The sequence below is a fragment of the Epargyreus clarus genome, unplaced genomic scaffold (assembly GCF_041222505.1).
Source record: "Epargyreus clarus isolate Ecla_fem2 unplaced genomic scaffold, WU_Ecla_fem_2.2 ptg000007l, whole genome shotgun sequence".
NCBI lineage: Eukaryota > Metazoa > Arthropoda > Insecta > Lepidoptera > Hesperiidae > Epargyreus > Epargyreus clarus.
Window position 1 is genome coordinate 5,312,626 of NW_027332215.1, and position 72,089 is coordinate 5,384,714.

Here is a 72,089-nt window from a genome sequence, read left to right on the forward strand (position 1 = left end):
TAGCTAATGTTGTACAGAATAACTACTTTTTTTTAATTATTATTATTTAAATAACAAGTTTTCCACTGTTCAACGCAGATGAAATCCCCTCAGTTTCACGTGCGTTCATATGTATCTGTATAAACTCGTTCATAAATAATCTTGTTTTTTTCTACAGCATAAATAATTCTACAAGGACGAAGATACTACTTAATCTCTTCACCGCTCTGGCTTTAAATGCGACCACCTGGTTAATCTATTATAGTTACATAATTTGGGAAACCCAGTTGCTAATAGAAAATCCTGTAAGTAAAATAATTTTTCTACCAACTACATTTCTTTAAAATATTAAAGTAGAAAATGAACATGCAGTCCACTTGATGGTAAGTAATATAGCTGCCGCCCATGCTATCTGTAATCAAACCCAAATACAGTTAGATAACCACCTGAGTTTGGTCATAGATGTCTTGCTACTCCCGAGGGCTAAGTTGTAACAACTCGGGGATAAGAATTTTGTAAGGCAGATCTTCCCTTACAAGATTCATCCATTAACATTAGTATTACTATCACAAATAGATGTGGCGATGGTCGTTCCACGAATGGTTCTCCCGCGTTTAAACTATTCTATTTACATGCAAAAATAAGGTTAATAGACATAGCGCGGTATTTAGCAGTGATATGCTCTCCCGAAGATGACGATGTTTGGCTGTTTTTATCCGAGTTTCCAGTAGGAAACCTTTCATTTTTGGCCAGATTCTTATACAATATTGCAAGAAGTTGATACACAAACTATTAGCAATTGTCAGAGCAGCAATATATCCATGATGGATTAATTATGTGATTTTAGAGGCCGCTTCAGAAGTTTCGGGGGAGCTGTAATCTCACTCACACTCTCACACACGCACATCTCATTAGTACAGTACAATATTTACAGTTTTAATATTTATATGTATTTTTGTGGAAATGTGTTAATGCATTTTTTCTTGTTACAGATAAATTGCCAATTGTTCACACTGCTTAACATGTATTTGACGAGCTCCTGCTACATGTGGATGTTCGGGGAAAGTTGGTTCCTATATATTTCAATAGTTCTAGTAAGTAACTTAGAAATGAAAACTTTCTTGAGCTATATTTATAATGCAGCTACATATATAATATTTACATTTATATACAATATTTTTTCATAAATTGAGATATTTTTTCACATAAAGTTCATATATTTATTTATGAATGCTTATCAGGGATCTCCTCTCGTAAAGAGAGGATTTAGGTTTTTCGTCTACCAAACTGGTAGAGTCAATTTTACCAGTTTTTCACGTGATCGAATTTTGAAACCACAAGGCTATAACTTATTTCTAATAAGGTATAATATACCAGTGTGATATATCACTGTAGACTACAAAAATCAAATCGGTTACTTGTAGAATAAGTTACAATATACCTATATAATAGCAGTTATAGCCTAGTAGTTGAGAAACGCGGCCTCATGATCGAGGAGTCCGAGGTACAAATACCAGACACTCAGCTATAATTTTTGAAAGTTATGTGCGTATCAGAAGTTAATTATCAAGTGATAATTAATTTCTGATACGGTGAACGGTGAAGGAAAACATCGTGCGGAAACCTGCATACCTGAGAAATCTTAAAAAAAGGTTTTCAAAGGTATGTGAAGTCTACCAATTCGCACTTCGCCAGCGCGATGGACTACTCGTATGGCGTAATCCTTATCATACTGAGAAGAGACCGAGCCCAGCAGTGGGACAGTAATGGGTTGATGATGATGATGATACCAATATAATATTGGTTCCGGCCAATTGAGGTTTGCAAAATTGTTACATTAACACTATTGTCTACTTCTACGTTATTATTTCAAATCCTATTACATTATATCAAATTATATTACTCATATTTATATCATAAACAGAACACAATATTCAAAATAAAAATATTTACAGTAATCGAAAAATAACTGAAATTATAAATATAATAAATGATCCAGATGGCTGCCCCGCGGTAGTGTACATCCAAGACACTAGCACATATTGTTTTTTTTATTTAGTTCAAATTCTTACAATATTGAAAATAATTAAATATAAATTGTACATTTTCATGTTATAAATAAAGTTATATAATAGTTACATAAAGAAGGAGTTGTAATATACATTTGCACCATTTATTTGACATTTATTGTATCCGCTATCGCGATTTTTGTAGCGCGATTTATAATAAATATAGCCGACCTTGTTCGCCTGAAATATCGCATTACGAATATCAAAAATTATATGTTAATAAAAAACAATGTTAACGAAATGTAAAATATTTTAACCTACACTTTACCAAGTGTACGTAATGTTTTCAAAGTTACCTCATCTCTATACACTTTACCAAGTGTACGTAATGTTTTCAAAGTTACCTCATCTCTATACACTTTACCAAGTGTACGTAATGACTTAAGAGCTACCCCAACACTATCCCAAGGGTCTAATCCAACCACAAGGTTACTTATTGAATGAAGACGTAAGACATGCAATTACGTACTTATAGTCGTACAAAGTTAAGCGATTTCCAAAATAATATCGCAGTCATTTGAAAAATGTTTAACGTATTACGTAAAATTATTATTGCATTTACTGAAAGTGAAATTTCTATGTACTAGGTACATAATAAAATATTAATCATAACATCATCATCATCAATCCATTGGCGGATTGGTAGACTTCACGTACCTTTGAGATGTATTTTTGTGTTGAGGCAAGTGATAATAAATTTGTAATACGATGTTATTTTTGAAAATTAATAGGAGCGTGCCTGGGATTTGAACCTCGGACCCCTTGACTGAGAGGCCACGAATAAACCACTAGGTTATCACTGCTACTTATTATAAGCGTATACACATAAAAGTTTAATTTTGCGACGACTCACCTTACAAATAACTAAACGAAAATATATTTTTTTCTCTCGCTCATTACTTATTTTCATTTTTGTGCTAACATATTTATGTTATATCCACAGGTATTCGCTAACTTTACGCTCGAAATGAATACCGTAATTATGCTGGGATGGGTATTCCCCCTCGCGCAAGTGATCGTGTACGCTGCTATTCGGTTTTATCTCGGCCACACTGAAAAGTAAGTAAAACCTACGAGTATCTAAGGTGCATCGGGCCTGTTGCAACTATAACGAAGTAATTTAATTATGATAGTGTAATATTATGTTTCATTTTGGTTTTCATCTAGTTTTGTACCTCAAAGTCCTATTAAGAAACACATTTATGTTACACAGTTGCACTTATCCCGGACTTGAGGCACACCCTCCCCTCCAATTCGTTACATTGTAGTAACATCTTAATTAATGAAATGTTCAAAAGTGACCTATTGTGACAGGCAGTCAAACATTTCATTGGAAATGTTGCAATAGCTCCAGTGCATCTTATATCATATTTTTCTCCGACACACCAGCTTCACTAACAATATATGTTTGTTACAGATGCATGATTGAACACAGCGATGCCATGTACGTTTTCACCATTCCAGTGGCCATTATCACTTGTATTGCTACTTGTAAGTATATAGTATGAGATTAGCACAAATATAATATATATTGTATCAAAGCTTGTTTTACATCATCATCATCATCAACCCATTACTGTCCCCGTGCTGGGTACGGGTCTCCTCTCAGAATGAGAAGGATTAGGACACAGTCCACCGCGTTGGTAAAATGCGAATTGGTAGATTTAACTAACTAAAACTTTTTTAAGATTTCTCAGGTATTCTCAGGTTTCTCAAATGTCTCAGGTTTCCTCTTTCAGGTTTCAGGTTTCTTCCTTCACCGTTTTAAGCAAGTGATTATTAATTTCTATAAAGGGCACATATCTTTGAAAAATCAGAGCTTGGGATTTGAACCTCGGACCCTTCGATCAAGAGGTTCTTAACGAGTTTCTTAACCACTAGGCTACCTGCCCTGTTTTTAAAAAAAAAAGGTTTTGAAAGCCAAATGCGAATGTGTGCCTAGCCTTTGCGAGATAATGTTATGTGCTTTGCGAGTAGCATTGAGCGCCCGTGCTTGCTTGCTAGCGAGCGTGCTTGTGTCCAGCGTTTACGCAAAATACATAACAAAATACATACATAATGTGTTTCAGAGACCCTGAAAGATTTTCAAAATTAAATGACTGATTGTTTACCACTTAAACGAATTATGTTTTAAAATTATAACTAAACATATATTTACTGAATCTACTCCTGTATGTATGAATTGAACCAACGCGGTTGGTGCTTGCGATTATATGTTTATGTACAGTCAGCTCCAATTTTGATCTCAATTAAAAAACTTATACACCCAAACGTTCATAAGTAGCCAACCATCTCTAGCATCATAATTAGATGAACACTATTGCGTTTAAAGTAGCTGAATACCGTATGAGCGAAAACGCTGTAATATGTATTATTATTCAGGTACTTTTGACACGTAGTGTTCATCTACTTTTGAAGCTTTACGAAGTTCGTTTAATAATGGCGCTGGTTGTGTTTAGCTACTTATGAATGCTTGGGTGTATAGGTATTTTTGAAACTTTAATCTGTCCATTTACTTTTGACGCTGACTGTACAGGTACAGTGTATGTGGCCAGTAACTAATTAAACTTATTTTCAGACTTCCTAATATGTATATTCTACGTGCTAATCAGCAAGGTATGTGGGCAACCTCGTCGAAATATCTGCTCGAACGCGACCAGAGCTGCGGTGATTCTAGTAAGTTTCGCTTTGAACTTGTTATCTTTTAATGTAATGTAATGTTCTTTTAGTTTGCTAAAGGCCTGGTCCAACAGATACAACTATTTACCTACTACGCGATATTTACTACGCGTTTTTACCGACGAGGTAACTAAAGCGCTAGATTCTGCCGCGCTAAACCGCCAAATGTGTTTCACTGTGTTAGTAGTAGTATTTTTACAAAGTTAATTTTGGCTGGAGGCGTAATATTACAAAACTTTGCACTATGACTGAAAAAAGGATAGGAGGAATTCAGGACGGCGGTATGTATGGCATACCGTCGTAAACATAGCCCTTTTTTTTGTCGAGGGGGAAACCTTCAAAAGGTACCCGACAACGTGGGAGCGACGCCGAGTTATGTGGGATTTTAACCGCACTAAAACCCCCCCGGTGGCCGTCCTCTGCGCTGCGTTCAGGGCTCCGGGATCTCCAAAGTAACGCAACCGGAGTCCTCTTAGCGCGTTGCCCCGTCGGGCTCCGCCCAGGTGAGCTTGGCGCTCGCCACACCATCTGGTGTATACGACGGTATGCGACCACACATACCGTCGTCCTTCCCGGGGCCGCTGGCCGGGCGGTTCGAGCTCCCACTCTCGCCGCCCGCAACCCCGGAAGCCCCCTTTTAGTCGCCTCTTACGACAGGCAGGGGATAGCGTAGCCCTATTCTAGTCCCGGAACTACAGGGACACGTAAACATAGCCCTAGAGAGGAATCCCTCTTGGAGGAGTCCGGTTGTATTCCATCAGAGATCCCGGAATTCTCCACCAAGCGCTGAGGACAGCCACCGGGGGGGTTTTAGTGCGGTAATAATCTCACATAACCCGGCGCCTCTCCATATGGCATCGGGTACCTTTTGAAAGTTTGCTCATCGTGAAAAAAACGTATGTCCTATGTATATATTGCTTACTACATCAAGCTCAAACCAAATACAGCAGCGTGTAACTTACTTGGATAAATGATATTATTATTAATATTATTATAACCACTGTTTTTGACATAATAACCATAAACGTCAATTTGCATGAACCTAACAACTGTTGCATTGTTAAGTATTGTTCCATTTAAACATTAGTTTAATCGAATGAAAATTAAATGCTTTCCAAATAGCCAAATAGTATCTATAAGTAATTGTAGTGTATAAAGACTGAACGAAAATTCGGTTTCGCCAAAGATCGGCCGAAACTTTTGGCACTACCGAAACATATATTCGTGAAGTGAACTTTCGCGTAGCATTCGGCTGTACTCGGGCGTTTTACTACTCGTAGCATGCATTCATTCTAGGGTTGTCACCTGTACTTTATAATAAAGTATTGTACGTTATTTGAGGTAATTGTACTCTATACTTTATGAGAACAATAAATTACACGAAAATACTTTATTTCGCATGATTTGATTTAAAAGTTTAGTTGTAAGTATTTTTTCTTTAAACGACATTTAGCAATTGGTGCAGAATCGATGTCGTCACTCGCCAGCGCGACATCCCTTAACTTAAATATATTAATATATTTACATAGTACACATAGTACACATAGTATAGTACATAGTATCAAAATAAAGTGTACTTTATTTTGATACTATGTACTTTTTTTCTTACCTATAATAATCAATATACTTTACCTGTAGAAAAGAAAGGTGGCAACCCTAATTCATTAATTACTTAGTATCGTACTACTAGTAGTAGATTTTTGTTTTTATGTGTCTCTACACACTTGATACACGGACGAGTAAGTACGCGTACTTATGGCCGCATCGCGAGCATTAGCCGTCATTTTCGTTTTTGTTATTAAATTTTGAAATGGAATTTGATATAATTCCTAAATGACACAAAGCTTCTGTACCCTTAGTATGAGTTTTAACGTTTGCTCGAAAACGTCCAACGTTTACGAATTCGCTCATAACAACAAAAATTTCGCATTATGAGTTTTAAAAAACTGAATAGTCAATTGTAACGACATTTAATTTTACAAATATAATTAGAATGCATTTATTTTTACATGGGGGCGCTTTATGTGCGAATTCGTAAACGTGGAACGTTTTCGAACAAACGTAAAAACTGATACTAAGAGCGTTTTCAGATTATCCGATCCGATATCGGTGTCGGACGACGATAGCCGACATCCGATAGCCGACACCATGTGCTATTTTCACATATTTCCGACAAAATCGTTCCGATACGGCCATTTGCTCGATAGCTTAGTGCGGACAGGTCATCATGGCAGACTATAATAGAAAACTTTATTTGCTGTATCTCTTATATTTGAGACGCAAAAAAAGATCTGTTCACAGACAGTATTGGATACATCCTATTGTGGAAGCTAGATATTCAGAGGGAGCATTTTGCACTCTTTTTAGCAAGTTACAACACGCACCTAGAAAGTTTTTTAATTACTTTCGTATGAGTGAATCCACATTCAATTATTTGCTAATTCATCTCACAAACAGTATCAAGAAACAAGACACACATTTTCGAATGGCCGCCGCGCATCGGGCTCTACGCACACAGAGACAATTTAGATACACGTAGAGCACACATACAAACATTATCGCCCGACGGCTCACGGGCGTCCGATGGTGTCGCCAGCATATCGCTGTCGGCTCCGATATCCGATATCGGAACGGACAATGTGAAAGGCAGGTACATGTTTCATACATTTTACTTACCCCGATATCGTATCGGCGTCCGATACCGATATCGGATCGGATAATGTGAAAACGCTCTAAGGGTACTGACGACAACATCGTAATACAGTCTGAGCAAGCTTTCCGTGTGTCATCGACGTCGAGCTGAGTAAGTTGGCGATCTTAAAAACCGCGCATATAACGTTCGTATGTGTGGCACTAACTTATTGTTTATTATTGTATAAATGGTATAATAACTTAAATTTTCATCAGTGAAAAAAGTTTCGGCCGATCTCTAGTATATAAGTAGGCGTAAAATATTGAACACATAGTATAAAATTTGTTACTATTATCTTATTTTTTTATGTAGTCACAACTGTTGATGACACCCTTATTCGGCTTACAATATCTTCTTATGCCAATGCATCCCCCCCTGGGGACCGTCTTGGAACTCATTTACGCTGCCTTCACCAGCTTACAGGTAACATTACTAAATGTCTAATTATATTTATTTTTCATAGAAATCAAAATTTTATTTGATATATTTAAATTATACGGTCAATTTCATATAATCATGCATTCCAGTTCATTATAAAAAAACAAAGTATTGTATATATCTAAGCGAACCAGGGTGCATTCATTGTGCCCAGGGTTGCCAACTGCAGGATTGCTCTCGTACAAAAATAGATAAAATCTCGTATTTGCCTTTTAAATCTTGTACACTCCCGGAAAGATTTATTTTGAACTCAATACCATCTTTAGTTGGTAACGCTAATTATGCTCCTATTTTTATAACCATGAAGTTATAGTGAAACGAGGCGTCCACAGGACGGTAATTGTTCAGTACCGCCTGGACTTCTATAACCAGCGCCACATATAACGGGAGTTCTACTTGAAAGGTTTACATACCTCCTGTGTAATTCAGCCGCCTCTTTGAATGAAGTAAATCTAATGTTTAAGGACCACACTACCTGCCTTACTTAAACTCATTTATTAACAAAAATCATTATTTGTAATGTACGAAATTATTACTGTAATGATATTCCAAGGATAACTAATATGTATAGAATGGAATAGACCAGAATAATTTATTTGCATAGAATAGGTACATACATAATCAGGTGTTACAAAATTTAGGTCCTCTTATTCTGCTAACAATACGGTAGCATGCAAATTAAAGAAAATGAAATAAAAGTTAGTTGTCATAAAAAATATACAATTACAAAAAAATGTCAATAGAATCAATTGCACAGAAAGTCATTTAAAAAAATATTTTAATATATTTTTTTAATTATTTATTAAATTATGAACCATTTTAAAAATTGTTCAACAATAGATAAAGATGTCCTTAATTTAAATTTAAATATATTAGACGATTGCTTTCTTAATGTCATCCGTTAAGTTATTATATATTTTAACACACAGTCCAAAAGCGTTTCGCTGGAGCAAAGACGTTCATTGTGGTTTGTCGAGTACTACACGTTGACCACGTCTGGTGTTTCTAGGGTACAATTGTTCAGCAGTTTTAAATATTTTTTGGTTGTACCTAACAAACAAGCATGCTTCAAGGATATACATAGATGCAAGAGTCAATATATTAAGCTTTTTGAATAGAGGCTTACATAATATATAATATATTTTTTTATTTCCCTAGGGTACGCTGCTAGCAATATTCTTCTGCTTCACTAATAAAGAGGTGAGAAATACAATTAGAACGGAACGCGATAGACGAAACAGACTTCAAAGAGAGATGACTGATATTCAGATGAGTGGTAAGTGTATACCACCAACACACCAACCACCAACACAAGTCACGCGTGATAAGTGGTCACATAATGCCTTGTGGCAACATACACAGTGCATAGTGGAAACACTTGTGAAGGCACACGTGGCGTGGTACGCCTAAAACGCGTGACGCTACCCGTCTGAGAGTAATAGTGGCTAGTGACCAATAAGAGAGACTGAAACTATTCCATACATTTCTGGGCCCGAATGTAACAAGATAAAAATGGTGTGAATTTAAAGGTTTCATGTTATTAGTCCCTCACTGGATATTCTACAGATTTCGACCATGTGATAGCTGAGATGAACTGGTTTTAATAACTAATTATTATTGTATTCACCTGTCAAAAGTTTCAAAGTGTCATGTGTGAGTAGTTATGATAATTCCCACAGACTATAATAATAAAATACTGATTTAAATCGATTAGAAACCAATTATAATATTTTTAATTATTGTTAATTGAGGATTGTTATGAGATTATATTGTACTAGCTGACCAGGCCAATGTTGTGTTGCCATATAAATAAAATAATGTTAAGGGTGAAAAATCATTATCACTTAGGGGTATGAAAAATAGCCGATTCTCAGACCTACTGAATATGCACATAAAATTTGGTGAAAATCGATAAAGCCGTTTCGGAGGAGTACGGTAACTAACATTGTGACACGAGAATTTTATATATGGGATTATGATGCGTGTGTATGCTGCATTAATTTACATAATACATATAGTGCAAAGATTTTATTTTCTTTAAAGGGATAATCGATTATTGAACAACTAATCAATTATAACATGAAAAACATTTTTTATATATCTCCACTTCCAGATTGAGAAAACAACTTGTTACATTTTGGCCCACTATGTTCATTCTCCTTTAACACTTACGTCCTCTGATCTGTAGCTTGATGCAGGCATGCTTTACATTTTTTTAACAAAGTAATTAACTGCATTTGTTAAACACAAAAAGCTAATTAAATTAATCATTAAATCAACTCATAAATCCTGCAGCCAAGTACTTACAGAATTAACAAACTCTTGGTAAAAACAGATCATTTCTTGTATATAGATACTAGTACAAGTACTTGTAAATACCCGAAATAATACTATGATTTTAATTATATTTGAAGAATGGGTCCAACAGCTTAAGATTCTTAAACAGCTATTAATATATAATAAAATAATGTTAAGTTCTAGTAATTATATTGAATTAGCGTAATGTTGTATATGGTTGGTCAATATGACAAAGATAGTGAGGAATACCGAATATAAGTGGGTGGATACAATAAAACAGATCTTGTAGTGCTATTCTGTAAAATACTAACACCACTTCTATTCTCGGTACAGTCTTAGTTGGTCTGTGTAGTAGTTATTGCAAGTGACTTCGTGTATCAAAAACAATGTAACTAGATATTTGAGACGATAATGTTAAAAAATCTTATAATAATCGCTCTCATCGCCATTCCCGAATGCAACGATATTTAACTCTACAAACGTTTGGCTGGATCAAAAGCGCTTGCAAACCTACACACATCAAGCCGAACGCTCTATCCACACGTTTGGATTGTGACGGTTTGGCAAACTGTCTTCTGTAATCAGAATAGCACTTTGTTATTGTAAGAAATTTGCAAAGCGAATATTTGTATCAACCAAAATATTCCGTCTTTTTATATATAAACTTCTTTTTTTTAAAGTCCAACAATCAATTGAACGACATCGCGGTATGTAAAAGTTTTAGGTAAAGATTAAAATGGTCCCCTTCGGAAAAAAACATTTTCAAAATTTATGTCTGTTCCTTTCATTTCGATGCGGTTTTTACTATATTGTCACGTTAGTTTTTATAAAATATGCCTTTATGCCTTATTGATGCCATAGGTAAATAATAATGTACATCGCTTTCAATCTGTGTAATGTGTGAGCAGGATGTATGCAACAAACGTCGGGAAAGTCGACGCTGATTACGTAATAGTTTCCATAATATTTAATAAATGAAATACGCGACTTCTTACTGTTAGTTACATCCTACTTTTTATAACAGACCGCGGAATAAATTAAAATTAATCAAGTGTCTATCCATTACGGTTGAAGTGATAGAGCCAGAGTCCCGACAGATAGAACAGACGGACTGACAGACAACGGATGCTTATTAATAGGGTTCCATTTTCTGCCCTTTGAGTACAGAACCCTTAAATGTATTAAAGGTAACTAAATCTCGAAAGCCGTGGATATTTTCCGACTAAGAGTAGAACACACCCTATTTCGCGTCTCAGGGGGGTTACTAGTTACTACCATGTCTTAAAACAATATTATTTTAATCATACTTTTACTTTTACATGTTAGTTGATTTTATTTATACAATGGATAAGCGAAAAATTAATAAGGTTTTAAATTTTTTCCACTGTGTATGACGGAATATTTTACTGTTTTAACGGAGAAATAAAACTTTCCTGAACTATAATGGTTTTTAAAAGATGGTGGTAGGCCCCCAGGTGTGCAAAAATTTAATACGTACTTATATACGAATTTTTCCTTTCCAAGTCAAATAGTGGAAACCAAATCGATTAGAAATTTTGTATTTCAAACTATAACTAAATTTAAACGAACAGACAATGTGATACGCAAATAGAGTTTGTGTGATTGGCTGTAAAGGAGATGGGGAACTCAAAATTTTTTATTTTTATTTACTCATGATGTGTACGTTGTTGGAAAATTTGAGCCATCTCAAAAATCCAATAACTTTTTTGTTTTTACATTTGTTTCATCTATTTCTATAAAAGTTGTAATAAAAAATGGTGGCATTTCTATTTACCTCTCGCTCGGTCACAATGTGTCAGCAAAAATGAAATGAAATAATCATTAAGTCCGCCATTCTATATTACATGTTTATAGAAACAATTTATACATAAATATGTTGTTATCATTATATGTGTTGGAACGAGATGGGTCGCTTCATATACTTGTGATTGATTAAAAATTTCATTAAGAAAAAGAAAGAAGTATCTATTTAGGTACTATCAGTTAATTTTCGGCGAACCTCTCATACCGTGTCCACACGCTTGGCGTTTGCTGCCAACTCCAAAGTACTCCAAACCTCTACAAACGTTCGGTTTGATCAAAAGCTGTGCTACAAGCGCTTGCAGCCGACACAAATAAGCCGAATTCTATATCCACACGTTTGATTTGTGACGGTTCGGTAAGCGTGCGGACTCGGCATTGTTTTCATGTAGTGTGTTGTAGTACCCACTAAGGCTAAGGCAGGTAATACACAAGCGACAGTTCGTGTCGAGTCGCTGATTGTCACCGCAGTCGTCAGCGACCATTGCCGACTAGCAAAGTAGCAAAGCAGGGGCGATTCCGCAAAAATCAAATTTTAAATCACATTATTTATTACTTTTTTCTACATGAATGCAAAGAAAAATAACCATACTATTTCTTGGCGCAATTAGAAACATTATCTACCATTAAAAGATTTGGGCTTTATCTGCAAATTCGTCCTGCGCAAAAATTACACGAAACAGACATACTGACAGTTCCAGGTTACATTTTGCAGGCTAGGCGTGGAGTAACACAATTCGTCTATTCTAAAGTGTAAAAAAATTCAAGTATTTGTTTTTATTATTTAAGCATTATTTAATATAAATAGTCATTGTTAAAATGTTGCACCCGTGATACAAAAGATATATATATATTTTTCAGAAATAAAGTGATAAAGTTTTGAAACTTTGTAAAAGAAAGAAGTTGAAGGCACATCTAAATCAATTGTTTTTATGAAAATAATGTTAGCCGATTGGAAATAAACGTTAACTCAAATTGGTTGCACCCGCGACACTGACGTTAGAATTATGGGTGCAACCTTGTGTCTACTGACATTATTATGTCATTTATTATATATATTTTATTATATTTTAACGTCTTGTTTAATTATATGCTCTGTATCATTGGTGCTTTGTATTTAATAACTGAATTTATATTAGCTTCTTTTTTAAAGAAATATTCAAATGATGAATATATAACGAGGTCTCGTTTACTATCAAAATTTCAAGTACAAGCATGCTGTAAAACTCGTAACGTCAGTGCTGCTGTCTTAACAAAATATATTTATGCATGGTAGCATGTGTAGCTTGTACAACTGCTCAGCAAATCTGTAAGAAAAATACTCAATAAAGCTGTGTTGGGCTATCTCTGAGCAACATAGACGAAGATGGAGAGGTAAATGTAGAATTCCTGAAGACGATGATGACAAACGTATCACTAAAATCATAAATAACAAAAAAGATGTAAAATTTGAGGATATTATTAAAAAGTCTAATGAGCCGGAGGAAAATATTGATGGAAAAAATGTGTTCCTATATTTTCCCGAGCAAATAGACGTATTTGAAAAAAAAATAAAGAATAAAGATAAACCAAAACGATGAAGAAGAATACTAGTTAATGATAAACAATGTTTGGCCTCGTATTTTGTTCCTGTATAAGTTTTATTGACGTTTATAATCCCATAAGTGAGACGCGTTGTACCCGCGATAATTTCTTGTTGCACCCGCGATTTTTAAAAAATATAATTAATTATTCACTTTAGTTTTCGACATATTTCTTTAACTTTTTAATTTGATTGATTAATAGAGTTACGAAATACGGAGTCATATTGTAATAAATATTTGACAAGTGATAGACTTCTGAGTTTTTGTACTAAAATCTGCAAAGGTGGGGCCAAATTTGTAGCACCCGCGATGACACTCTTATCCTTTCTTCTGACTATTCAAACATGAAATTTAAATTCTTACAAGTACATAAAACATAAATAAGTTAAAATGTAGCCGTTCCAAGAACAATTTCATTAATAATGTTTTTTATTTTATAATTATGACACTTTAAATGCGTCTAAATGTTACACCCGCACTAATGGAATCGCCCATAACCGATTATAGCCAACGATCGTCGACTGTTGCCAATTACTGTCGGTTGTTGCATGCGGTCGCCGATTGTCAACGCAGACGTCAGCAACCATTGCCGACAAGCAAAATAGCCGATTAAGTCGGCTTCAACTGTCGTCAATTTGACGGTTTTTGACATAAACTGTCGCTTATGTATTAACTGACTGTCAGTCGTGTATTACCTCTGTTACGTTTTATTTTAGTTTTTTTACTTTTTGTGGAAAGGGCACGCAAGATTACTATTTACTGATATTCGCTAGAGCACGAAAGGATTTTAAAAGGTTTTGTTATATTATTACTGCCTTGCGACCCCACAAACTAGGATTTAGCTTTAAACTAACCACTCTCTCTCTGGCATTAAATTGCGTCCTTTGACGATTGCAACCCAAATGTAACATTTCAATGGACTAAAATAATTTGTCGTGTGCTCTTGCTAATATTCAGGAAAAAGGAACAACCGAGTTATTGTTTTTATTTTTGTCCAAATGAAACGTGTAGCACAACTTTCTTATCATATAAACGTTTTTGAAAGGGCCAAATTAGCCTTTGAAATAGTATCTAAAATTCCCGAAGATTCACTTACATAGGATTTAAATGTGTTTATTATGTCAAGCGCTTTATTTGGACAGTGTTAGGTTCAGGCTACATGACAGCGGCTTTTTAATACAATCTATAGGAAAATATTAAGTTTCACATTAAGCTCCACAAGCCACGCCTACTCAATATCACGTGGGTGCTCGGTTGACTAAAATTGTTGTAGAGCCAATGTTGGCGGAGTCTTTAAAGACTAAATGTAAAATATTCTAAAAAAACAAGTTCAAGAAATTTTGACTACATAAAAATAACATTAATCAGCATAATATTGACTTAAAAAGTGATTTATTTTCCTACAATTACTAATTGTAAACTAACAGCCGTTGTTATGTACCAGAGTCGACTGGTGATTCTCACACTACAATATTATATTATACTTAGTATTTAAACAACTACATACAGCCTGCGCTGTCTAGCTGCGCGATTGAAACAATAAACCTGAAATACTATATAATAGAATTTAAAATTTTGGTTGAAAATATTCAGGGCCTTAAAATAGGTAAAGATTTTCTAACCTTTTTTTTCTTTTTTGTGGGGAAACCCTTCATGGGTTCCTCTTGGCCGCGGGGGCAGCGGAGAGGATATGCCGGACTCCTACCGGCTAAAACCCCACGGTGTTCCTCTGGACACCCTCTATCGGGACCACGGGTACGCTAGCAGCACTCGTCCGCAGTCCCGACGGCGGACGAGTGCTGCTAGTAAGTTTTTCTAACCTACTCTAACCTAACCTCCACCTGAAGTTATTTTATAATACACCAGTAATATCTATTGACTAAAATATTCATCATAATAATTATAATAGGTACAGTACGATTCTTTACGCTTCATTTACTAGATACAGATATACAACGGGACAGTCTTATTACGTGTTCATTACAACACATCAATTTGATCCTAATATCAGAAATAAAAGTAAAATTTTAAAGGTTTATATGATTAAATTTTAACATAATAATATTATAATTTAAGTCAATGATTTTTACAAATGAATTATATATTATAGTTATCTTAAGTGTGAGAATCGCCTTAAATAGCCCTTTCCATAGTCAATGCTATATGATTATGGTCTTGTCTGTTTCCATTAAGCTCAAAACGCGCTATCTCATTCGTCTGAGAAATAAACGATGGGATAGATCGTGCATACGCGACTTTATATTTATACGTTTAGCAATCATTTCCTCCAAATCTGTGTTTAAATTTGTATGAACTAATTTTTATAAATACACTGATTTTTTATTCGCTATCGACTAAATTATATGATTGATTTACAAAGTTAAAAATATAATTAAAAACAAATATGAACAAATTTACACACAGGTTAGGCGCATTACGCACATTAGAATCGCATTAAGCTCTGTTGACACAAGCGATTGATACGCCCGAGCGACAGTTTCATTATGCAAACTTCGTTGTATAATATGAGCTTAAATTAACCATTAATATAATAACAAACTTCAAATTACTAACAATCACTTTGAATTGCGCATACTGTTGTCATACAGCGTGTATTTTTCCTACACAAAAGTTGCGTGCGTTATTGGCCTAGCTAGCGTCGATTGTTATAACTCGCATAAGATATACATATGCCATAACTGAATGCCAGCGATAGAAAATAACAGAAAATGGCTTGCGGCTCGCAAATGGCTTGTGTTAACAAACACGCTTCGTACTGGTGATGTAGCGACGCTGACAATTACAAGCCGTTTGTTGAGAAGCGAGTGTGGAGAGAAGGAGTCTGGGACCAGCCGTGTCTTCGTGTCACACTTCAGCGGGGTCGACGTGGACGCAGCAGCAGGGCGTTGCAGCAAAGGAAATGACTCGCCCTCCAAACGGTTCGGTAAACAGACTCGCAACACCACAGTACAAAATATATGTTAAAGCATTTAGCTCATACTACTGTTATACCAGGCAAGGCCTATAGATGCTTTCTTATTTTTATTTTTCTATTCCCTTTGTATAAATGTTGTATCATATAAATGTAGAACAAAAGGTGAACCTTCGTTATTGTATAAAAATTTCCCCTCTAAACCTAGAAAAATATTTTACTGCGAAATTTCATTTTTAGAAATTTAACTCTATATTATGTACATTATTTATTTGTTACACCCAAAGGCATTATTTTAAGGCATCATACTTCTTAATTACTAACCGATAATGCTTATTATATTTAACATTTAACTACTAACAGATTTAACTTGATTTTAGTACTAATGTTTCAGATTCTAGTGTTGCTTGTCATCAATTGTAATACAAATGCCTTAAGATGGCCTTGTGTGTAATCAAATGAAGGGAAAATAAGACGAAAGTTCACCTTCAGACTTTATTATTTCTCTTAATTATTTTCGTGGTATTACAGCGGCGACTGCCGGCGACAGCGTCAACATTGAAGAGCACGCTGTGTAAATGATTGAAGACCGACCTAGCGTTCCACCATAACACGATATGTTTTATATCAATTCAGTATTATACCAAAGAAGATTGTCATTATGTTACAACATATCGCGTTATGGTACATAAATAAACCAAAGAAGACTGACATATGTTACAACGTTTCGCCTTATGGCTCATAATTATACCAAAGAAATGGACTTAATAAAAGAAAATAATGTGTGAGCAAAACATGCTTAAAATATCTCAAAGTGTCTCGATCACTATAAACTATATTTGAGCGGTGGTGGTGGTGACCTTATGTGTATGGACATTTGAAAATACCAAAGAAGCCCGACGTTAAATTCCGTCATTGTCAATTAAGACGAATCTAATTGCATGCATGACTCAAAATGGAGTTAATGAAAATAAAAGAAATGGACTTAATAAAAGAAAATAATGTGTGAGCAAAACATGCGTAAAATATCTCAAAGTGTATCGATGACTATTACTATATTTTAGTGGTGGTGTTGACCTTATGTATATGAACATTTAAAAATACTCATTACCACCGTACCCACCGACAAAACCATTTGACTTTTAAGTGAAAGTGAATTGACAGTAGAATCAACTTAACGTGTGTTTAGAAGTAATTACCCACCTTAAAAATAATTAACTTATTCCATTATTATAGTATGCATGATAGTCATTATTGTATGCACTTAGTACTTATTACTACTTATTATATAATGTCTTTAAACTTTGTAATATTAAGGTTTAAATGTATTAAAAAATAATTTTGAGTAGAAAACTTACTGTATGTGTCTAGTTACGTACTTTAAATAAAAGCACTAGTAGGTACTTCTATAATTACCATGGATATTGTATGTTATATTCTAGTCATAAGCACAGAAGAATCAGAATAATAAATCGTCTGTAAAGTAAAAACAAGCAATCGTCTGTAAGTGTTACGAAATAAATGAAACTCTGCGCATTATTTATTTCATTACTCGACAAAAATATCTGAAACCCACGCGCAGTGAAGTTATTTTAGATCAAATAATATTTCGAAAATTAAACAGATTTCGCTTCATCATGTTTTAACAATTTACATAGCTAAGAATTTTAGGTTAATGATAAACAAGATTAGTAGATATTAGGTAGAATCCGCCAAACTTCTAGTCCGCTCTGAATATAGAAACGAGTCGCAACAGCAAATTGTAGATATTAGCAGAACGAAGACAGTGCGGGACCACCCCGGCAGCCTCCACAGCCCGCTCTCGCCTTACTTCTTCTCGCCCGCTCGGTACTTAGCTGCGTGCGTTAGGGTATATGCTTGTAATTGTGTTCGGCCGCATTGCGTCTCTGACTATTCCTGCGCGCAACAACTTCGGAGCGGACTAGAAGTTTGGCGCGGACTATAAATGTTTACATGTTGATCTAAGAAGATTAATGTATTTTAACTATAACTTCAAGTATAAAATTATTTCATAATTCGTACTACAGCCACATGAAACGGCAGCAACAAATGTCATGCGCAGCGAACCATTGCGATGTTCAGTATCGTCAACAGTTGTGGTCCGTTTGAATAAAACTACAAATTTTCATAGAAATCATCCGCTCATGCATTTATCGTTGTGATTTAGTGTGGTTGTGGTAGCTGTAAATAGGTGCTAAGGCTAGCGGTAGAGATACCCACAGATATGCTACAAATATTGCAAATACCCCGTCGCAACATTTGGCATGAGTATTTTAAGGAAGATCTGATCGAAGTATTTAACATTTATTACGTAAAGCTGCATCCATAATGGTACATCTTTATCGCTACTTCTTAAATAACTGTAAATGCAAATGTTTGCAAATCGTATCCAAACGTTTGGATGAACTATTAAACTCTCTTCACTTAATGTGTCTGGCGCTGGCCTTAGAGAAAAAATAAACTTAAATAGATACAGGTACATTCTCAATTATTAATTGTTATCGTAATAGGCTATGAGTAATTGTAAACCTATGAATATAAGATAGCTTTTATATGTCTGTTGTATATAAGCTTTTTGATTAATTTCATAATTTGTTAATAGTGATTTTACGAGTTTTCCAATCAATTTCAATAGATTCTGTTTATTTGTTCAGTCGAGCTGTACCATTATCTTAATTAACTGAACTGTCATATTTCTTGATAAGAAAAATCAATCAAAAAAAATTATATTTTGTTGCAATCGAAAATAGTAACTTCATCTTCGAATAATTATCGATACATAATTAATGCTAATGTATAAAACGAAACGAGAAGAAAATAGACAGTGAATAGTGAATGCAATCCCGACTCGAGATCGTAAAGTCGAGATCTCGGGATCCCGCGGGATTGATATTTCTAATCCCGCGGGATCCCGAGATTTTCGGGATCACGTCTAGTTAAAAAAATTACATCACTGTAAACGATGAAGTGCTTGTTGGTTATAGTGAGATTAAATAAAACAAAATATTAACGAAACAAAGTTGGGAACAAATGCCTTTATCCTTTAATTTAACTAAAGTAACGAAACAATTAACAGTTTTACTAAAATAATCAAAACAAGGTATAAAATAGTTAAAGATTAAAAAGTAGTTATGGGTGATTTTGAAAATAACTTCTTAAATAAATATAGTTCAAAAAACTAAAAAACACGCTTTTATGATAAAATCAACTAAAAAGTAGAAAATAATTTTCAATCTAGGAATCAATTATACTATTTACTGTTCCTTAATTGATTCCTAGATTGAAAATTATATTCTAGTGCTTTTTAGATTTTTGAACTATATTTATTTTATTAATTTTTGGTATTTGTTGTTATAGCGACCATAATTATGCATCGTCTGTAAAAAAATCAAGTGTCTATCTATTACGATTTAAGAGATAAAGCCCCGTGACTCACGAACAGACAGCGGAGGGTTTAGCGAGGGGCGCGAGATCGGGATCCCGCGAGATCGGGATTGCATTCCCTAGCAGTGAACCGTTTTGTCTTTGCTTATACAGACTGTTTCCATGTATTCGTTACAGAAACAGCAAGTTCTTACGATCAATTAATTACTAATTGCAAGTCGGTCTATTGCAATTTGAACAAGACTAATCTAGTATATAAAACAATTATTAAATGCATGAAACTTAAAGTAATAAATGAAGCTATAAACTAAAAAAGAACTACATTTACAACATTTACAAGGAAATTATCAATAAAACCATCTAAAATTGCCGTGTACCCATGGTGCCCAAAAACGCTGGCGGAGTAAACTTAATTTTTTTGTTTATAGTTTAATTTATTATATTTTACCTTAAACATGTTTTTAATAATTATAATTACATAAAAAGTAAATAATATATAGGCAAAAACAAATCGAGTATCGAAATCATTATGAAATGTTACTGAACTGTTTAAAAATCTTAATGTCATAGTCAATATAGAGAAATAATTAATTAATTACATTTATGAGTATGTAGATCAGAAGATCAGTTTCAATTTCTAATTGTTTCGATGTTCAACGTTGTAGACGTATTTTAATTATCTTAAATGTGTTGTATTTATGATGGTTTGCACATTAAAAACTATCAATGGAGTATGTTTTTACTTAACTTATGTTACTTTAACCCAAAGAAAAAGATCCTTATCTCACACAAAAATAACTAATAAAGACACTTTTCTACACTCACAGCTCAAGACTAGGATTCACTGTGTCGTGGATGCCATGGACTCGCAAAGACAGATACACCCAGACCCATTACAATCATCTAAATGCATCATTCATATACCTGTCTGGCCGGGGATCGAACCCAAACCAAATAAGCGTAACAAGGGTATGGTGACCGGGTTCGGCGTTTCGTCATAGTTAATAGTCTTATTTCAAAACTTTTTACTTCCTGTATGCAACTTTGTGAACTTACATCACGTTAGATAGTTTCCTAGTAATGTCTTATCAGACGTTGCTGTTCACCCTGGCCAAATGACGATTGGTAGACTTTATATGCCTTTAAGATTCTATAAGAGAACATTCAGACATAACTTTACTCACACACACACCTACTTCACTATTTAAACGTGATATAAATAATTTCGAACACACTACGATAAATGATTTCTAATACACACCTAGGTTAAAAAGGTAGAGATGGCTGAGATTTATACCTAACATTAGATGAACACAGTTTTAACTGATTGCGAAAAAGAGGATGTTCAGACACACCCATATCCATACAATACAGTGCCAGTGCAACAATACAGTGCCTGCATTATTGAAGCGCTTGATAACATATGCAGGTTATTGTAATAAAATTTTCTGTAGACGCTTATAGACCAATGGTTTAATGAAATGTTGTATTTAGTAGTAGTGTTTTATATAACATTATTATAATAAACGATGATACAGTCTAATGTTAATCAGGAATCTGTAAAACGCTTAACGGGAGCATTGAAATCGATCATGTTTGCCGACATATAAAATATATTAGTGTCTTATATAACGATCGCTCTCTAATCACATATTTCGAACCACAATGTCAAAGCTTTGCTAACACACCAATAAAACACACATAATTAAAATTTTAATCTATTTTTTCAAAATGGATTCATATATAACCCTTTTTGAACCTCAAGAAATTACCACTGCTTCGGAAGGTGTTTCGCTACGGAGAAGAAACAGCAAAGGAAACTCCAGTAGGGGTAAAATCGCAAAAATACTGGGTATATCAATTTCTTACCGTTATGGACAGAAATCACTTTGAGAGACATGACACATGAATAGATCACCGCAATTTATGCTAAAAATCTTTTAAATAAGAAGAATTTAGGCGTTAGGCAACCGCGCTGGCCAAATGCGTATTGGTAGACTTCACACACCTTTGAGAACTTTTCTTTACAACTCTCAAACATGAAAGTCTCCTCAGATTATTTTTCGGCTTTAAATAACGGAGATACGAAATATTTGTAATACACACATAATTTAGAATAATCAAGTGTGCGTGTGTGGGTTTCGAGCCTCAGGCCTCCCAATCCGAGGTTCAAACACTACTTTATTAATCTCATATCTCTATGATTTCATGATGCATTAAATTAGCATCAAATCGACTACAAGATTGCTATTTATATTATACTAAGGACTTTACTCTATGGCTAAGCTAAATAAATTTTATTCACAAATTACTTATTTCACGTATTGTTTGAAAGTTAAATATCATTTTTAACACGCTTTTATTAGCTTGGGTTGTATGTAGGTATGTATGTACGTAACAGTAACGGAATCTTTGAACCCGATTTCTATCCACATTGAACGTTCAGTTTAATTAAAAATTTTGAAGAATTATCAAAAACCGATGACAATACACGATTTTAATAATTTTGTAGCATTGTCCTTATCAACATCCTTAGGATTAACGATTTTCGAGGCGAGAGAAAGCGCCTTAGGGACAGTTCAGGCAATGTTACTAGATTGATTTTTAGCTTTGAAAAATAATAATGTTACTTCCCTATAACTCGAATGTACTGAAACATATGTATAATGCCATCTTGTAGAATGATTTTTAGGATTCCGTACTCAAAGGGTAAAACGACTGTTCGTTCGCCCTCCGCTGTCTGTTCGTGAGTCACAGGGCTTTATCGCTTAAACCGTAATAGATAGACACTTTTTTACAGACGATGCATATCGCTATAACATACTAAAATTAATAAAATAAATATAGTTCAAAAACACGCTTTTTTCACAATTATACTATTTACTGTTCCTTAATTGATTCCTAGATTGAAAATTATTTTCTACTTTTTAGTTGAGTTTATCATAAAAGCGTGTTTTTTTAGTTTTTTGAACTTTATTATACATAATATATAGAAGTGACAGACGAAAATTCATTCCATCTGATGGTTCGTAGCTGCCATCCATTGACATCTGTAATCAATCCGAAATAGGATTAGATATTCCTACCTAAGGTCGGCCACAGATGCGCCGCTACCCCTGAGGACTAAGCTGGAGCACCTCGGAAAAGTATGTCTCCCTTACCACACCTTTCAAACTAAAACACAGCAGCGTTTAACTTTACTATTATTAGGTAGAAACAGGTGTAGCAGTGGTGCCAACAGAGGCTTACCTCAAAGGGTTCTACTACCTTCATCTAGATTCGGCGGTGGTAAACGTAACGTTTTGTAATTTAGTTCGATTTTAAGGATTTTGATCTCAATCCATGTCTTTTTCCATACATTATCACGAAGATACTTTTCTGAGAATTGTGAATCAGGTCTTATGTAACTATAATTCATAAATAAAATAACAGGTCCAATTTGAACAATTTATTAAATACTAGCTGACCCGGCAAACTTTGTACCGCCTCAAAATCTATTTATCAAAAATACTTCATATAAAATATAGCCTATGTTACTCGTGGTTAATGTAGCTTTCGAATAGTGAAAGAATTTTTAAAACCGGTCCAGTAGTTATTGAGCCTATCCATTACAATTAAACAAACAAACAAAGTTTTCCTTTTTATAATATTAGTATAGATTCACTAGGCATTCTTACCAACCTGTAGATTGGAGAACAATGGCGAATGCACGATTGTTTTACAATAGCGATTCAAAATAAATTAATAATAATCGAAATAATTCTTAGTTAAGTAAAGGCATATTTGACACTTTCATATTTATGTAACAGTCACACATTTTTATAAATTACATAATTATCTCCTCGAAAATACTAAGTTAAATTTTATTTGTAAAAACTGATTTAAAAAATACTCCATAGTCGTCAGTCTATTTTTGTTCGGATCCTAATACGTATCGTTAAAAATACCCGAAAAAGTTAACTTATCGACTCCTTTTTTCATTCGATTTGTATAAAATGTCATTGCGATTTACAAATCTTTTGATTGAAGACCTAAATCTCAGTTTGATTCAATGAAGTTTACTTAAGGTTAAAAATAAAAAAAACTCATTATAACTCTAGTCTATTTACGTTTCCTCCAGAATTTTGGTATTTTTAAATTAATAAAACGGCCTTGCTACACAGCGATGAAACGCTACCAGCGTTCCGGGCACTACGCCATAAGCAGGAGTTTTGGGTGACATAGTTATTTTATAAATATAATTTTATAATTAAGATTTAATCTTATAATTTCAGTTTCACCTGGGAACGCACGCAATTCTAGGGACACACGCAATGTGTATGCTATACGTAGACATTCACTTAGTTAGTAACTATTCCGTAGTAAAATTCGGCTCAGTTAACTAAGTCTTACATAAATGACTCTTATGTTCACGCATAGATTAGTAAAGATTATTCACTCCTAACAAGAAAATGTACCCAGTTTTGAGAATTGAAGTAGTTGCGTAAAAAAGTTGCCATATCTAAGTGCTAAAATGTCCCTAAAATATTTGAAATAATTATTTATTTATTATTTAAATTACGCAGTATTAATTATTTATTTGTAATTTTTCTCTTAAAATGATTTTATTTGTCAAGAATTCAAAAAAATAACTTACTAATAAGCCATGTGTGGCTTCATTCAAATTCAAGGCGGCGAAGTATCTTTACTAATCTATATGTTCACGTAACAAAACACGTGTCTTGTGATTTACTTCTGTCTTCAAGAAAATTGGGTCTACAACGAAATTGGACCACTCAATGGCTTTCGAGAATAGGTCTTTGCTAATTATTTTCGTGTAGACATATTCTGTTCAAGTATCAATGGTAAATAGAGGTAATTTATAGTACGAAGGGTAATCTCAAAACATGTTTACGTACAGACAAATATAAACCATCGTTATTGATATATATCTTTTAATGTGTGATATTCCTAAATGTTCTCGTTAAAATACTATAATAAATAATATACTTGGCTTGGTAATAATGTTAACACATTTTAATTTTCAAAGCCAATTCCAGTGCCACCATATCTACATAATCTCGTAATCAGATCTAATACACACAATCACTACATAAATTTCGCATATGATTATTATTGTATTATTTAATAATATCAAAAATCTAATTTCGATTAAAAATAAAACACTGTACTCACTAATACGTAGTACCTACATAACTTAGAAAACACTTAATAAAATAGATAATATTTTAATAAATAATGAAACAATAACAATTATTTATAGCTACACTTATAAAACTTTCGTCACAAAAGCTTTGTAGACTGACGAAAAATATCGTCATCACATAAGGGCCGTGGTTACGTTACGAATAATCACTAAATGATTGCTTTGAACAAACTCGATTACGATAACGTAATACATAAGTTATCATCACAGAGTTGCCTCAATTTCTTGAGTTTTTGGCTTCATCATGTCATTACAAACGTTTAAGTTAACACTTCACAAGATTTCTAAACTTTCGTTTTAAAATCCCTCAATAGCTCTATCCAGGATGATGCCCATTTCGACCAGGATAGCATAGGTGATGAATATGAGGTGAGGTGATGAATACAGCAAGAACGAATCCCATGCTTCTTCTTAGAGTAAATCTACTTAAGAATAGCACAATCCACAGACATGTGACTGCGACGAGGAGAGAGCCAACGACGAAGTCGATGCCGGCCGAGTTGATGTGGACGGCAGAGCTGTCCGCTCCCTCCACTAAGAGAGTCAGGGTTTTTATGAGCCACGGCAGACCCAACGCGAAGAGAATCGCTAGGGAGTTTGCTCCAAGGGCATTTGAAACGCCGATACCTCCTTTACCTACAATAAAGAAATAGATAGAGTTAAGTACTATCCCAAATCACATTTTTAAGGTTCCGTACCGAAAGCGTTAAAACAGAACCCTATTGCTAAGCTGTCCACTGTCTTAATAATGGCATATACGTAGTTTGATTCGCACCTGGACAAATATTAATTAAGACGAAAATCTTGCAAGCTTTCTACCCCTTTTTTGAAAAAACTACAGGGCTTATAAATTTGAAACTTAACACAGTTACTTAAGGTTATATCTAGACTGGAACAACACGATTGAAATAAGGTTTTGTACAGAAAAAAAGCACATTTATAAAATTTAAAGTTAATGTTACATTGATGGCTGTATGACTTGGATTATTTTCGTTTCAATAATGGGAGAATAAAAAAACACCATGATGAATGCAAAATTTTATGAAATAATTGTCCATCAAAAATATGACAATGCTAACGTGGCAGCTTTCACCGAGGTTTCACCGGTGTATTATAAAAGCGTTTTGTTTCAAGTGTTTCTTTGTTTTACAACAGCAAACGAGCATACAGTCCATATGATGGTAAGGGGCTACTGCCGCCCATGAACATCTGTGATCAAACACAGATATGATTACATATTTCTACTTGGGGTCGGCCACAGATGCGGCGCTCCCCTGAGGACTAAGCTGGAACATCTCGGATAAGTTTATTTCTTTTTTAATAATATATGAGTAGCAGACGGGCATGCAGTCCACCTCATGGTAAGTGGCTACTGCCGCCCATGGACATCTGCAATCAAACCCAGATGGGATTAAATATTCCAACCTTAGGTCGGCCACAGATGCGCCGCTTCCCTGAGGACTAGGCTGAAACATGTCGGATAAGTAAGTCTCCCTTACCACACCCTTCAAACCAGAACACAGCAGCGCTTGTCGCTGCTGTTATGAGGCAAAAATAGGCGTGGCGGTGGTGCCGGAGTCGAACCACATAGGGTTCTACCAACTTAATTTAAACTATCCGTCCGATTTATTTAGTGTCAAAGAAAAAGTTAATCTATTTACAATATGCGTAGCGAAAATGTATCTTAATTAATAGTAATTTATGCATGATTATTTTGGCTATGTGGCTTCCATATAAAATTTACGTATCATCGTATCGTACATCAAGACATCTCTGACAGCAAAGTATAATATAGCCAAAACACATATCTTTATGAATTGTATTCTCCGGGTTATTCTGATGTACTTATCATTCATTATGCTGTAATATTGTAAAGTTTCATTCAAATCCGATGAATATAAGGCACAAACATCGCCTTTCGCCTTTATAATATTCATTGGATATTATAATGCTTTTGACGCGGTGTAGTTTTAAAAACTCCACATGATCGATTAATCTAAGTTTTTGTTTAGAATCTATCCGCAAATTTCATTTCCATCGTCAAAAAATACTTCGTGATAAACAGGCCAGCGACAAATTTACAATTTAGCGACTAACACATTGTGTTTTCCGGGAATACGTTCCCGTAAGAAACATAAAAGAAAATACAACTCTAATTGAGCAGGCCACACAAAACAAATACAGGTCTGTGCCACACGCATAATTCATTAATTTACTGTATAAATTTAATAGTTAATTTTACAATTAATAAAAATGTTATTTAATAGAATTAATTAGCAGCTCCATTGCGGATTTACGGAATGTACCCTCGGAGCTTTAGTAAATTAAAGAAATCGTTATGGCGAATTGAAAATTCACTGATAAGTAAATGGCCAAAATCGATATGAAGAGAATAATAAAGGACATTCATCAGGTCATCTTGGTGATTGGTATCAGACACCGGATTATCTTAAAATGTACTACGTTTCAGTCATCTACAATAGCTTATGCCTATACATACTTAAAAAAATACAAATCGGATGCAATAATTCTAATAATAACGATAAGTATAACGGAGTTTAAATTTAAGAGTAAAAAGATATCAAGGATAAAACGCAAAAAAAAAATGCAATCCCAAAAAAAAAGATATCTAATGTAAGTTATTCACCACAAGCATTTAAAGTGGCTCTGGTTCTGGATCAAAGGTAGCTTTGCTCCTCATAGGACTTCTGACGAAAGGTAGATTATAAGTGACCACATCTTTGCTGATATAGTATCTTAAACTGAATATACCATGCACGATTCGCGAACCCTTATAAAGCTGCGCTTTTTGTTAGTAATACTTAATTTAACGTTAGTGTGTACCTAAATTGGTCACGCCTTTCTCAGAAATATGCACCAATACTTTTAAATATGCAGTTCTCGTCAGATCACAATCACAATGTTACCCAAATTTCGAAATATTAGATTGTGTCCCCGTGGCCTAATAGGAAAGGCCCGGTTGTTGGTGCCGGAGATTGTGGGTTCGAATCCCACCGGGGAACACAATCATAACAGAATAGGTTTCACCAGACAGTGCGTTTTTGTGATTTTTTTCAATGTTGCTCACAAATTTCAGTTAATTTTAATATTATTTGCATATACATTGAATGAATTTTCCTGAAAAATGTTAAATTTATTTAATAAGTAGAACTGATTTTCATATTTAATTTTTTTAATCGGAATATTAATTGTAAATGTGTTTTTTTCTTATTTTCACCCAACTGCAAGGAATACTTATGTTCTTACATTATTTTTTTTTTTACTAAAGTAACAATTTTTATTTCACTATTATTGAATTCAACGCACCCTAGTGAAATCCTTGCGAACTATTACCAATGAAATCAACCCTGCGCAAAAACGCTACGTTTACACAGCGCCAACCATAATATAAAGCGACAGCGCCCTCTAGGGAAACATCCAGAATCAACCCCACATAAGAGTACTTGAGCAGTGATAGCCTAGTGGTTAAGAAACTCGGACTCTTGATCGAGGGGTCCGAGGTTCAAATCCCAGGTTAACACCACGGGATTTACAAATTTATGTGCGAATTAATTATCACTTGCTAAAACGGCGAAGAAATACATCGTGAGGAAACGAGCATACCTGCGAAATCTTAAAAAAAAAATTAAAGCTATGTGAAGTCTACCAACACGGACTTGGCCAACGCAGTGGACTACGGCCTAATCATTCTCATTCTGAGAGAAGGCCCGTGCCGTGGAGCGGTAATGGGTTGATGATGATGATGATGAAGAGTTCTTAAAAACTGCTCGGGCATGAAGACATGTGTCTAGCAAATGGTACATACATAATATATATTCACCAGCACATCCCCCGGCTTCGCCCACGTTTAAAATGTAACATGAACCTTCAGGAAATAATATTTTTCAATAATATGTCAATAAAATTAATATTTTTTACGACGCTATATTTTCAACATTTTTAGAGATTCGTAATAAAATATGAAATATTGACAATTACAGTTGTTATCATTTAACATTTGCTAGGTACTAGGTAGTTTTAACAACACATAGCAGCATAGCATATACGCATGCATAGCAACATTATAAAGATAAAAAAGTTTGTCAGACTATAACAGAATTAACGGACAGTATTTTTATCTATATCGAAACCCTTGAAATGTTTGTTTATCACACACGTCAGTGACGTCGTAGTCGAAACACGAAACTTACTAACTTCTAAATATTACGGTGTTTAAAACATCCGCGGACGATGTCGCGGGTAATTGTTAGTAGGTAATAACAGGTCCTCTTATTTATAATTTAGCTGCTCCCTAACGTGCCACTCAGGGCGAACAGTGCGACAACAACAGGGTACGAGCGCTCTGAGTGCTGACAAACAATATATTTATTTGTAAAGAAAAAGTTTATTTTAATTTATTATTTTTCTCTATGAACTTTTTTTCTATTGTCTATTTATTTGTGACGTTTAATTCAATGTCACATAAATTTAAATAGAAAAATGTTTTAGTCGAATAAAAAACGTTAAATGTCGTTTCTCTACTTTACAGAACAACAACATTCGTTTTTTTCCACAAGAAAGATCATTATTATAAATCTTATAATAATGATCTTAGATTATATACTATTAATAACTAAATTGTAACTGCTTTAACAGTAATACTAGATGTAAGAGATTGCTGTACATGCCTATAATTGCTTACATATAAGTATTACCTGTCTGGTTGTATGTTTAATGTAAATGTGTTTATATGTTTTGCTGTTGGTATGTCTAAATAAATAAAATAAAAAAGGTTTACTTGTCTGTTCTGTTAACAATACAATAATAATGTTTACTTGTCTGTTCTGTTGACAATTAATTTTCGGATTGATTATAATCGAAAATGATTGTTGTTAAATTAAGACTACACAAAAATATATTAGAATATATTTAGAAAGAGAATAAAATAAGAAAAGTATATCGTGACTTTTCTAATGGACTACAAGAGTACCATATAGTATTTTATAGACGTCGTTATTTCAAAATATTTAATTATCTTTTAACTGACTTCTTTGGCTAAATGTTTTTCAATTAATAATACAATAAATAACTTTATATACAACAGTTCCTTTTTGAAAGCATATCAAAGGTTATTGATCAGTTAAGAAAATACATATAAATACCTAAGTACTTACTAATTTTAAAATATGGAAATTCATCGGAATTCAATCAGGGACATAAAATTTTAATGCAAATGCGTGAAACTTATGTACAATGTCTTACATAATATATTATAATTATACATAGATAAAATATAGATAATAAAATTGGTGCGCATTTTAGTTACATTCATGGTGGTACCTTAATATTACTGAGAAATATTAAATTTAAAGAACGTTTAGACATTGTGGATCTTTCGGTTGAGCGTTCTATAGAATTGTCTTGTGTTGAGCTGGAGAAACATATTGTGGTTTGCGTATACAGGCCCCCTTGTAATGATAACTATTATTGTTTTGAAACTGTTATGGAGGATGTTTTAAACATAATTTCCAAAAGTAATAAATTAATTATAATATGTGGAGATTTTAATGTAAATATCTTGCACAATAGCTTATTAACAACTAAATTATTGTCTTTATTTAAATCATTTAACTTAAACAATGTTTTTTGTGAACCTACAAGGGTGACAACATCTTAAGCTACATGTATTCACAACATTTTTTGTAATTGTAATATTATAGATAAGTCCATAATAAATTGCATTCAGTCGGATCACAGTGGCCAAAGTGTTCATATTCTCTGTAATAATCACACAGAAAATAAAGTATTTTTGGAATATAGACTAATAACAAAAATGCGTCTAAAAAAGTTTAACCAGCAGCTATTAAATAGTTTAAAATTTTTAAATTATAATAACAATGCCAATAGTGTTTATTCAAATTTCTTTAAAATAATAAATACGGAGTTTAAAAAAATATTTATACTTAAAAAATATCAGAAATCAGTCGGTTTTAAATTCAATGAATGGGCTACTAAGGGTATTCGTATAAGTCGGGAAACTCTTTTTGACTTGTATAATGAAAGGGCCAATAGTCCTAGCCCCAAGCTTAACGAGCATGTTCGAAGGTACTCTAAATTGTATAAAAGGGTTTGCAAAATTGCTAAGTCAAATTATTATCATAACAAAATAAAATCATCCGATAATAAAATAAAGGCAGTATGGAAAGTAATAAATGCCGAAGCGGGTAAGTCAAATATGTATACTGACGATATAACTCTTAATACTGAAAAAGGCATTGTCACATCACATAAGGATGTGGCACAAGAATTTGAATCCTTCTTTACTAATATTCCCATGAAAACTACAAAATTTCTAAAGTCTTCGCCTGCTCTTTCTGTAAATTTCCTTAAAGAAAATGTAAAAAGTTGCAGTGATAGATTTATATTTAGACATGTTAATAGCAAAGAAGTAATTAAAGTGTTCAAAGATATAAATATTTAAACTACTGAGGATTTATGGGGAATGTCTATAAAAATTTGTAGTTTTATTATTGAGACTATAGCTCCTTATTTAGCCAAAATTTTTAATTTATGCGTTGATCATGGTTGCTTTCCTGATCTAATGAAACAAAGTAAGGTCATTCCTCTATTTAAGTCTGGTGACAACAAAGATCCTAGTAATTATACACCAATTTCTGTTTTGCCTGTTTTTAGTAAAATATTTGAAAAACTAATACTTAATCAATTATTAGTACACATTAATTTTTATAATTTATTCCATAATAAACAGTTCGGCTTCACCAAAGGTAGATCAACCGTTGATGCGGGTGTTGAATTAATGCGAAACATTTTTGACGCTTGGGAAGATGCGCAGGATACTATAGGTGTATTCTGTGATCTTTCTAAGGCATTTGATTGTGTAGAACATAAAACTCTCTTGTTAAAGTTGGAATATTATGGTATACGCGGTACGTCTCTAAAACTGCTTAGGTCTTATCTAGATAATAGAGTACAACGAGTTCAGGTTAAGGGACACAAATCGTTATGTCCTGGTGTTAAAGTAGGCGTCCCACAAGGCTCTATTTTGGGGCCATTCTTGTTTTTGGTATACATTAATGATCTACCGTATGTAATGCAGGACTTATCAAAGGTTGTGTTGTTTGCTGACGATACTTCCTTAATATTTAAAGTTAAAAGACAATCTAACGACGTGAGCGCTGTCAATAAAGCACTTGACATAATTCACAACTGGTTTAGCGCAAACAATCTTGTATTAAATAATAAAAAGACTAAATGTGTCCGATTTGCTCTGCCTAATGTTAAAAAGCTGACGATGAATGTTACCCTTAACAATGATCACTTAGAATTTGTAGATGAAACAGTTTTCTTAGGGATCAATTTAGATTCTAAACTACAATGGAGCCCTCAGATAGCAAAGTTATGTAGTAGACTTAGTTCGGCAGCCTATGCGGTAAAGAAGATAAGACATCTTACCGATATACCAATCGCTAGGCTTGTTTACTTTAGTTATTTTCATAGCATTATGTCTTACGGTATTCTGCTGTGGGGTAACGCTGCTAGCATAGATGTCATTTTTATACTTCAAAAACGTGCAATTAGAGCCATTTATAGTCTTCGCCCCCGTGAGTCCTTACGAGAACTGTTTAAATCTATAAATATTTTGACAGTGCCTAGTCAATATATTTATGAAAATATCTTATATGCTCGCAAAAATTATTCTTCTTTGGAAAAAAATTATAATAGGCACAGTCATAATACTAGAAATAAAGATAAATTGGCCATACCTCAATTTAGATTAAGCAAGGTGTGTAATTCTTTTATGAGGAACTGTATTCATTTCTACAATAAAATACCAAAAGACATTATCGATCTATCCGAGAAAAGGTTTAAATCTACTATAAAATTAACTTTATGTAAAAAAGCTTATTATAATGTAAATCAGTACTTAAATGATAAATCCGTATGGTATGACAACTCCAGCTCCAACATCAAAAATTAATTATATGTACCACTATGTAAAATTGTATATTATTTACTCTTTAAAAGATGCAAATATGCACACGTATGGAGTTTCTTGCGCCGCTTCTTCTCCATAGCGAAATACCTTCCGAAGCGGTGTAGACCAGGGTCGATAATTTTTGAAACCAAAAAAAATTACAATAGAATGTAACCCTTTGGGAAAGGAGGGAAATATGATCAAAATGAAAGGAAAAATAAATTACGGTCGATCCGAGTTCGGGAAGTGGGAGGGGGTGAGTTTTTAAGGGTAAAAAATGGTTTATCTTGATTTCCGGCTAAACTACACGTCCTATGCGAAAAAGTTCAATGGCAAAGTTGTAGGTAATAAAAAGATCTACAACTTTTGTATTTGCAATTTTTTCACATAACCTCAAAATTTGGGTGAAAAATTCAAAAAAACCAAGTTTTTGGTTTTTTATTTATATCTTATTCAAAAATTTTTTTTTTTTTACGAAATTTGGTGAAAACTTACCTTATTATGTCCCAAATACACTGTAATTTATTTGATTAAAATTATTTATTTTTTCGCCTTATTTTCACTTAATATCAAAAAAGCACCCTAATTTTCAATCGAAAATTCTGACGTCAAAATATCAGCTTTTTTCAAAAAGTTTGGGGGCTTTTTGTTCGTTGAAATATCTACTTTCTGATGCTGTAAAAAAAATATACATTACTATAGGAAATGTTCTCAGAAAATGCAAAAAATTGAAAAAAACCCAATTGTATTTATTGTCGATTCTCTTCTTGCTAGACTCCACTATAACGATTCAAAGCTGATTTTTTTATTTCATACACTTGCTTGTCATCTGACTTATTGCAGATTATACAAACAGATCCATCCATACTGATAATCTGAAAAGACAAAATTAAATTAATAATGCCTTCAAAGTTTTATCATGAGTATAACTAAATTTGTTTGTATAAAATAAACGAAATAACTATTTTTTATTCTTGTACTAAAATATCATTCAATTTTAATTTTTTAGGTTATGTTATGTTAAACATACTATTTATGAAAGAAAATATTACTATTTTTTTTTAAAGTTGATTAATATAGATTAAAATACAGATTGTATTTACCTTGCTATGTAGATTCCAAACGATTTTTTGAATAAAGTAAATTTCTCACAATTCACTTAGAGTAACTGAGCCTGCACGTGTATTTTTAAAAACGATGTTACACTGCTCTGTATCTCGAATACTGGCTAACGGTTTTTACAGCTGCTACGAAATAGCAGGTATGTAGTAAGGCCCAGACCCTCCTAGGTCCGTCCCCACTTCTCTATGAAATAACTTACAATGGGCTAAAATTTACCGAAGGTCACTCAGGTATATAAATTATCTTAAAACAGTAGTAAATAGACATCTATAAATATTATTTAAATAAGATTCTACAACTTTTTCAAAATATTGTAGATGTCTTATTAAATATTAACTTTATTAACTTATTTGTTTGTTAATTATTGAAGTATATTTTAATTTGCAACTTTTTCATTTATCAATAAAACATGAAATCTTACGTTTTTTGAGTAATTAAAGTGTAAATTTTAATAAATACCTCAAAATTGTACATAATGATATAATTTTTTTTTTCGAATTTGGGTTTTTTTCAATTTTTTGCATTTTCTGAGAACATTTCCTATAGTAATGTATATTTTTTTTACACCATCAGAAAGTAGATATTTCAACGAACAAAAAACCCCCAAACTTTTTGAAAAAAGCTGATATTTTGACGTCAGAATTTTCGATTGAAAATTAGGATGCTTTTTTGATATTAAGTGAAAATAAGGCGAAAAAATAAATAATTTTAATCAAATAAATTACAGTGTATTTGGGACATAATAAGGTAAGTTTTAACCAAATTTCGTATAAAAAAAATTTTTTTTGAAAAAGATATAAATAAAAAACCAAAAACTTGGTTTTTTGAATTTTTCACCCAAATTTTGAGGTTATGTGAAAAAATTGCAAATACAAAAGTTGTAGATCTTTTTATTACCTACAACTTTGCCATTTAACTTTTTCGCATAGGACGTGTAGATTAGCCGGAAATCAAGATAAACCATTTTTACCCTTAAAAGCTCACCCCCTCCCACTTCCCGAACTCGGATCGACCGTAATTTATTTTTCCTTTCATTTTGATCATATTCCCCTCCTTTTCCAATGGGTTTCATTCTATTGTAATTTTTTTTCATTTTTTACCATTTTTAAAGGCTTCGGCACTGGTCTAGTGGTAGTTTGTTGACTTTCAAAAAGTATTCTATATGAATCAATTTTGAATAAATGAGATTTGAATTTGAATTTTAATTTGAATTACCTCGGGGCTTAACTAATTGACCGATAATATAAAAACGAAGAATAATATTTTGATAAATAATATTATACGATTTTTAGGAAACATTTTTGACTAGAATTGTAAAGTTAAAATATAATTAATAATAAACTATAGCACTTATTATTTATGCTTATAAGTTATACGTTATTTTAGTATTTATGTCTACTTTAAAAAATTGTGTCGACCACTGAAGTCTTCTTTTGGTTTGAAGGGTGAGATAAGGAAGATACATTTACACAAGCCACTTAAAATTCTCCACGTTGACATTAGGTTATGGACTTTGGTTGTCCCTGTAATCCCGGGACTAGAATAGGGCTACGGTATACGCTGCCTATCGTAAGATGCGACTAAACGGGGGCTTACGGGGTTGCAGGCGTTTAGATTGGGAGGTCGAGCCGTCCGGTAAGCAACTCCGGGAAGGACGGCGGTGTGTGTGGTGGCATAACTTCGTAAACACCAGCGTTCCGTTGGAGATCCCGGAGTCCTATTGGCTACGCCGAGGATGGCCACCGGGGGGGTTTTAGTGCGGTTAAGAATCCCACATAACTCTGTGTCGCTCCAAGGGCACCGGGGACCTTTTGAAGGTTTTTGCCTCGTTAACACATACAAAACAAACATAAATATCAATCAAATCAAATAAAATCAAGTCATGATCGAGTTAAATCCTTTAAGCGATACTATCGTAATAATACAGGGTGCATTATAAAAAAAATAGTCTATAAAATATTGATTATAAAGCAAAGTATTCTATTTGATATAATTCCATTGATTTTATTACTCACAAGTCGCCGTAACTAAATACAATTTTCAACGTACATTTCAATGGTCGTGTGGCCTAATGGATAAGGCGTCGGACTTCGGATCCGAAGATTGCAGGTTCGAGTCCTGTCACGATCGTTAATTTGCAGAGAATTATCTTTTTTTTGTAATAATTTCGTAATTTATTTAATGTACATACTATTTCTTTTTTTTTAACGCTATAATAACAAAACTTTTTTTTTTCATTTTTTTTCAGCAATCTGTTGTTATCCATAGGAAGCCATAATAATATGCAATATGTTTTTTACTTACTTGATATCCCAAAACTCTTAAAATTATTAATTTTATTTATAATTATTAATTTATTGACACCATGCACCCCACGCTTTTATTCCAATAAAAAATATTTTTATCTTATTTACACTATTCTTAATTCAAATTAAAAAAAAAAATATTTTCTATTTTTTAGTTGGATTTTCTATAAAAAGTGTGTTTAGGATGATGAGACACCGCTTCATGATGCTATTAACAACGGACGCGTCGAAGTTGAGGTCCGGTCAGGTCAGGTCAGGTCAGGTCAGGTCAGGTCAGGTCAGGTCAGGTCAGGTTAGGTTAGGTTAGGTGATCGGCGCGCCTGGTAGATTCCTTTATTGGTCTTAACGCAGACCTTCCGGGTCTCAGGAAAACAAAAATCGCTGATCCTGATTATCCTAGTCAGGATAACGGGTCAGAATGTTTAAAATATTGAATTGTCATCGGTCCTTAATAAGTATGCCAAATTTCGAGTTAATCCGACGTTTTGAAGGGGGTTAAAATCATGTTCAAAGATTCCGTTACATACTAACATACTAACATACTACTAAGCTAATAAAAGGGTATTAAATGTTTTTGTCACTAGCGGTCACCCATCCTACTGTCGGCCGTGCCTTCCATTGCTTAATTTACGTTTTAGTAATTTGAATGTTGATTACAACTGTTATTTTAATATATTTTTGTCACTAGCGGTCACCCATCCAACATCCGACCTCGACCAACGTTGCTTAACTTACGTTTTAGTAATTTTAATGTTGATTACAACTGTTATTGTAATATATTTTTGTCACTAGCGGTCACCCATCCGACTTTCGACCGAGCCCACCATTGCTTAAGGTACGTTTTAATAATTTTAATGTACATTACGACTGATAGTTTAATATGTTTTTGGCCACTTGCGGTCACCCATCCAATTTTCGTCCGCACCCACCGTTGCTTAACTTCGTTTAAGGAATTTAAATGTTGATGTTTTTAAGCTATCGCATAGCTTCTATCGCGGGCCTTGAGCGTGGAGACCGAATCCAGAAATTCGGTAACGAAAAAACCCTAACACCCCCCACTCCGACCGGCACAGCGGTGATACTTTTTAGTAGCAATCTGTGCGCCCCGGGGCGCACACGCCAGTTGACGGGTTAAGCGCTGTTGTGCCAGCTACTGCTGTACATGGGGTACTATTAGTATTAACAAACAGAAACACGCTTAAACACATACGCATACACGCGAAAGCTCGAGCGTATGCAGATTCGATCGTGCGCACAGTTTCTTTCGCTCTCTCTCTCTCTCTCTCTCTTTTACACACACACACATAAACTCACAAATATAACACATAAATATATATGAAAATACACACGCACGATTAGGTCAGTGCGCAAACACAATCGAACGCGCGCGCACACATGCGCACATTAACATATATACGCGTAAGTATACACTCGCTCGGACTTAAACTTAAAAACAGAAAACAAACACACACACACACACACACACACGCACACACACACATATGAGCGCAAGCACGTGAACAGACGCGCAAGCGCTCATTAACGCTCACATGCAGAGAGACAAGTTCATACACACACACACACACACACACACACACACACACACACACAGACACACACACACACACACACACACACACACACACACACAGACACACACACACATACAAGCGAACATACATATATAAGCGCACACACACACAAAAACTCGAGCGCGCGACCGCAACTATACGCGTACGTAAAATTGTAAAGGTTGTGTTTATTAAAAAAAGTTAGATATTGTGTGCAGCTGCTCCATCATCAGTCCTTGGTCAACATTACCATGTATGATTACTATACAATAGGTATACCTATCGACACAAATTCCACATTACTAAACACTACCTGTATATTGTAAGTTATTAGAGCACTGTGCAGAAGTGCAGTTTAATTAATTTTGATTATTCTTGGTGATTTCATTTTATTTAGGCAATGAAAAGCGTGTTTTTTAACATTTAATGCTGATCAATTAGCCAGGTTTCCTTGTAAAAAGCTATCTTCAAACGGTTAATCAGCTTATTTTCAAGTAAAGAACGCTTCCGATTAGACACGCTTTTAGATAAAAAAAGCGCAATTATATCCGCCCACCCGTTTAAGAGCTACGATGCCACAGATACATACTTTATCTTGTAGCACTCATCTTTTGACATCGGGGTTAAAAATATGATTTTACATGTTTGCTTTTTGTTTATATGCCAAAACCTTTGCCCCGAAGTAAATATTTGAAACTTCTGAAAATTTCGCTGACCATAATTCATTTAAGAAAACCCTTTCCATCCCAGTCACGGTCATGTAGCCGGCGTCAGTCCGCGCCGGGACGCTGCTCTGTGTAGACGTGCACGCCATAAATCCGCCATAATCACGCCGTAAATCCGCGCCATCTAGTTCTAATAATCGCGCCTGTTTGAGTTGTGAAAATGTGTTGAACGTCTATCATGTGTTGAAAATACCGAATTATTTCTGAATTTATGTAAGTATAATGTTTATCCATATAATTTTAGTTTGTAGATACTTACTTAGAGATTATTAGACGTTCATTAAGCAAAACTTTTAAACTGCGCACATTTAATTACAAATGGTCGCGCTTTTTTCTATGTTAAATAATATCATAAGAATAATATACTCGCGGACCAATAAAAATAAATGAGTAAATTATTAAAATAAACTTTATAATATAAAGTTACAGAGAATTTTAATATCGGATGTAATAAAACCTTAAATGACTTACGAAGTAATTAAAATAACGTAAAAATTTGAAAATGTCGTATTCGGAAATAAAATTCAATTAACATCTTTACCTTTGGTTGCTTTCTCACTTTTTTGCCAATCTGAAAAATTAAAACTATAAAGAGCTATAATTTTTGTATATCACCGTCGTTATTGAATTGCTATCATGTCGCTAATGCCAGAAGAATGCATACGATTCACTATATCAGCAGAAGGCAGAACCTAGCAAAGTAGGGTAAGTAAGGAAGTCAAGAAAAATAGGAGTATCATTTTCTGCAGTCAAGCGAGTAGTAGGTAAAACATTTCTGAGAAATTGGGCAGAACTTAAAAAGACCAAGAACAAGCAGATCAAAATGTTCTACGATTTGAACCCGTAGGGACAACGTAAGCAAGCGATCCTTGAGGATACATTTTATTGACCCCACATAGACACAAGTGGTCCAAGACTTGAAAAACACGCCTAATGAGGAGATGAAGAATGGGCAAAGGCTATGTACGACGAATTCAGATTTGTACTGTATTCACAAGATTGTCGGCAAAGAGTCTACCGACTGCCAGGGGAACGTTTTATTCCAGTGCCACTTACCTAGATCTGTTACAGTTTGGGCTGGGATCTTTTTAGAGAGTCGTACAGACTTAATGCTGATAAAAATAGTGCCCTAATTAGTAAATGATAAGTGGAAGAAATCCTTAATGAGTATTTCGGACCATATTTAATGAATATGGGTGAAAAGTCAATATTCATACAACAGCGCCAGGCTAAATGCAGTTAAAATTGTTAACGAGTTTTTTCGGGACGTTCTACTAATCGCATGGACTACCCCGCGAGAAGTCCGGACCTGAACACATTTGTTATGAGCTTGTAAGATGTGTAAAAATCCAAACCCCACCCCAATTATACTTTCAGACATATAATCTTCTATATATATAAAAGAGATTTCCACGTATATAGTCACTCATCACGATATCTCTGGAACCATTAGAGCTAAAGACTTGAAATTTGGTAGGAATATTCTTTTCACCGAGTAGAGGTCAGCTAAGAACGGATTTTACGAAATTCCACCGTTAAGGGGGTTAAATGGGGGTTGGAAGTTAATATGAAAGTCCGTCAGTTTTAAAGCAAACTAGATGAAAATTGGTATTTAGCTTTCTGATTTAAAGTAATAAAAATCTAATCTAAGGGTTTTTCCAAAATCAACCCTAAAGGTGATTAAATAGGGGTTGACAGGTTATTTTAAATTTTGCCATTTTGGAAGCCAGCACTATGAAAGTTAGCCATTGCTTTGCTGGTTAGATATAAAATAACTTTAGTTCTACCGTTTTTGGAAAATCAACCCCTATGTGGGTTAAATAAGGGTTGTAAGTTTGTATAGAATTCCCCCAGTTTTGATGTAAACGCTATCAAAATCGGTATTTAGGTTTTCGATTAAAAATAATTAAATACCTATTTCACCATTTTTGGAAAATCAACCCTTAAGTTGGTAAAATAAGGGTTAACAGCTTATTTTAAAATTTGCCAATTTGAAAGCCAGCACTATGTAAGTTAGCCATTGGCTCACTGGTTAGCTACAGTGGAACTATAATTCTACCGTTTAGAAAATGAACCCTTATTTGGGTTAAATAAGGGTTGTAAGTTTGTATGAGAGTCCCCCAGTTTTGATGTAAACTGTATAAAAATCGGTATCTGGGTTTCGATAGAAAATAATTAATCATCTATTTCATTGTTTTTGGAAAATCATCCCTTAAGTTCGTTAAATGGGGGTTGGAATTTTATTTCAAACTCCGTTAATTCGGAAGCAAGGACTATAAAAACTTGCATTTGGCTTTCCTGTTAGAAATAATAGAACTTTTTAACACCATTTATGGAAAATCTACCCTCAAGAGGGTAAAATAGGGGTTGTAAGTTTGTATGAAAGTCCTCCAGTTTTAATTTAAACTGTATAAAAATCGGTATTTGGGTTTTCGATAGAAAATAATTAAACACCTTTACCATTATTTTTGGAAAATCATCCCTTAAGGTCGTTAAATGGGGGTTGGAATTTCATTTCAAACTCCGTTAATTCGGGAGCGACCACTATGAAAAATTATCATTACAATCAATGAAGCATCTGAGTCACGGTTTTTTTTAGATTTTTAGATTAACCCTTAAGACTGCTATAGAAGGGTGTATGCATTATGCCTTTCTGTTTACACATCTGTTTCAGCATTTTAGCAACTCAACAATCAACCACCATTAGGGTACTATTTTTTTTATACTATAAAAGAAGACGACGAGCATGCAGTCCACCTGATGGTAAGTGGCTATGGACATCTGTAATCAACCCCAGATAGGATTAGATATTCCTACCTGAGGTCAGCCACAGATGCGCCGCTACCCCTGAGGACTAAGTTGGAACGCCTCGGAAAAGTCTGTCTCCCTTACCACACCCTTAAAAACGGAACACAGCAGCGCCTAATACTGCTGTTATTAGGTAGAAATAGGTGTGGCGGTGGTGCCGCCGGAGTCGAACCACAAAGGGTTCTACCACCTTTAGAAACCTATAAGTAAAGGAAGATTCTTTAAAAACCGTTGTTGAAGTTACTTCCTATGGCGTGTCTGGAAAAAGAACAGAGTGCAGAGAGGTTTAGTGTAGGGTGAAATTCCACGGGCCATCGTAACATATATTTTTAACATGGGAATGTATTACGCGTGTTGAAGTGCACATCGACGGTTTTTTAGGGTTCCGTACATAAAGGATAAAAACGGAACTCTATTACTAAGACTTCACTGTCTGTCCGTCTGTCCGTGTGTCACAGGGCTCTATCTCTGGAACCGTAATAGATAGACATTTGAAATTCTTACAGAGGATGCATAACGGTGGCCGCTATAACAACAAATACTAAAAATAAAAAAGTTGAAAACAAAAAGGGGTCCCCATACAACAAACTGCTATTCGATATTTTTCCAACTAACTTTTAAACCGGTAGAAGTAGACAGTTGAAACTTTCACAAAATGTGTAAATAAAAATTTTAGTTGTACGGAATGCTCAAGGTGCGGGTTGGACTTGCACTTGGTAAATTATTAGTAACGCGCAGACCCGCGGGCCACAAGGAAAAGTCGCGGGCCATACACCACCCGTGGGTGTCGGCTTGCCGACCGCAGGTGTTGAATTAGCTTTCAGAAATTTGATGATAAAGTATTTATTGATACATATGTACATAGGAATGTTTTTGAAATTCTACTAAGGAGGTAAAAGAAGTGTTATATGTATATATACGGGAATCTTTTAAGTTCGAAGTTAGAAACGTAAAATTTCAGATAACGTCTATTCAGACAAATACACGACAACGTGGACGGGTGCAAATTTCATATATGATAATGCGTAATTTTGGTATACTGATTAGGTCCATCGCAACTACTTCGGACACACTGCGTGCCAACATTTTGTCCTGCCGTGGGGTATGGTTGTGGTTATGCGTGGATTAGTGATGGTTATGTGATAGACACATAGACCTTGGATTAAAATTTTTGGGCTAGAACAGGGCTACAGTATCCCCTGCCTGTCGTACGAGACTAAAGGGGGACTTCGGGAGTTGCGGGCAGCAAGAATGGGAGCTCTAACCGCCCAGCCAGCTACCCTGGAAAGAACCACTGTATGTAAGGCCGCATATAACATGGACGGTTCCTATGGAATAGAGTAAATAATAATTATTTTAGAACTTTGAAACTAGGCTGGAATAGAGTTCGGGAATAATGCCCTTAGAAAAAATGCACGGTGTAAAATAAAAATAAAAAAAAAGTAAAAATATTTAATTAACAGCTGGAATAGATCAAATTTTGAAACGATTTTTTGTTTCGTCCTGTTAAACAACCAAGAATAAATACTTCGAAATTTATACTTTTTTTTTTAAATAAAAATGTAAATTTTAATTACGTACGACACAGTACCTCCATGGTGATGTGGAAAGCTGTATTATTTATTATTTTAATTCATATAAATCGATAAGACCCTAAGTAGTTAACGGTGTGTTGATTTCGTAAAATCCGTTCATGATAAATAATTAGGCAGCTAGATAACACAATTTAATATTTCTTTTACTTGGCATGTATTTTATGCCACGCGAAGCGGGCGGGTAACGGCTAGTAACAATATAAATGTCTGCAGGTGGCCACATATTTTCTTTACTTACTTCAGATAATAATAAGAGTATATAGTGCGATGTAAGAGATCAGCGATTCAAATGATAAAGGTCACTAAATATTGGACATAACACTTTTATTACACCAACACAAATTCACAGAGGACTTCAATTGTTAATGAAAAGTAAACTAGAATAATCAGATGCATCCAGAAGTCGAGTTACAAAGATCCGTCGGAGTTCTCCGTACCTTGCCACCCTGACAAGACCGTCTGTCTTCTTCTCCAACATTCCGTTGCGCATGGCGCCATCTATCACCAATACGTTGTAAACTTCAATACGTTTGGTAATTTGAATCACTCCAGTGATCTGCGCCGACATATATGTTATATTATAGGTATATAACCTATGGGATATATAATCTTATGGGATAGGAGTCCAATATCCCGCAAGATCGCCAAAAAACCTAATAAACAGCATGCCCAATCCTAGCAGCTGTGAGGAGCCCGGAAAGACTATAAGAAGTATTCACATCATTTTACTGATATGTGTGAGATTTGAACGATTATTCTTTTTTCAGTTTTCTTTAATTTTATATATTACTAGCCGTTACCCGCCCGCTTCGCGTGGCATAAAATACATGCCAAGTAAAAGAAATATTAAATTGTGTTATCTAGCTGCCTAATTATTTATCATGAACGGATTTTACGAAATCAACACACCGTTAACTACTTAGGGTCTTATCGATTTATATGAATTAAAATAATAAATAATACAGCTTTCCACATCACCATGGAGGTACTGTGTCGTACGTAATTAAAATTTACATTTTTATTTAAAAAAAAAAGTATAAATTTCGAAGTATTTATTCTTGGTTGTTTAACAGGACGAAACAAAAAATCGTTTCAAAATTTGATCTATTCCAGCTGTTAATTAAATATTTTTACTTTTTTTTTATTTTTATTTTACACCGTGCATTTTTTCTAAGGGCATTATTCCCGAACTCTATTCCAGCCTAGTTTCAAAGTTCTAAAATAATTATTATTTACTCTATTCCATAGGAACCGTCCATGTTATATGCGGCCTTACATACAGTGGTTCTTTCCAGGGTAGCTGGCTGGGCGGTTAGAGCTCCCATTCTTGCTGCCCGCAACTCCCGAAGTCCCCCTTTAGTCTCGTACGACAGGCAGGGGATACTGTAGCCCTGTTCTAGCCCAAAAATTTTAATCCAAGGTCTATGTGTCTATCACATAACCATCACTAATCCACGCATAACCACAACCATACCCCACGGCAGGACAAAATGTTGGCACGCAGTGTGTCCGAAGTAGTTGCGATGGACCTAATCAGTATACCAAAATTACGCATTATCATATATGAAATTTGCACCCGTCCACGTTGTCGTGTATTTGTCTGAATAGACGTTATCTGAAATTTTACGTTTCTAACTTCGAACTTAAAAGATTCCCGTATATATACATATAACACTTCTTTTACCTCCTTAGTAGAATTTCAAAAACATTCCTATGTACATATGTATCAATAAATACTTTATCATCAAATTTCTGAAAGCTAATTCAACACCTGCGGTCGGCAAGCCGACACCCACGGGTGGTGTATGGCCCGCGACTTTTCCTTGTGGCCCGCGGGTCTGCGCGTTACTAATAATTTACCAAGTGCAAGTCCAACCCGCACCTTGAGCATTCCGTACAACTAAAATTTTTATTTACACATTTTGTGAAAGTTTCAACTGTCTACTTCTACCGGTTTAAAAGTTAGTTGGAAAAATATCGAATAGCAGTTTGTTGTATGGGGACCCCTTTTTGTTTTCAACTTTTTTATTTTTAGTATTTGTTGTTATAGCGGCCACCGTTATGCATCCTCTGTAAGAATTTCAAATGTCTATCTATTACGGTTCCAGAGATAGAGCCCTGTGACACACGGACAGACGGACAGACAGTGAAGTCTTAGTAATAGAGTTCCGTTTTTATCCTTTATGTACGGAACCCTAAAAAACCGTCGATGTGCACTTCAACACGCGTAATACATTCCCATGTTAAAAATATATGTTACGATGGCCCGTGGAATTTCACCCTACACTAAACCTCTCTGCACTCTGTTCTTTTTCCAGACACGCCATAGGAAGTAACTTCAACAACGGTTTTTAAAGAATCTTCCTTTACTTATAGGTTTCTAAAGGTGGTAGAACCCTTTGTGGTTCGACTCCGGCGGCACCACCGCCACACCTATTTCTACCTAATAACAGCAGTATTAGGCGCTGCTGTGTTCCGTTTTTAAGGGTGTGGTAAGGGAGACAGACTTTTCCGAGGCGTTCCAACTTAGTCCTCAGGGGTAGCGGCGCATCTGTGGCTGACCTCAGGTAGGAATATCTAATCCTATCTGGGGTTGATTACAGATGTCCATAGCCACTTACCATCAGGTGGACTGCATGCTCGTCGTCTTCTTTTATAGTATAAAAAAAATAGTACCCTAATGGTGGTTGATTGTTGAGTTGCTAAAATGCTGAAACAGATGTGTAAACAGAAAGGCATAATGCATACACCCTTCTATAGCAGTCTTAAGGGTTAATCTAAAAATCTAAAAAAAACCGTGACTCAGATGCTTCATTGATTGTAATGATAATTTTTCATAGTGGTCGCTCCCGAATTAACGGAGTTTGAAATGAAATTCCAACCCCCATTTAACGACCTTAAGGGATGATTTTCCAAAAATAATGGTAAAGGTGTTTAATTATTTTCTATCGAAAACCCAAATACCGATTTTTATACAGTTTAAATTAAAACTGGAGGACTTTCATACAAACTTACAACCCCTATTTTACCCTCTTGAGGGTAGATTTTCCATAAATGGTGTTAAAAAGTTCTATTATTTCTAACAGGAAAGCCAAATGCAAGTTTTTATAGTCCTTGCTTCCGAATTAACGGAGTTTGAAATAAAATTCCAACCCCCATTTAACGAACTTAAGGGATGATTTTCCAAAAACAATGAAATAGATGATTAATTATTTTCTATCGAAACCCAGATACCGATTTTTATACAGTTTACATCAAAACTGGGGGACTCTCATACAAACTTACAACCCTTATTACCAATTACCAGTTACCAATTTTCCAAAAATGGTGAAATAGGTATTTAATTATTTTTAATCGAAAACCTAAATACCGATTTTGATAGCGTTTACATCAAAACTGGGGGAATTCTATACAAACTTACAACCCTTATTTAACCCACATAGGGGTTGATTTTCCAAAAACGGTAGAACTAAAGTTATTTTATATCTAACCAGCAAAGCAATGGCTAACTTTCATAGTGCTGGCTTCCAAAATGGCAAAATTTAAAATAACCTGTCAACCCCTATTTAATCACCTTTAGGGTTGATTTTGGAAAAACCCTTAGATTAGATTTTTATTACTTTAAATCAGAAAGCTAAATACCAATTTTCATCTAGTTTGCTTTAAAACTGACGGACTTTCATATTAACTTCCAACCCCCATTTAACCCCCTTAACGGTGGAATTTCGTAAAATCCGTTCTTAGCTGACCTCTACTCGGTGAAAAGAATATTCCTACCAAATTTCAAGTCTTTAGCTCTAATGGTTCCAGAGATATCGTGATGAGTGACTATATACGTGGAAATCTCTTTTATATATATAGAAGATTCAATAAAATAATGTTTGACAAATTTGGTGCTGTTTTATTACCTAAGTTATCTACAACATGTAACACTTTCATGAATAGCGCTAAGTCTAAAGAGTGATTTCGGTTTATCGTACTGATCCGTTTTCTTTGTCCATACGTATAATATAAAGTACCATTGTTCCTACTCGTACCTTGTGATTTCTAAAAATGTTACTATTTAAACTAAAAGGAATAATGTTAAATATTTTAAAAATGGGATAAAAAATGTATCTCAAAATTTTAAATTAGAATTACGCAGCACTTTTTACACCAAAATTTAATTAAATCTAAATGTTTTTCAAACAAAGATTTAGTTAACATAGAGCAGTTCTTAGACTTCCATGGTTTGGTGATGGGGCTGAAAGATTCTTACGGAATTTCTACACTTTTAGTTGTCTTATCTTTCTCATTAGTCGGATTCGATGAGCAGCTCGTTTGATTGTTCATTTTTAACCGACTTTCCAAACGAAGAGAGGTTATATATTCTTCGCGTATATATTTTTTCTTTTTTTTATGTATGTCCAGCGACTTTTTCGGGTCCCATTTCGAGGAAATATGAAAATTTCCGCCAGTTTTCCTGGAAAATTGGAAATACCTGATTTCTTTTAAACTTGAATAACTCGAGTATTTCTTAACCAATTTAAATTTTATTTTTTTCATAATAAAGGGTATTTCATTGCGGTACTTTTCTGTCTACTTGACATGGGTATGGTCTGATGATTAGAACTTTGAGTTATGGGGTGGAACTCATTATCACTACCCCTGATTTTTATATATTTTATGATATCTTACCTCCTGGCCATCTAATCCTCATGAAACTTAAAATGAACATTGAATATCTAGATTAACATGATATGATGGAAAATGTGACCTTCAACTCTTCATTCACTGATAATGCAGAGGTGCCTCCTGCCTCAACCATACAAGTTAGGCATTTGGAGCTAACAAATATGTGATAAGGTCCTTGAGTAGATACATATGATGGAAAATATGACCTTGAACCTTCAACCCTGATGATGCAGAGGTGCCTCCCATGTAAAGTATAAAGAATATATATTTGTTGTAATGAAGTTGTTAGACAGAGACATATGATGAATAATTTGACCTTCAACTCCTTAGATCTGATGATGCAGAGGTACCACCAGCCTAAATCACACGAATAAGCCATTTAGTGCTTTCACACATATTTTACAGTTCCTAAGCAGATGAATGTAATGTAATGTAAAAAATGACCTTCAACTCTTTCACTCTGATGATGCTGGCGTGCTTCCAACCTAAACCATAGGAGTTAGCCATTTTGTGTTTTCATATATGTATTAACATCAGTAAGCAGACACATAGGATGAAAATTTTGACCTTCAAGGTCTTAACCCTGATAATGCAAGGTTGCTTCTCGCCTTAACCGTATGAGTTATACATTTAATGCTTACGGATATTTATAAACAGTATCAAAGCTAGAATTTGTAGTCGCATACAGTATAAAATGTGACCTCCAAGTTTTCAATCCTAATGATGCAGGGACACTGCTGGCTTAATCCATAGTAACTTGACAATTACTTCTTACAAATATAAAATATGGTTAACTTTTACGTTCTAGTTTTTCTTGGGGAAGTGGCCTGACTCACTCGTAGAGTTTATTACTACTTAGTTTGATTTATTTACTTTTCTGTCACAACCTAACCTGGCCAATAATATAGTATTTCATATAGCCTCGCCTATAGTGTTTCGTATTGAATTGGTTAGGTTAGGTTGGAACATATAAGACAATATAAAACTAAGCGAGCAGGGCGAGGCAGTCGGCGCTCATACTGGACACGCTGTTTACGCCGTTATCCAACGAAATACATTGAGCGCCGATTTCAGAACTATGTACTAAACCAACATTTATTTGAATTATTTTTTACTTTGTAGTGACATAGAAATCGGTTTTATTTTTTTTAAAAATAATATTGAACACTTTACCCTCCAAGTATAATGCTAGGTATAAAATTCGGTTATAATATGTACATTGTACATACGTGACATATTTTTAAACGCAGATTTTTTTGGAACGTACTTGGTATGTCCGCCATATTAGATTTCGAATATCGTCACTAAACTTATGCGTTGTCATCCAAACCAAACGTGTTCGCAAAAATCTGTTAGAATTAACTGGTTTAAAATTCAGTTGCAATATTCGACTTTCACATATACACGAACTAACAAGGTTAAATAAAAGATTATAAAAGGCTTTTTTGGCCAAAAAAGGAAAATCCACGGTATTACTTATAATTAATTAATTAATTAATATATGTAGGAGTAGCAGACGAGCATGCTGTCCACCTGATATTAAGTGGCTACTGCCGCCCGTGGTCATCTGTAAAGAAACCCAGACTAGATTAGATTCCTACCTGAGGTTGGTCGCAATTGAGCCCACTCCTGAGGACTAAGCTGGAATGCCTCGGACAAATATATCTCCTTTACCACGCCCTTCAAACCAGAACACAGCCCTTAAAACTGATGTTAGTAAGCAGAAATAGGCGTGGCGGTGGTGCCGACGGAGTCAAACCACGGAGAGTTCTACCACCTTTAAATTACTAGTGTTGTTCTAATAATAACTAACGAGCACATAAAATATGCCCAATTGCCCATACCGCCATAACCTAAATTAAAAACGGCAATCTGGATATGATCTTAATATATTTATAATCTGTTGTATGCGTTCTACATCGTAGCTTGGAATATGTATGTAAATAAATATTTGATTGTAAATCAATGGTGTTACGCACAGTAATAGATTTGATACGCAGTGCTCCGGGTTAAATCCCCGGCTGGGTAGATGAGTGGTGACTGATTAGTGCTGTGGGTCTGGGTGTTTGTATACCCTTTGTATATATGAGATGATAAATGTTTATGGTTTTCATTATCTTATATAAAAATTCTCGTGTCACAATGTTAGTTACCGTACTCCTCCGAAACGGTTTAACGATTTTCACCAAAGGAGAATGCCCATTCTTGGTACTGATTTTTCTCATGCGTCAAAATGAAAGTAATAATACAATTCTTTTTTTACATAAATTGTCGATCAGAATAGTTTCTTTGAACAGGGGATTCCATTTAAGATAAAATGAGACGAAATGTTGATTGTTGTTCTTAAAAATTAAAATGGCGGAAATTTATACTCGGAATTCAATAAGATCTATTAGTGTTTTGACTAATGATTTTTTATCATGCATCAAAATGAAAGTAATATTAAAATTATTTTTTGATTTTGTTACATAGTTTATCGATCAGAATAGTTTCTTTGAACAAGGGGGTTCCATTTAAGATAAAATGAGACGAAATGTTAATTGTTGTTCTTAAAAATTAAAATGGCGGAAATTTATACTCGGAATTCAATAAGATCTATTAGTGTTTTGACTAATGATTTTTTATCATGCATCAATAAATGAAATGAATGAATGAAAGTAATATTAAAATTATTTTTTGATTTTGTTACATAGTTTATCGATCAGAATAGTTTCTTTGAACAAGGGGGTTCCATTTAAGATAAAATAAGACGAAATGTTGATTGTTGTTCTTAAAAATTAAAATGGCGGTATTTTATACTCGGAATTCATTATTTTAGGTTTTAAGGATAATTTTAGGTTTTTTACCTACTACCTTTAAAAGTAAATTGAATATGTTAATCGAAGTACATTATAGGTACCTACTATCAGTTAAAACTGACCATCAATCTATCGTCGGATATTTGCGATTTTGAGGTTATGTAACATTTCCGTAAATAACTTCAGAACCCGGGTGCTGATCTAAAAAATAATTATTGGTGGTAGTATTTGGTTAATTATACATCGCCTACAACAAGTTACAATTTGATGCAACTCTGGACGGCGGTCCATACTTTCATGGGCATTGTCCTTTTATATGCATATTCAGTAGGTCTGAAAATCGGCTACTATCTATTTTTCATACCCCTAAGTGATAAGGATTGTTCACTCTTAACATTTTTTTGTTTATATGACAACACAATGTTTGGCGGGTCAGCTAGTATTTAGTTAACAGAGTTCTTGCCGATTTGTAATTGTAAGAATTAATTCTGTTTTTAATTTATAATACGTGTTACCTACATGCAAATCATGTAAATTTAACGTGGCTCGATCATATGTCGGTATGTTCGTCATTCGCATAGCAGGTTCCAGGTTCGATTCTCAGCTAAAAGTAAATTCCTGAATTTAGATCCAGCTATTCTTATACTTGTCTTTGTACGCAAAAAAATCTGGTAAATCACAAGTGCAGCATTTCTGAATAACATTATTATTCCTGGCTTTTGAATTGAAAATACATAATTTCAATGTATTTCCATTGTGATGACTAAGTGATCAGAGCAGGTGGACTACATGTGCGTTTGCGGTTTCATCCAATGAGATTTATGTAACCGCGAATAGTACACAAATGTTTACTCAGACTATTCTGTAGCACTACCATGAGTTTACAAAAGTATTACTCGCTAGCGACTGCGTAAAATAAATGTATGAAAAATTGTACAGCGCCTCTGGTGGTTACTCGTAGAAGTAAAATCCGTAGTGACGTAACTCGATACGTAAAAAACCTATCGAAATCAAATCGCTAGCGAATGTCATTATGATCTATTGCCATACAAATTCGGTCCCATGAGTCATTAATTTGACAGACGTTGTCAAGAAATACCGTAACGATAGTAGTTATGTTATTCACTAGCAAAATGACAATAGTTCTCTATTTACAATTTCTATAGTGGCGTTTCTATGCCAACTCATGGTAGTGCTACTGATATCACTACTGAAATGTTACAATTGTGACAACCTTGACACATAGCTGTTTGGTACAAAAATCCGAATGGAGCAGAGGGTGATATGATAAGGAAGCTTGTCCTCTAGTGAGACACGACGAGCAGGGAGCGGTCACCATACAGAACTAATAATACGAGTCCCAAGTTCGATCTCCGGTCAGACAAATATGTATATGATTAATTTATATTTCTGTTTCTGGGTCTGGGTGGCGACCCACGGAAGCGTAGTGGCTGTGAGTGTAGAAAGCGTCTTTTGTTATTGAATATAAAAAATTAAAACGGTACACATATTTTAAAACTTAACCGACCTTCGACATGAAAGACTGGGCAAAAAGAGATGTGGGACTTTTTAAATATCGGGGCACCGCCAGAACTGATTCTGCCTTTTTTGTGTTCTGGTTTGAAATATATCAACCCAATACTATCCCACTGCTGGGCAAGACTCTTCGCTCAGAATGAGAAGGATAAGGCCATAGTCCACCGCGCTGGCCAAGTGCGTATTGGTAGACTTCACATACCTTTAAGATTTTTTTTTATAAATCTCTCAGGTATGCAGTTTTCCTCACGATGTTTTCCTACACCGTTTAAACAAGTGATAATTAATTTCTAATACGCACATAAATTTGAAAATCAAAGGTGCGTGCCTGGGATTTGAACCTCGGACCCCTCGGTCGAGAGGCCGCGTTTCTTAACCACTAGGCTATCACTGCTCTAGTTTCAACCTTTACTGTGGGTAAAAGACAGCAGTAAGCAATTTCGTAATACAAGTAAAAGATAAAGTTTTATTTAATTGTTAGTTTTATTCAACTATATTACATTATTCATAAAACGTATTTATAATATATGATTAACTATAATTATGTACATATATACAAAAAGGGGTAGAATAAACAATAAAAGATCCAAATGCAACACTGTTCGTGTAAATGTATTCTCTCGCTGTTATCAGTAACAATATCATACGGACGGGATCACTCGGGCGGGAATCAATCATAATAACAATCGAAGCGTGCCAATGGTTTGTATGGTCTAAAAATAAACATTTTTGTTACATTTATATTGAATTCGCCTGCACCTTTTAATAAAATTACCGTATTATTTAAATGCCACGTTATTTCTTTTATTACTCTGATTAATAGCGTTATGATAACGAAATAATTTTTCAAACTGCAATCGACAATTTCAATTAATATAATAGAAATGAAAATGTACTGAACGGTACATTGTTTGAACTTACTTTCCAAATGTATTTCTTTTTACAAACGAAATCCGCATTTTCGTCCGAAGTTTCCAACATTTTTACATGCTTACGGATATCCCATTCGGATGAGTTCTAAACATAGTTAAGGGAAGAACAAAATAGACCTCCAAATGCTAACATGTATATTATTACTACTCTGCAATTGATATATATATACCGACACTTTACACAGCAATGTGAACCTGACAGGGCAGAACATAATGTGAAGTTCTTGGGATTAGGGCGTACTACAACGAGGGCCTTATTTTTTCTGACGCAGACACTATACCAGACCTCCCCCTTAACATAGGGTAACGTAACCCCCTTTGCTTTCGACGTGACGTTAAACGGGCTTACTAATAAAAATAAATAACATACACAGCACTCACAGCCCCACGATAGGATTTCCTGTATCGTGGGTGCCATGGACACATACAAAGACATACATGGACGAATACACAAACACCCAGACCCAGAACAGATATCTAAATTCATCATTCAGATATCTGTCTGGCCGGGGATCGTACCCGGAACCCTGTGCGCGTCACAAATAGCAACAAAAACAAATAAACGCATTGATGTCAACTTATCGAAACGAATATATTTTTCTAACACTAATCACTCATGAGTGGGCGCTCGTAGTGGGAATATGTCTGAAATTCATGACTTTTTGTTTTCGGTAATCCCTAAACATCCCGTTTATCATCAGATAACAATCGGCGTAGGACTTATGGGCTTCCGGATATCAGGTTGACCTCATCTCTATTTCTACCAATCTTTAAAGGGCTTGTGGATAACATAAGCAGTGATAGCCTAGCGAATGAAACTCTCAAACGCGGGGTCCAGGTTCAAATCCCAGGCACGCCTCTGATTTCCCAAAATCATTTGCGTTTTAGGATTTAATTTTCATTTAATGGTGAAAGATAGAAATTCCTCCTCCCAGCTGGTTTCCTCACGATATCTCAAATATGAGGTGATTTTGCACGTGTAAATCTTAATATAATACAAAGTTTCAAACTTCTTTTTATCACCTAAAGGTTGATTTTCCAAAAAGTTTCAAACAGATACTTCATTAATTCTAAGAAGAAAGTAACCAAATTCTAAATTTCTAAAGAATTTGTTCCAAAATTGACGTATAAGTATCCTTATGGGTGAAATATCAAAAAAATCCTTCCGTAAGAGTGCCTAGGTCACAGAAATAATTGATAGTCCAAACATGCTTCAGTAGTTTAGTACCTGCGATGCTGAATCAATCAGTCATTCAGGATAAGTATTTGATTTGTAACAGGAGTAGCAGATGAGTATTCAGTCTACCTAACGGTAAATGACTACTGCCGCCCATGAACATCTGTAATAATCTACCGATAAAATAAAGTTCCTACATGATATCAGCCATAGATGTGCCGCCCGGAAGACTAAGTGGGAATGCCTAGGAAAAGTATGTCTCTCTTCAAACCAGTACCCTTACCATGAGTTTTTACGTTTTGACAAATATGGCTGTTTTGGTATTTGTTTACGTATTGGCCCATACGATTTTCTAGTTCTGACACAATCCGCTGGGGGCGCTGATTGGAAATTGTATGGGCAAAACGTAAATAAATACCAAAACAGTCATATTTGTCAAAACGTAAAAACTCATGGTAAGGGTACAGAATACAGCACCGCTTAACTGTTGCTATTAGGCAGAAATAGTTGTGGCGGTGGTACCGCCGGAGTCAAACCACAGACAGTTTTAGTACCTCTATACTTTTTATAAGTGTAGATTAAATTTCCCACGTCAAAAATACGGGCTTTCACGGTCCATATAAAATTGAAAATCGATTGGAGAAATCGATTTGGGGTCTTCAATTCGTGCGGGATTTAAAGGAGTCGGCCTCGTTTCGTGCAAATCTCTGTGAGTTCAAGATTCGATACATTTTTCTTAAATTCAATTACAAGTATGATCCAAGCTCTAATATTATAAGATGCTATTTTTAAATGATATATGTTAATGGATCTCGTTACTGTTCATTTGGAATAAATATACGCTATATATCTACTATTTACAATAAATACGCTTCCTACATTCGTAATTCGATGTGTTTACGTGACGCACGAACCTGGACCCTTCTATCAAATCGGCCGTCATAATGCTTTCTAATACAAATAAATTTCTAATACAAAGTTTATTTCTAATACCAAGGGTAGATGTCTCACTGTTTCACGTTTCTATCAAAAAATTAAGCTAATTAGAGTATTACCGTTTATTACATACCGCATGTAAAATGCTAGGAGACCTCAACAGTGCCTCACAACGGGTGGGTCTTAAGATGAACATGGACAAGACGAAAATCATGTCCAATGTCCATGTCACACCCGTACCGGTAGTTGTTGATGGCACTCCTCTCGAAGTTGTCGACGAGTACAATTACCTGGGACAAACGATCCGGATGGGTAAGTCCAACTTTGAGAGGGAGGTCACTCGAAGAATCCAACTCGGCTGGGCTGCGTTCGGGAAATTACGGAGCATCTTCTCGTCCAAAATTCCTCAGTGCCTGAAGTCGAAACTATTCGAGCAATGTGTGTTGCCAGTGATGACCTACGGCGCCGAAACGTGGTCCTTTACCGTAGGCCTCGTTCGAAAGCTCAGAGTCGCTCAGCGTGCTATGGAGAGAGCTATGCTTGGTATTTCGCTACGAGACATGATTCGTAATGATGAAATCCGTAGACGAACTAAGCTTACCGACATAGCTCTCAAAATTAGCAGGCTGAAGTGGCAATGGGCCGGCCACATCGCTCGGAGGACCGATAACCGATGGGGAAGAAAGGTCCTCGAGTGGCGACCACGCGGAGGCAAAAGGAGTTCAGGCCGCCCCCCGACCAGGTGGACCGACGACCTGAAGAAGACGGCGGGAAACCGCTGGATTCAAAGGGCACGGGACCGGTTGGAGTGGCGCCAATTAGGGGAGGCCTATGTCCAGCAGTGGACCTCAAAAGGCTGATGGATGGATGGATGGACATACCGCATAATAAAAGCAGTATGTAATCACATGAAAACGACGAGATAGCTCAGTATCGTAACAAATTATTTACTCTGGATTTATTTGAAATATCCCATTTTCTCAGGAATATCTTATGTATAAAATTCTCGTGTCACAATGTTAGTTACCGTACTCCTCCGCAACGGCATTACCGATTTTAAAGAAAGAAAAGAAAGAAACCGAAATTTTCACCAAATTTTATAGTTCTGAGAATCGGCTACTATCTATTTTTCATACCCCTAAGTGATAAGGGTTGTTCACCCTTAACATTTTTTTTATTTATATGGCAACACAACGTTTGCCGGGTCAGCTAGTATTCATATAACCCTGTCCTAACTACCGTAGCCTAGTGTTTCAAACTAGGCTTCTAGTTCGAGGGGCTCGAACTTCGAATCATCTCTGATTTTTCAAAGTCACGTGCGCATTAGAACTGAATTATCACGTGCTGTAACGGCGAAAGGTATGAAGGTATGTGAAGTCTATCAATACACACTTGGTGGCGGTGGACTATGGCCTAATCCTTCTCATCCTGAGAGGAGGCCCGTACCCAGCAGACAGTAATGGGTTCAGCATGATACTCTTATCTTCATTTGATTATAAAAGCTGGCATATGTTTCATACATTTCATGTATCAGTTTAACTCTCTGATCATATTATTGATAGTAACACATTTTCAGCCACTCTAAAATCGAACATAGCCACGTGCAAAGTACAGTCATCTTCAAAAGAACATGAACACATCCAGATTTTAAAAATACCTACACACCGAAACTTGCGTGGATAACTGAGGGTTAAAAAGGAATGAGATTGTCAGTATCATTAATCTAATATCTTTTTCATACTTTTTTAACAATAAAAAGAATTTATTGACTTGAAAAAAATTAAACTTATATTAACTCTTGAAAAAAAAATTGTATATCTATGTACATTTTCAATTAATAATGGATATTTAAATATCAAACCGATATTTTGACAATGTAAGGTGTTCATGGTATAACATGGTGTTAGTTGTATCTCTACATACGTACATACTTCAAAATAAGATAAGAGTACTAACACAAAAGTGATGACTACACATAAGTTACTATCCTAAGGATAAATTACAACACCTCGGATAAGTATGTCCCTTATCACACCATTTAAAGCAGAACACAACAACAATTAATTGTTGTTGTGTTCTGCTGCTATAAGGCTGCACTGCTGTTATAAGGCCGAAGTAGATGCGGCGGTGATACCGGAGTCGAAGCACAGTGGGTTATACCATCTTAAACATTTTACGACCACCTGTGTAGAAACCGTATTTGTTTTACTACTGGTGTATATGTGTTTTGAAAATATGGATAACGAGCTTTTTCCCGCGGCTATGCTCGCGTTACGAAGTAATATTTTCATACCCTATTTTATCCCCTTGGGCGTAGAATTGATCAAAATCCTTTCTTAGCGGATGCCTACGTCATAACATCTACCTGCATGCCAAATTTCAGCCCGATCCGTCCAGTGGTTTGAGCTGTGCGTTGATAGATCACTATGTCAGTCAGTCACCTTTGAGTTATATATATTTAGATTTCATCAACTTTTGAGGCTGACTGTACCAGTTTCCACGTTTTAGAAATACCTAAGCGCTGTGCTATTCGACATGACGTCCAAATCGCTTGAACTTTTGGCAAAACGGCTTTGACACGTGCCCACGTACCTTTTGTTCATCAACTGTTTCCGCGCTTAGTTTTTGACAGTGAATCGCTAACTTCTGCATATGTTCAATAGTTTTGCGCGTTCAATGTTCTACACGTTTAGGGATGGCGCTCTGAGATCGATTAATCGGAAAATCGAATCTGCAGGCGAAAAAATCGATTATTTTAATCGCCCTCTAGTAATGGATCGATTCAGTGAATCGATCTTTCATACTAAAAAATCTAAAGTCGATCTTTTCGAAGTTGATTAAATAAGTTAAAGACATGTTTTACTGACGGATACGTGTTTCAGTGCTTGTTTGGTGTTAATGACCTTTTATTTTTCGCTTTTTTCGATCCTTTTGACTGAAAAGATCAAAGATCGATTTTTGGAGAATCGATTCTTTGGGCTTTTCTCTCAAAGATACACCGAGCATAGCTCTCTCCATAGCACGTTGAGCGACTTTTATTTTTTTGGGAATCGATTCTTTAAATTTCAATTCGAATCGATCCAAGAATTGATCTTTTCCGGAAAGAATCGCCATCCCTATACACGTTCTGATTCAAATTTAGATGAATATCGTGTAACATTTGAAACTTTAGAAATGTTTAGTAATGCGGAAATTTCAGCGCAATTATGGTTCAACTCTGAGCTAGAGGATGTAGTGGCGCATACCTTTAACTCTGTTCAGTTTTAGAACAGTCTAGTTCGAACACAGTTCTACTACGAACTCGCTCTGACTAATAAATAACAGCAATGCTGCGCTGCTGTGTTTTAGCTTAAAAAGTGTGATATCAGAGACATACTTTTGTTTTGGGAGGCACTTACAAAATGTTAGTTATAATATTTTTCTTATACCGTATCAGAATACAACCTCAACTGAGAAGGGCCGGCAAGAAATCAGTAGGCTTGTTTATGTTTCCTTTAATAACTTGGCTTGTTTGCTTGCCCTTCAAATCAAAACACAGCGGTTCCATCACTGTAATAAGATAATTTTCCGAGGCCTTCCAGCTTAGTACTCAGAATTTTTCCCACTTATTAAAGTATGGAACTCAATTGAATCAATTTCCTAATCAAGATTGTTTTTATGTTCGAATTTCCTCAATACTTTACAAGTTTGTGATGTAAACATTGTTACGCAAAGATATAAATCGAATGCCAATTATAACTTTTCGGTAACTCGGTGATACTAAATTAATTCTCGCAGAACGCAATATCGTAAAAGAAATCGTATATAAATCATTGTTTTTTTTTAATAAAAATACTTAATTTTCTAGTTGATACTTATTTAAATAGTTTCATATTCATAAAAATATATATTTCTTTTGAGACTTAGAAAGTTACAAAATTTTAATTTTAAACGAGTTTCTTGAACCATTGTTATACAAAGATCATACATAAGTCAAATCTTTATATATCTATATATAATATTTCTTATGTGCGTGTGTATGTCACTGAACTGCTCCTAAATGACTTGACTGATTTTGATGAAATTTGTTGTGTGTGTTCAAGGGTGACTTGAGAATGGTTTAGATTCACAATTTAGTCAGTGGGAAAAGGTTTTTTTAATTAATTTTTAATTCGTAAGTAGTTATAGAATCGGAAACTATGCATTTGATCAAGTGATGATCTTTAGCAAAGTCGTTGTCCAAGAGCCCACGAGGGCTTAGGAGTTGGTATGACCAATTTTCGACGGATGGCAACACTGTCATTCCAATGCAGGTACAAATTGTCCGTTTTATGTATGTCATATTATTTCATTAAAATGCGGGCGAAGCCGCGGGCACCACTAGTGTCATTATAATTAACTCCTTTCGGTAACTCAATTGTTAAGTTTATATCGCATAGTTAAGGAAGCGATTGTTAATTGTTTTTATGAATGTACCTAAACTAGCTAACACTTATTTTTTGAAATAGGTTATTTAGGTCTAATGTTAAACTTCATTTTTCTTCAGCTATTGTTTCGTAAAGATTATAATAATAAATTTATTATTTAAATGTTAAACAACGAATAAAATAATTATAATTTATAATTTTATAAATCTAATTTAAATTTTTAATGTTTCGGTAAGTCAATGATACTAAATTAAGTCGCATAGAACACAATATTGCAAATGAAAAAGTATTTTTATAAAAGTACCGAAAAGCTAGTTGATACTTTTTTAATGTAGGTCCTATATTGCTTATATTTCTTAGATTATATCATAAAACTAGATTTTTAAGAATCACAAAGTTACAAATTTTTCATTTTTAATTTCGTTTCTCTTGAACCATTCTTATACAAAGATACCGATATATACGAGGACAATTTTAATTTGTCGGTAACCCAGTGATACTCAATTCAGTCTTACATAGACGATATCGAACGAACCCCTAATGGAATCACAGCCGTAACGAGATGAGTAAATAAGGAAAACATCGGGAGTAGGAATTAGGCAAGTTATCCTAAGTTGCGGTCGTTTATCGTCTAGTCAGATCAACGTCATTTATTATAACTTCGTCCACATTAATCTACCAAACTGTCCAAGTAGAAACCCTAAGTAAACACCCTAAATAAAAATATTTAAGAACGCAATCCAGGCCAAAAGTGGTCAGTCTATGGATGGGTGTAATTAGATTATTACCAGAAGTCGGCCGTAGATGCGGCACTATTCCTGAGGCCTGTATGCCTTAGAAAAGTATTTTTTTTATAATATAGGAGTAGCAGACGAGCATGCAGTCCACCTAATGATAAGTGGCTACTGCCGCCCATGGACATCTGTAATCAACCCCAGATGGGATTAGATATTCCTACCTGAGGTCGGCCACAGATGCGCCGCTACCCTTGAGGACTAAGCTGGAACGCCTCGGAAAAGTCTGTCTTCCTTACCACACCCGTCAAAACGGAACACAGCAGCGCTTAACACTGCTGTTATTAGGCAGAAATAGATGTGGCGGTGGTGCCGCCGGAGTCGAACCACAAAGGGTTCTACCACCTTCACAGTATGCCTTACTTACCTCACCCTTTAAACCAGAACACAGCAGCGGCAGAAATCCCACGCGTTGGTACCGCCAGAGTAAACCAGGATTCACCACCTTCAAAGTTACAACTAAAAATAGTTTCAAAATGACAAAAAATATTTGTCAATCCCAAGTCCGGTATTTTTTTTAATTCTCTCATTATTATTCAAGAAGGATGCGGTTCTCCTTTCTATTCTTACTCTTTGTTTGAAAAATATTTTAGTAGGTACCTTAGTAGGAAGGAACCCTAAAATCGTGTGGGCATCAGGCCGTCTAATGTCTTTCTGGGGGCAATTAAGTTGAGATTCTTTCGCTTCTTGCAATGCTTCTTGCGTGTTTCGTGCCTCTCTTAGTTAAATGGGGCATAAAGACCATTTTGTTGAGTTTACGAGTAAATAAGTCCGAGTATATACTCAAACCTCCTTTGCATAAGATCTACACAAAATTGGACATTACACAAATCATGTTTGGAATGTTAAGACTTAAGTGTGACTTAAGGAATTTTAAAACATAGTTTAGATTGTAATTATAAGTATTTTATAAAAAAATAAATATATTGAATTACTAGCTGACCCGGCAAACGTTGTGTTGCCATATAAAAAAATGTTAAGTGTGAACAACCCTAATCACTTAGGGGTATGAAAAATAGATAGTAGCCGATTCTCAGAATATGCATATAAAATTTGATGAAAATCAGTAAAGTCGTTTCGGAGGAGTACGGTATCTAACACTGTGACACGAGAATTTTATATATAATATATACTAAAGTACCACATTAAACATATTATAAGAGAATGAATACAGAGAACATTGTTAATATTTTACTCCTTTATGTATTTCAGTGTTATCTTTTCCCCTAACTGTGCTCAAAAAGTTGTAACATGCAAGAAAAATGAAAAATATTAATACGCACGCACAATATGAAATATTTGAAAATGTTTTTTGCACATATTTTCAAGGAAATTGCGAAGCGCACTCTGAATCTTGACAAAATGATAGCTATTTTTGGAGATATTATTTACATATTCCTACAATACGTATATTAATACGAGCTTTTGCCCGCGGCTTCGCTCGCGTTACGAAGTAATATTTTCATCCCCCATTTTATCCCCTTGAGAGTAGAATTGATCAAAATCCTTTCTTAGCGGATGCCTACGTCATAACATCTACCTGCATGCCAATTTTCAGCCCGATCCGTCCAGTGGTTTGGGCTGTGCGTTGATAGATCACTATGTCAGTCAGTCACCTTTGAGTTATATATATTTAGATATGAACCCGTTTTCCATTTATCTTGAATGTCTGATCAAATGACATTGTAAGGATACGATCCTAGGAAATGAATTACATAAATCCTGAAGGATAGGTCCCATTACCATAATCTAAGATGGTAGTAACGGGGATGCTTCTCCCAAAATTATTCAAGCTGTGAATACAACGTGCGATTTTACTTCAATCACTAAATTCTCTTCTCTCCAAATTTATGGTATACTTCGAGAACTTGTAAGTAGAATCAGTTAATAAAAAAGTAACTATTTTTGTTTAATGCAGAAATAGCAAACGAGCTGACAGTCCTCCTGACGGTCAGTGGCTACTTACGCCCTTCATCATCTATAATCAATCGCAGACAAAGTTAGATTCTTACCTGAGATCTGCCACAGATACCCGGAGGACTAAGTGGAACCGCCTCGAATTAGCATATCTCCCATACAACACGCTTCAACCCGTAACACAGCAGCGCTAAACACTGCTATTATCAGGCCGAAACAGATGTAGCGGTAATGCCTTCGGAATCGAACCAAAAGGAGTTCTACCTTCTTCAATTTGTAACGTTACATAGTAACACTGCAAATACAATACAAATACATAGTATGAGATCTAAAAGCATATTTAACACGTTCAGGGCTTGCCTGACACATTTCGACCCCCCTCGGTGCTTACGGCTGATGCGGACTTACAAAATAATATCTTTCATGCTGGTGCGGACCGATATTTATGGAAAAATCGCGACGGGCATTTTTGCACTTTCCTTCGTTTATTTGTCATTTCCTCTTTGGCATCCACGGGCGAGACGAACGTAAAGAAATTTGTTTCAAGGTCCTTTTAAAAGTGTAAATACAATTGCGTATGCCATGTTCTTGGAAAACTTATAGCCGTTATATCTACCTAGGTACATTTTCGATACTAGTACGGAGGGCCGAATTTCGGCCCTCTGGCGGAAAAGTCGTTGGAGGCACATTTAGACCCACCTCCGCACCAGGAGAGTATTTTATGATTTTGTTTACGGCAGCTAACGTGTTAAAAGTTAATAAAAATACCAGCGATACTCCACAAACAATCGGTGATAACTTACTTTCACTATGGGAGTCGGAGGTTCGAATCTCAGGCCTTATATCGAATTTCAAGTAAAACATTATATGTAATTCATAATCATACGTATGTAATTTATCTTTTTATCTGTCAGTTCGGTAAGTGGTCTACATCACCACTCATAAGATTAAATATGACTGTTAAGGCAATATACCTTTCACGCGGAATCCGACACACACTTGTCTGTTTGTAAATGTCATTTCTATCAATAACAGGAAATTGGATATGTGTATCTTCTCCTTTTCTTTATATTTATTAGCTTCTTATTTATCACGGCTGTTATCCACTTATGCGATTTCATTTCTCTCAGATACTAAAATGAGTGTAAGTTTTATTTTCACTAAAATTTTGAAGTTGGTAGAACCCTTTGTGGTTCGAATAAGGTGGCACGCTTGCCACATCCATTTCTGCAATGTTAAGCGCTACTGTGCTTTGGTTTGAAGGGTATGGTAAACGAGACATACTTTTCCGAGGCATTCCAGCCAGGACTAACCTCCGAGGTAGCGGCACTTGGTCGACCTAAGGTAGGAATCTAATCCTATCTTGGGTTGATTACAGAAGTCCATGGGCGGTAGTAGCCACTTACCATCAGGTGGACTGTACGCTCGTCTGCTACTCCTATATTAAAAAAATAAATTAAAAAAGATTTTCTATTAGCGCATATTTTTTCTCAGTCTGAAGCCGAATGCATCTATTTTTATAAACACTAAAATACACATATCTTGAATGCTTTTACGTTTCAGCAGAAGCATGAAATGTGGAATACTACCGTATACGTAGCAATGCTTAGTGTTTATTACAAAATGTTTAATTATTAAATTAAATATGATAAAACATAGATGAGGAATGTTCTCTGATATAAGGCCTCGGAAATTAAATGAGATTCCGAGTCAATTATTGTTATATTTTAAGGAACTTACGCTCTGCTATACAATAATCGCCGTCATAAAAAAACTAACTTGAGAAATCCCAAGTGGTGCTATGCAGTGATAGCCTAGTTAAGAAATCGGTCTCTCGATCGAGGGGTCTGAGTTCAAATCCCAGGCACGCAGTGGGACGTTAATGAGTAATGATCATGATGATAATGAATTGGTGCTATAGATTCAGCCAATCAGCACAAATGTGAGGGATTTATGTAGTATATTCGTCATCCTGTAAGCTTGCTATCCGTATCTACTTAAAAGGACCAAACATTTTTTTATAATGTAGAAGTAGCAGACGAGCATGCAGTCCACCTGATGGTAAGTGGCTACTGCCGCCCTTGGACATCTGTAATTAACCCGAGATAGGATTTGATATTCCTACCTGAGGTCGACCACAGATACGCCTCCTACTCCTGACTACTAAGCTAGAACGCCTCGGAATAGTATATCTCCCCTACCACATCCTTCAAAGCATAACACAGCAGCGTTTACCACTGCTGTTGGCAGGCATGCCATTGGCATGAGGCAGAAATAGGTGTGACGGTGGTGCCGCCGGAGTCGAACCACAAAGGGTTCTACCACCTTCAAACCATGCTAGTGCAATCACAGTCAGAGCAAACAGCCAAACCTTGGACAAAGAATTTTTTTCTAAGACATGAGACTATGTCTACCCAGGTGGTGTATCTTAATTGGAATCAATATTGGTATCTTAACATAACCATTTCAATGCGTCATTCTCCGTAACTTGTCAGTATCAGCTGGAGCATCATGATTGGTCTTAAACTGCGCATTCACTTCTAAAACCATTAATATCCTGGTGCTGGGTACGAGTCTCCTCTCACAGTGAGACGAATTAGGCCATATTCCCATGTTGGTAGACTTCACATACCTTTAACAATCTTTAAGATCTCTCAGAAAATCGAAGGTGCCTGATTTTTGGACGGCCTCGAACCCCTCGATCGAAAGGCCTCGTTTTTGAAACTATGTCAAAGTGGTTGATCACTAGGCCATCACTAATATGTGCGTATTAGAAATTAACTATCAATTGCCTAAACGGTGAAAATAAACATCGTGAGTAAACCTACGCGCCTTGGCTCGCGCGGTGAACACTAAAGAGTTGACAACGACGAATAAGAGCTCCTAAAGAAAACATATTATAACTAGTATAATGCGAAGAATACCAAAATATATTATGCCTTGAAATTAACACTGAAATGTAGCGTGCCTTTCCTCATGATCGTAATACTCAAGGCGCCAATCGTAAGTTCATCGCTTCTTAAAATTTCATTTGGTAAGTTAGCTTTGTATTAAGCAACAATGGCTGACAAGGGAACATTGTCTGGAAATGTTAGTAAAATAACAACAAGATGGAGAATTTTTAAAAATAAATAAAATTTATTTATTTGCTCTCGCAGTTAAATATAACATAAAATGTATTATAGGGTCTTAGGTACAACAGTTGGGATACAAAGCGAAACAGACAGTTATCCAAATGTACCTGGTGAGAGCCTGGCGCCTGTGATAGGTGTCAAAAGAACCTGAGTTACAGAACCAGAATTGTCTCCTCATTATAGAATTAGACCTCTAGATGGAACTTGTACAAACATGTACCGTACGAACGACACAATGGATTAACTCTACATATACAACAAGTATGTAATATTATTATTATTATAAGCTTCAAAATCAGTTATATACATATAAGTCCTAAATGTCCTCGAAATCCTTGAACACATGATGTAGTGACATGTCCCTCAAGTATATACACCAAATAAGCTTCCGACATATTACCTCATACAAGAGATTTTTACGAGTGAGCAGGATTATGTAATACTATTTGCATCTAAACAACTTTATTTTTTTTGCTGAAACGTCGTCGATTTAGGGAGTAATAAATTGTTTATCAAATGACATGTTACCTAATCCTATCAAAATTGGATGAACCAATGGATAATTAATTAGGGGCTGGGTAACACTTTAATTTATGTTTGTTTGTCATAAACTATTGATTATTAAAAGCTCTAACTAACTAGAAGGGTAACGGTTATTTTTTTTATGTTTTACTTTACAGTTAAATGTTTAACCCACCACATTGACGATCTGAGATCGGTTGATCGAAGAATCGATTTTTTTGACCAAAAAAATCGACTATTTTAATCGATCTCCAGTAATGTATCGATATAGTGATATAGTATATTAATCTTTCATCCTAGAAAGTCCTTGATTTAGAATGGAAATCCTCATTCGACAGACCTCGATTTTTTAGTGAATCGATTTATTACACTTCGATTCGAATTGATTCAAGAATCGATCTTTTTAAGAAATAACCGCCATCCCTTTAACACATATTGTGCCATGAAATACCAAGTTTCAAGATGTTATTCTAATAAACAGTAATTTTAATTCATTCTCTTATAAAATGGTAAACAAAATTATGAATCAATAGGTTAATTGATAAAATATGAATTTGGTTTTACTACAATTATGATTAGTATTAGTGTTACGAATACGCTACAATGCAAAGCATAAAACGTACTCATAAACTTTCATAACGCGTAGGATATTTACATACTTATAATTACGCACACATGATTGTACAATGTACATATTCCTTATTATAAAGTTTCAAGCCCAATTAGGTTTGTCATGAGAAACATGTAGAACTTCCCTGTATAACATTTAAAGTTTAGTGCATTTGCTTAGGTTCGAAATTTCCCTTCTCACCAAACGATAAAGGCTCCATCTAGCGTATTTCGAACGCATAAGTTTTCTATTGCCATTACTTTTCAACATTTTTATTTTATAAAAATAATAACTTTTTGTGTATTACAATATTCTTAACGACTGCTGTTAAATAGTTAATGTGAATAGAATATGTGAAGCCCACTTGTGTGTATTTTGTGTTCATTTGAATCTTGTTCAACTGGCAACTTTAATATATCAGGAACGCATGCGCCAATATGCTCGTCGATGCCGTAACTTACAGCATTTTAATCTCAACACGTGCCACCGTAAATAAAATTGTAGACTACGGGAAAAAACTGAAAACACTGCTTGAAATTTATTAATCCACTTGGATTTCATCATAGACTGTCATTCCTTTTCAAGTACTTTTATTATAAAATTATTATTGGCATTTGATGGTCATACTGATTACTGGCAACTATAAATTGTTTTTAGCGCATACACATAGTCGTAGGCAAGCAGGTTGGCGCCTGCTTGCCTACGACTTTGTCACTAGACAATAAACGTAAATATAACCTAAATACTTAAAAGTTGTACCTACAGTTTGTCACATTAATAGGAACATCGCTTTTTCTATGACATCTGAGCTAGAGGTGAGGCGTATATACTGGAACAGGTTCAGGGACTAGGTATTTTACCGGACCAGGTCGGACCTAGTCCAACTTTTAATATGTACCTAGTCCAAGTCCAGATAGTACGCGTGTTTTCCGAGAACCGACTAGGATAACTGCTATGAGCTCAACCTGTATAGATAATATTTTTACGGACTTGAAACCTTTAAATACATCAATTATACATAATTTAGAATCTGACCATTGTGGTCAATTAGCAGTTTTCCCTAGGAAAGTTAAGAAAGTCCAAAAAAAGGAAATTAAGTTTGTTCCTATAAATAATAACCGCCTTGAACTATTTAAAAGCAATTTGGCTCAAAAAATTCCTTTTTTGCCTGTACACGGTGACCCTGATATATTATATAATTCTATGTTTAATCTGATCAGTGGTGAATTTGGCAAAGTTTTTAAACCGATAACTATAAGTGACACTGCCAAATTTAGTGAATGGGCAACTAAAGGTATTTTCAAAAGTAGACAAAAATTATATGAACTATACTATGAGAGATCTTATAATCATAATGTTAAATTTAAGGAATATGTAAAAAAATATTCTAAAATATTTAAGATGGCCTGTTCCTGTGCTAAGTCTCTATATTTAAGAAATAAGATTAAAAAATCATCAAATAAAATTAAAACAACGTGGAATATTATTAATAGTGAAACTAATAAGAATTTGACATATCAGCAAGACTATACTTTAAAAATAAATAATACTGATGTAAAAGGGGATCTAGAGGTGGCATCAGAGTTTGAGAATTTCTTTACTAACATGCCTATTTTAACAACTAAAACTCTGAAATCATCTCCTATTTCCGCTGAAAACATGCTTAAACAAAATGTACATGAATGTAACACAGGATTTGAATTTTCAGTTGTTAATGCGAATGATATCATTAATGCCTTCAATAGTCTTGATTCTAAGAAAACTGCAGATCTATGGGGGCTTTCCGTTAAAGCCGTTTCTTCCATTATCGGCCTTATTGCACCGCACTTGGCTTCTGTGTTCAATGCTTGTGTTACTTGTGGTGTTTTTCCTGACCTTATGAAACAAAGTAGAGTGATTCCCTTATTTAAATCGGGATGTAATACTGATCCAACCAATTTTCGGCCAATTTCTATTCTACCAACATTAAGTAAAATTTTTGAAAAAATTGTTTTAAATGAACTGCTGAAGTATTTTAATAAAAACAAAATACTTCATGACAACCAATTTGGTTTTAGAAGGAATCGCTCTACTGTAGATGCAGGGATTGAATTGTTAAAACATATTTATGAGGCCTGGGATGATTCGCGTGATGCCCTTGGTGTGTTTTGTGATTTATCTAAGGCCTTTGATTGTGTCCACCATGAGACACTGGTCAGGAAATTACACCACTACGGAATCAGGAACAAGGCTCTCAACCTTTTGACTTCTTACTTAAATAATAGAATTCAGAAGGTTGATGTAAATGGTACAAAATCGCCCGGTGCTTCTGTTACAATGGGCGTGCCGCAGGGTTCAATACTCGGTCCATTTCTGTTTTTAATTTATATAAATGACTTGCCCTACTATGTAGGGAATAATCACGAGATTGTATTGTTTGCTGATGACACTTCACTTTTATTTAAGATTAAAAGACAATTAAATAATTATGACGAAGTAAATAATGCTCTCTCGAAAGTTATCCATTGGTTCAACATAAATAATCTTCTTCTTAATGAGAAGAAAACTAAATGTATCAAGTTCTCGTTACCCAACGTGAAGCATGTTGAAACCAATGTGTTATTAAATGGAACGGTTTTGGATCCCGTAGAGTCAACTGTTTTCCTAGGTGTTACTATTGACGCCAAATTGCAATGGGGCTGCCACATAGATAAATTGTCGGGTAGACTCAGTTCGGCGGCATATGCTGTTAAAAAAATTAGACTTCTAACAGATGTAGAAACAGCGAGAATAGTTTATTTTAGTTACTTTCATAGCATTATGACTTATGGTATATTACTATGGGGGTGCTCGTCACACCTAAATGATATATTTATATTGCAAAAGAGAGCTATACGAGCTATCTACAGCCTGCCTCCAAGAGCTTCACTAAAAGAACTATTTAAAGAAATAAATATTCTAACTGTTATATCCCAATACATATATGAAAACCTAATTTATGTAAGGAAAAATATTGATAAATTTGTAAAACGGTGTGACACGCATAATGTAAATACAAGGAACAAACTTAACCTTTCTACACATGTTACTCGTCTCCACAAAATAAGTAATTCTTTTGTGGGTCAATGTATACGTTTTTATAATAAACTGCCCATCAAAATCAGAAATTTGTCAATTAATAAATTTAAAGTTATTATCAAAAGCACACTTAGTCGTAAAGCTTATTATAAAATTTCTGATTATATTAATGATAAAACAGCTTGGGACTGATCAATAACATAATTATTAGTTAATTAAGAAAATGTCAAAGTGTAGCGTATCTTGCTGAACAAACTTCTTTTTTTTTAGATAAATGTAAAGCAAGATACTGGAGCTAATGCTTTATTAATTATATGTAAAAATAATGGCATTTAAAAAAAAAATAAAAAGAGAATAATTATTTTTAAAATTAAAAAAGACAAACCCACTGAGTTTCTTACCGGATCTTCTCAGTAGAGGTCGCGTTCCGATCCGGTAGTAGTTTAAGAAAATATTGTAACTGACAATTTGTAAGTGCCGCCGTTGGCCTATACAAAAAAATAAATATATTTCATTTCATTTCATTTCATTTCATTGTCGCGTACACGAACCATAAATAATGAGACTTTCTGGGACTAGGTGGAACAGGTTCAGGAACTAGGTAGTTTCCCGGACTAGGTAGCACTTATTATAAATATTCGGTCCACGTAGTCTCATGTTTTTCAAATCAAATCAAATCAAATCAAATCAAAATTTTTTATTCAAAATAGGTTCTTTACAGATCACTTTTTGAATGTCAAAGCAACTACCACCACTTCACAAGGTGTTTCGTTATGGAGAAGAAGCGGCGAAAGAAACTCCATAACACACATCTTTTAAAAAAAATGTTTTGACAATGTTAACTTAACGTAATGGTACATGTGGAGCTGGAGCTAATTCAGACCACACCGTTTTGTCAGTCAAATAATCACTTACTTTATAGTACGCTTTTTTACATAGCGTTAGTTTAACGACATGTTTAAACTTTTTTTCTGTGAGATTCAAAATGTGGTCGGGTATTTTATTGTAGTAGCGAATACAGTTGCCCACGAAAGATCTAGCCACCTTACATAATCTACGTTTAGGAATTACTAATTTAATTCTATTTCTGGTATTAAAGTTATGGTGGTTACTATTTTTTTCAAACATATCAGTGTGTTTTCTTACATACATAATATTTTCATAAATGTATTGACTATGCACCGTCAATATATTAATAGTGGGAAACAGTTCTCTTAGGGACTCACCACGCCGCAGACTATATATTGACCTTATTGCTCTTTTTTGAATAGTAAATATAGAGTCTATGTCAGCAGCACTGCCCCACAGTAGAATGCCATAAGACATAATGCTGTGAAAGTAACTGAAATAGACAAGTCTGGCAGTGGGTATGTCTGTTAACTGTCTAATTCTTCTGACTGCAAAAGCTGCAGTACTAAGTCTGCTGGACAAAGCAGAGATGTGGGGACCCCACTGGAGTTTAGAATCAATGGTAATCCCCAAGAAAACAGTTTCATTGACGAATTGCAAAGTCTCACCATTTAGAGCGACATTCATCCCCGTACTCCTTACATTTGGTAGCATAAATTTAATTCATTTAGTTTTATTAGAATTTAAGAGTAGGTTGTTTGCATCAAACCAGTTCTGAATTAAGCAAAGAGTTTCATTAATATCGTTCGTATCCTGTGATTGTCGTTTTACTCTAAACACCAAGGAAGTGTCATCAGCAAACAAAACAACCTCAGATAAATCCTTTACTACATTTGGCAAATCATTTATATAAACTAAAAATAGAAACGGACCTAGGATGGAGCCCTGAGGTACACCTATTTTAATATTAGAACCTGCTGATAATGCTCCATTTACTTGCACTCGTTGGACTCTATTGTTTAAATAAGAATTTATCAACTTTAGAGAATTTCCCTGAATACCATAATATTGTAATTTTAACAATAAGGTTTTATGATCAACACAATCAAAAGCTTTAGACAAGTCACAAAAAATACCTATAGCATCATGTGCTTGTTCCCAACAATCAAAAATATGTCGCAGCAATTGAACACCAGCATCTGTGGTAGAACGGCCTTTAGTAAAGCCAAATTGCTTTTGATGTAAAAGATTATTTAGTTTAAAATGAAGCAACATTTGCTGTAAGAGGATCTTTTCAAAAATTTTACTTAGAACAGGCAGTACTGAGATGGGTCTATAATTGTTGGGATCTTTAGTATCACCTGCCTTAAACAATGGAATTATTTTGCTATGTTTCATTAAATCAGGGAAACAGCCCTGATCAACACACATATTAAAAATAGTGACTAAGTAGGGAGCTAAAGTTTTAATGATTGATATACAAACTTTTACTGACATTCCCCAAATGTCCTCTGTATTTTTA

The 72,089-nt window shown here is 34.8% G+C and overlaps 2 long non-coding RNA genes and 1 other non-coding gene across 3 annotated transcripts; 2 read left to right on the forward strand and 1 right to left on the reverse strand.

Moving 5' to 3' along the window:
- Nucleotides 1–997: 997 nt before the first annotated feature.
- On the forward strand, nucleotides 998–3,517 carry LOC140743175 (uncharacterized). The gene is made up of 3 exons (XR_012102398.1): nucleotides 998–1,073; nucleotides 2,992–3,107; nucleotides 3,466–3,517. It is a non-coding gene; the product is annotated as an uncharacterized LOC140743175 (long non-coding RNA).
- A 30,315-nt stretch (nucleotides 3,518–33,832) lies between these two features.
- Nucleotides 33,833–34,897, reverse strand: LOC140743094 (uncharacterized). The gene is made up of 2 exons (XR_012102375.1): nucleotides 34,202–34,897; nucleotides 33,833–33,973 (listed from the first exon to the last, which is right to left on the reverse strand). It is a non-coding gene; the product is annotated as an uncharacterized LOC140743094 (long non-coding RNA).
- A 1,380-nt stretch (nucleotides 34,898–36,277) lies between these two features.
- Nucleotides 36,278–36,350, forward strand: TRNAR-UCG (transfer RNA arginine (anticodon UCG)). Its single transcript has one exon. It is a non-coding gene; the product is annotated as a tRNA-Arg (tRNA).
- The last annotated feature ends 35,739 nt before the right edge of the window (nucleotides 36,351–72,089 follow it).